This window comes from Bos indicus x Bos taurus, chromosome 23, assembly GCF_003369695.1.
Source record: "Bos indicus x Bos taurus breed Angus x Brahman F1 hybrid chromosome 23, Bos_hybrid_MaternalHap_v2.0, whole genome shotgun sequence".
Lineage (NCBI taxonomy): Eukaryota > Metazoa > Chordata > Mammalia > Artiodactyla > Bovidae > Bos > Bos indicus x Bos taurus.
Genome location: NC_040098.1, coordinates 35,746,012 through 35,817,809, shown reverse-complemented (window position 1 = coordinate 35,817,809; position 71,798 = coordinate 35,746,012). Strand labels below are relative to the sequence as shown.

The 71,798-nt window shown below is 39.1% G+C and overlaps 1 protein-coding gene and 2 non-coding genes across 3 annotated transcripts; 1 reads left to right on the top strand and 2 right to left on the bottom strand.

Annotated features, from left to right (window-relative positions):
* The first annotated feature begins 27,778 nt into the window (after positions 1-27,778).
* On the top strand, positions 27,779-39,925 carry LOC113881912 (placental prolactin-related protein 1). The gene is made up of 5 exons (XM_027525037.1): positions 27,779-27,968; positions 34,861-35,042; positions 36,926-37,033; positions 38,774-38,953; positions 39,584-39,925. The coding sequence occupies exons 1-5, from the start codon at positions 27,794-27,796 to the stop codon at positions 39,773-39,775; spliced, it is 837 nt and encodes a 278-aa protein (XP_027380838.1). The 5' UTR covers positions 27,779-27,793; the 3' UTR covers positions 39,776-39,925.
* On the bottom strand, positions 32,485-32,594 carry LOC113882367. Its single transcript, XR_003508375.1, has one exon. It is a non-coding gene; the product is annotated as a U6 spliceosomal RNA (small nuclear RNA).
* A 25,923-nt stretch (positions 39,926-65,848) lies between the features above and the next one.
* On the bottom strand, positions 65,849-65,957 carry LOC113882368. Its single transcript, XR_003508376.1, has one exon. It is a non-coding gene; the product is annotated as a U6 spliceosomal RNA (small nuclear RNA).
* Positions 65,958-71,798: the final 5,841 nt, after the last annotated feature.

The window sequence follows — 71,798 nt, the reverse complement described above, 5'->3', positions numbered from 1 at the left end:
TTGGAGCTTCAGCTTCAGTATGAGTCCTTTCAATGACTATTCAGGGCTGATTTCCTTTAATACGGACCGGTTTGATCTCCCTGCAGTTCAAGGGACTCTCAAGAGTCTTTTCCAACACCTCAGTTCAAAATCATCAGTTCCTCGGGGCTCAGTTTCCTTATGGTCCAGATCTCACATCCACACTGACTACTGGGAAAAACATAGCTTTCACTAGATGGAATTTTATTTATATATATAAATGTATATGTACACACACCTATGTAAGGAAAAGTTTTTGAAAAGGAATATAATTATATTTTGGATAAAGAAAACAAATAAACTAGTATAATTTGTTTTTTCAACTGTGCATTTTGGCTATCATGTTTGGTCTAAAAACTTTCTTCAAATGTAGTTTATGCTTATGCTGATAATAGATACAGAAACGTGTCTTAACCTTGTAACATTAACTGCAGAACTGCTTTTTTACAATAGCTAATGAAAATCACAAATTTTGAAACCTATAGGCCTGCCCAGTACTTTGCTATTGGTCGTTTAACCAACTGATCATTGACTTAATTCCTCCTTGACTCAGAAACTCTTATAGGTGCTTAGTTTACATCAATAAACAAAGCAGACACTTATCTTCATGGAACTGATATTCTAGCTGTGGGAAGACAGATAATCTGCAATAAACATGAATCCAAGTATATTTTATGGTATGTTAACAGGTAATCTGTACTATTGGAAAAGAACTAGTAAAGCAGAGGATGGGGTTTATGGAATAAAGGTGAAGAAAGGGAGGTGATTTAAAGAAAAACAACTTAGACCACACTGAGGGGAGCAAACATGCTCTCTTGCATTCAAGATTCAGGTTTTCCCCTGTCCAGTCAGGTCTCTTGGTCTTCTATCCAACTGCAAAATTGTTTCCATCTCTGAGGCTCTATGCAAACTCATGCAAATATGAATGTTCTGAACATCTGCCTCTCTTCAGTTGAACTGGTTTCATAAAAAATTGTTGGTAAACTCCCCCAAATTAAGTAACATTTTATGCAGCAAATTTTGATAATTTTATGATTCCTGAAGAACTAATCTCCAAAGTATTGTCCATTTTTCAACACACTGTCAGTGACCTAATTATATTATGGGAAAGTATTATATATACATTGCTATTCTAATATATTATGACATTTAAAAAATATACACAAAATATAAACTAAATGACACTGAGATAAAAATAAATAGAAATGGAAATGGTAACATTTTCTTCCCCAGGGGATGAGGACACTGATTTTTATGGCCACTGGAATAATGGATTCTGAATGTACACACATAATTATACCAGTTATTTAACTATCATAATAAAGTAATTTCTTTACTTATAGTTTCAATCAAAGTTCTCAGAATACCACAAGCGGCCAAGAATACAATTATGTGTGAATAACTCTCTTCATCAGTTCAGTTCAGTTCAGTCACTCACTCGTGTTCGACTCTTTGTGACCCCATGAATCGCAGCATGCCAGGCCTCCCTGTCCATCACCAAATTCTGGAGTTCACTCAAACTCATGTCCACCGAGTCGGTGATGCCATCCAACCATCTCATCCTCTGTCATCCCTTTCTCCTCCTACCCCCAATCCCTCCCAGCATCAGAGTCTTTTCCAATGAGTCAACTCTTCTCATGAAGTGGCCAAAGTATTGAAGTTTCAGCTTTAGCATCATTCCTTCCAAAGTACACCCAAGGCTGATATCCTCTAGAATGGACTGGTTGGATCTCCTTGCAGTCCAAGGGACTATCAGGAGTCTTCTCCAGCACCACAATTCAAAAGCATCAATTCTTCGGTGCTCAGCTTTCTTCACAGTCCAAGTCTCATACCCATACATGACCACTGGAAAAACCATAGCCTTGACTAGATGGACCTTTGTTGGCAAAGTAGTGTCTCTGCTTTTCAATATGGTTGGTCATAACTTTTCTTCCAAGAAGTAAGCATCTTTTAATTTCTAGGCTGCAATCACCATCTGCAGTGATTTTGGAGCCCCCCCCTCCAAAAAATAAAGTCTGACACTGTTTCCGCTGTTTCCCCATCTACTTCCCATGAAGTGATGGGACCAGAAGCCATGATCTTAGCAAAGCTAGTGGAGGTGATGGAATTCCAATTGAGCTATTTCAAATCCTGAAAGATGATGCTGTGAAAGTGCTGCACTCATTGTCAGGAAATTTGGAAAACTCAGCAGTGGCCACAGGACTGGAAAAGGTCAGTTTTCATTCCAATCCCAAAGAAAGGCAATGCCAAAGAATGCTCAAACTACCACATAATTGCACTCATCTCACATGCTAGTAAAGTAACTCTCTTCATATGCATATGTAAAATTTTGTGAGCTCAATTAAGTAATCATCTTTAGTTCTTTTGTTATTCCATCAATTCATCTACTGATAAATAATCCAAACACTACAACAGATATCTTTTTTTCAGAGTTGAAATCTCAAGTCATAATAAAAGCGGAGCAATGGCCTAGAAGAATGAATAAAATGTCATATGGATATCATTATATATATGCATTTGTAAACAAAATTAATGAAAAAATACAGACTTACAGTTTGCTGAAACAGAAAGTCTACTCATTCAGAGCTGAATATACACTTCACCTAGGAAAAATACTTTCTCAGCTTCTGCTGACTTCTAAAGAAAGGGACTTAAAGGATCCTGCTGTGATATATGTTAGGGAGTGTTTTGCCTATGTTCTCCTCTAGGAGTTTTATAGGTTCTGGTCTTATGTTTAGATCTTTAATCCATTTTGAGTTTATTTTTGTGTATGGTGCTAGAAAGTGCTCTAGTTTCATTCTTGTACAAGTGGTTGACCAACTTTCCCAGAACCACTTGTTAAAGAGATTGTCTTTAATCCATTGTATATTCTTGCCACCTTTGTCAAACATAAGGTGTCCATATGTGCATGGATTTATCTCTGGGCTTTCTATTTTGTTCCATGGATCTATATTTCTGTCTTTGTGCCAGTACCATACTGTCTTGATGACTGTGGCTTTGTAGTAGAGCCTGAAGTCAGGCAGGTTGATTCCTCCAGTTCCATTCTTCTTTCTCAAGATGGCTTTGGCTATTCGAGGTTTTTTGTATTTCCATACAAATTGTGAAATTATTTCTTCTAGCTCTGTGAAGAATACCTTTGGTAGCTTGATAGGGATTGCATTGAATCTATAAATTGCTTTGGGTAGTATACTCATTTTCACTATATTGATTCTTCCAATCCATGAACATGGTATATATCTCCGTCTGTTAGTGTCCTCTTTGATTTCTTTCACCAGTGTTTTTTAGTTTTCTATATATAGGTCTTTAGTTTCTTTAGGTAGATATATTCCTAAGTATTTTATTCTTTTCGTTGCAATGGTGAATGGAATTGTTTCCTTAATTTCTCTTTCTGTTTTCTCATTCTTAGTGTATAGGAATGCAAGGGATTTCTGTGTGTTGATTTTATATCCTGCAACTTTACTATAGTCATTGATTAGTTCTAGTAATTTTCTGGTGGAGTCTTTAGGGTTTTCTATGTAGAGGATCATGTCATCTGCAAATAGTGAGAGTTTTACTTCTTCTTTTCCAATTTGGATTCCTTTTATTTCTTTTTCTGCTCTGATTGCTGTGGCCAAAACTTTCAAAACTATGTTGAATGGTAATGGTGAAAGTGGGCACCCTTGTCTTGTTCCTGACTTTGGAGGAGATGCTTTCAATTTTTCACCATTGAGGATAATGTTTGCTGTGGGTTTGTCATATATAGCTTTTATTATGTTGAGGTATGTTCCTTCTATTTCTGCTTTCTGGAGAATTTTTATCGTAAACGGATGTTGAATTTTGTCAAAGTCTTTCTCTGCATCAATTGAGATAATCATATGGTTTTTATTTTTCAATTTGTTAATGTGGTGTATTACATTGATTGATTTGCGGATATTGAAGAATCCTTGCATCCCTGGGATAAAGCCCACTTGGTCATGGTGTATGATCTTTTTAATGTGTTGTTGGATTCTGATTGCTAGAATTTTGTTAAGGATTTTTGCATCTATGTTCATCAGTGATATTGGCCTGTAGTTTTCTTTTTTTGTGGCATCTTGTTCAGGTTTTGGTATTAGGGTGATGGTGGCCTCATAGAATGAGTTTGGAAGTTTACCTTCCTCTGCAATTTTCTGAAAGAGTTTGAGTAGGATAGGTGTTAGCTCTTCTCTAGGCAAAACACTCTCCGACATATATCACAGCAGGATCCTCTATGACCCACCTCCCAGAATATTGGAAATAAAAGCAAAAATAAACAAATGGGACCTAATTAAACTTAAAAGCTTCTGCACAACAAAGGAAACTATAAGCAAGGTGAAAAGACAGCCTTCAGAATGGGAGAAAATAATAGCAAATGAAGCAACTGACAAACAACTAATCTCAAAAATATACAAGCAACTCCTACAGTTCAATTCCAGAAAAATAAATGACCCAATCAAAAAATGGGCCAAAGAACTAAATAGACATTTCTCCAAAGAAGACATACAGATGGCTAACAAACACATGAAAAGATACTCAACATCACTCATTTTCAGAGAAATACATATCAAAACCACTATGAGGTACCATTTCACACCAGTCATAATGGCCACGATCCAAAAGTCTACAAGCAATAAATGCTGGAGAGGATGTGGAGAAAAGGGAACCCTCTTACACTGTTGGTGGGAATGCAAACTAGTACAGCCACTATGGAGAACAGTGTGGAGATTCCTTAAAAAACTGGAAATAGAACTGCCTTATGATCCAGCAATCCCACTGATGGGCATACACACCAAGGAAACCAGAATTGAAAGAGACACTTTTACCCCAATGTTCATCGCAGCATTGTTTATAATAGCCAGGACATGGAAGCATCCTAGATGTCCATCAGCAGATGAATGGATAAGAAAGCTGTGGTACATATACACAATGGAGTATTACTCAGCCATCAAAAAGAATACATTTGAATCAGTTCTAATGAGGTGGATGACACTGGAGCCTATTATACAGAGTGAAGTAAGCCAGAAAGAAAAACACCAATACAGTATACTAATGCATATATATGGAATTTAGAAAGATGGTAACAATAACCCTGTGTATGAGACAGCAAAGGAGACACTGATGTATAAAACAGTCTTTTGGACTCTGTGAGAGAGGGTGAGGGTGGGATGATTTGGGAGAATGGTATTGAAATATGTATAATATCATATATGAAATGAGTTGCCAGTCCAGGTTCGATGCACAATACTGGATGCTTGGGACTGTTGCACTGGGACGACCCAGAGGGATGGTGTGGGGAGGGAGGAGGGAGGAGGGTTCAGTATGGGGAAAACATGTATACCTGTGGCGGATTCATTTCGATATATGGCAAAACCAATACAATATTGTAAATGTAAAAACTAAAATAAAATAAAAAAAGGAAAAAAATAAAAATAAAATAAAATTCTTAGTAATTAAAAAAAAGAAGAAGAAGAAGAAAGGGACTCCACAAATTTCATCTCCAGCCATCTGTGGACTCCTTTACACTTTCCTCCTCAACTTCCTTCCATGAAATCTCTTCCCTAGGTTAAAAAACACACCTTGGGCTTCTTTCTGGTTCAGACAAGATGGTCTTGATCTCTTTGTGCCTACTCATCTATTTATTCTGGAAATAAGAAGAGACCACTAAAGGGAGCTTTTTATTTGGCAAGAAGAAGGTGAACTAGATTAGGGCCTGAAGAATGGAAGAGCAACACAGCAGCACCTAAGAGAGGACAACCCAGTCCCAGCATTCCTGACCTCCAACCTAGCATGAGAAGGCAGCCTGAGTAGGGCTGTTCCTCCCAAGGAATACATGTGAAGGAACACCAGGTGGTGGTTTAGTTGCTAAGCTGTGCCTGACTCTGTGTGACCGCATGGACTGTAGCCTACCAGGTTCCTCTGTCCATGGAATTCTCCAGGCAAGAATATGGATTCTGATGCCCTCCTCCAGGGGATCTTCCCAACCCAGGGGTTGAATCCAGGTCTCTACAAGGCAAGTGGATTCCTTATTGTCTGAGCCACCAGGAAAGCCCAAGAAACTCAATAATGGCATGGATATTTGGAAAATAAAAGGATAAAAGCATATGTTAATATTAGATAAAGTAGACTTTAGAGCAAAGAAAATTTCCAAAGACAAAGGAATACAAGGACATTACATAAAGAATAAAGAGTTGAATCCCTAAGTCAGGAAGATCCCCTGGAGGAGGGCATGGCAACCCACCTTAACATTCTTCCCTGGAGAATCCCCATGGACAGAGAAGCCTGGCAGGCTGTATAGTCCATGAGGTCACAAAGAGTTGGACATGACTGAAGTCACTTAGAACACATGTAAGAGACTAAAACTTAAAAGTCCTCACCAAAAAGATCTTGAAAGTTAATATGTGCTATGCTATGCTATTTTAAGTCACTTCAGTCGTGTCCGACTGTGCGACCCCATAGATGGCAGCCCACCAGGCTTCCCCGTCCCTGGGATTCTCCAGGCAAGAACACTGGAGTGCGTTGCCATTTCCTTCTCCAATGCATGAAAGTGAAAAGCGAAAGTGAAAAGGCTCAGTCGTGTCTGACCCTCAGCGACCCCATGGACTGCAGCCCTCCAGGCTCCTCCATCCATGGGATTTTCCAGGCAAGAGTACTGGAGTGGGGTGCCGTTGCCTAAATATGTGAGGTGATATTAATAGATATGTTAATTAAATCAATGAGGAATCCATTAATAATGTATACCTATTTAAATTGTCATGTATTCCTTAAATATCTTGCCATTTTATCTGGAAATTATATTTTTCAAAAACTGGAAAAAAGACAAATAGCAAGAATTTCCATGCTTTTTGTATAATTATGTAGGTGTTTCAGACATTACACTTGGTATGTAAAGGTTTTTTTTTTTTAATTTTTATTCCAAATAATAACCAATGGGATTCTTTGGATATTCAGAAAAGTAAGAAACCTTGGACATTATCAAGGCAATCCTCCCATATTAAGGACATATAAGTAAATCCAAGAATGATTATGTCACTTATCTAAACTTATAAAACTTGATGCAAAAGTAGCAATGGAAACCAGGTTTCCTAGGTTTAAGTGAATCTTTACCAAATTACACAGCAAATGGAAATATCTCCTATGTTCTGCAAAACTTGATTCTTATCTCTTTCACAGTTCAGTTCAGTTCACTTCAGTCACTCAGTCGTGTCTGACTCTTTCCCACCCCATTAATTGCAGCACGCCAGGCCACCCTCTCCATCACCAACTCCCAGAGTTCACTCAGACTCACGTTCATAAAGTCAGTGATGCGATCCAGCCATCTCATCCTCTGTCGTCCCTTTCTCCTCCTGCCCCCAATCCCTCCCAGAATCAGAGTCTTTTCCAATGAGTCAACTCTTTGCATGAGGTGGCCAGAGGACTGGAGTTTCAGCTTTAGCATCATTCCTTCCAAAGAAATCCCAGGGCTGATCTCCTTCAGAATGGACTGGTTGGATCTCCTTGCAGTCCAAGGGACTCTCAAGAGTCTTCTCCAACACCACAGTTCAAAAGCATCAATGCTTCTGCGCTCAGCCTTCTTCACAGTCCAACTCTCACATCCATACATGACCACTGGAAAAACCATACTCTTGACTAGATGGACCTTTGTTAGCAAAGTAATGTCTCTGATTTTCAACATGCTATCTAGGTTGGTCATAACTTTCCTTCCAAGGAGTAAGAGTCTTTTAATTTCATGGCTGCAGTCATCATTTGCCGTGATTTTGGAGGCCAAAAAAGTAAAGTCTGACACTGTTTCCACTGTTTACCCATCTATTTCCCATGAAGTGATGGGACCAGATGCTATGATCTTTGTTTTCTGAATGTTGAGTTTTAAGCCCACTTTTTCACTCTCTTGTCTCACCTTCATCAAGAGGCTTTTTAGTTCCTCTTCACTTTCTGCCATAAGGGTGGTGTCATCTGCATATCTGACGTTATTGATATTTCTCTCGGCAATCTTGATTCCAGCTTGTGCTTCTTCCAGCCCAGCATTTCTCATGATGTACTCTGCATTTAAGTTAAATAATCAGGGTGACAATATACAGCCTTCATGTACTCCATTTCCTATTTGGAACCAGTCTGTTGTTCCATGTCCAGTTCAAACTGTTGCTTCCTGACCTGCATACAAATTTCTCAAGAGGCAGGTGAGGTGGTCTGGTCTGGTCGTTCAGAATTTTCCACAGTTTATTGTGATCCACATAGTTAAAGGCTTTGGCATAGTCAATAAAGCAGAAATAGATGTTCTTCTGGAACTCTCTTGCATTTTCCATGATCCAGTGGATGTTGGCAATTTGGTCGCTGGTTCCTCTGTCTTTACTAAAACCAACTTTAACATCTGGAAGTTCACAGTTTGCGTATTGCTGAAGCCTGGCTTGGAGAATTTTGAGCATTACTGTAAGAGTGTGAGATGAGTGCAATTGTGCAGTAGTTTGAGCATTCTTTGGCATTGCCTTTCTTTGGGATTGGAATGAAAACTGACCTTTTCCAGTCCTGTGGCCACTGCTGAGTTTTCCAAATTTGCTGGCATATTGAGGGCAGCACTTTCACAGCATCATCTTTCAGGATTTGAAATAGCTCAATTGGAATTCCATCACCTCCACTAGCTTTGTTCATAGTGATGCTTTCTAAGGCCCCCTTGACTTCACATTCCAAGATATCTGGCTCTAGGTCAGTGATCACACCATCGTGATTATCTGGGTCGTGAAGATCTTTTCTGTACAGTTTTTCTGTGTATTCTTGCTACCTCTTTTTAATATCTTCTGCTTCTGTTAGGTCCATACCATTTCTGTCCTTTATCAAGCCCATCTTTGCATGAAATGTTCCCTTGGTATTTCTAATTTTCCTGGGGAGATCTCTAGTCTTTCCCATTCTGTTGTTTTCCTCTATTTCTTTGCATTGATCGCTGAAGAAGGCTTTCTTATCTCTTCTTGCTATTATTTGCATCTCTGCATTCAGATGCTTATATCTTTCCTTTTCTCCTTTGCTTTTCACTTCTCTTCTTTTCACAGCTATTTGTAAGGCCTCCCCAGGCAGCCATTTTGCTTTTTTGCATTTCTTTTCCATGGGGATGTTCTTGATCCCTGTCTCCTGTACAATGTCATGAACCTCTGTCCATAGTTCATCAGGCACTCTGTCTATCAGATCTAGGCCCTTAAATCTATTTCTCACTTCCACTGTATAATCATAAAGGATTTGATTTAGGTCATACCTGAATGGTCTAGTGGTTTTCCCTACTTTCTTCCATTTCAGTCTGAATTTGGCAATAAGGAGTTTATGATCTGAGCCACAGTCAGCTCCTGGTCTTGTTTTTGTTGACTGTATAGAGCTTGTCCATCTTTGGCTGCAAAGAATATAATCAGTCTGATTTTGGTTTTGACCATCTGGTGATGTCCATGTGTAGAGTCTTCTCTTGTGTTGTTGGAAGAGGGTGTTTGCTATGACCAGTGCATTTTCTTGGAAAAACCCTATTAGTCTTTGCCATGCTTCATTCCATATTCTAAGGCCAAATTTGCCTGTTACTTCAGGTGTTTCTTGACATCCTACTTTTACATTCCAGTCCCCTATAATGAAAAGGACATCTTTTTTGGGTGTTAGTTCTAAAAGGTCTTGTAGGTCTTCATAGAACTGTTCAACTTCAGCTTCTTCAGTGTTACTGGTTGGGGCATAGACATGGATTACTGTGATAATGAATGTTTGCCTTGGAAATGAACAGAGATCATTCTTTCATTTTTGAGATTGCATCCAAGTATTGTATTTCAAACTCTTTTGTTGACCATGATGGCTACCCATTTCTTCTGAGGGATTCCTGCCCACAATAGTAGATATAATGGTCATCTGAGTTAAAGTCACCCATTCCAGTCCATTTGAGTTCACTGATTCCTAGAATGTTGATGTTCACTCTTGCCATCTCCTGTTTGACCACTTCCAATTTGCCTTGATTCATGGACCTGACATTCCAGGTTCCTATGCAATATTGCTCTTTACAGCATTGGACCTTGCTTCTATCACCAGTCACATCCACAACTGGGTTTGTTTTTGCTTTGGCTCCATCCCTTCATTCTTTCTGGAGTTATTTCTCCACTGATCTCCAGTAGCATATTGGGCACCTACTGACCTGGGGAGTTCCTCTTTCAGTATCCTATCATTTTGCCTTTTCAAACTGTTCCTGGGGTTCTCAAGGCAAGAATACTGAAGTGGTTTGCCATTCCCTTCTCCAGTGGACCACATTCTGTCAGACCTCTCCACCGTGACCCCGCCATCTTGGGTGTCCCCACAGGCATGGCTTAGTTTCATTGAGTTAGACAAGGCTGTGGTCTTAGTGTGATTAGATTGACCAGTTTTCTGTGAGTATGGTTTCAGTGTGTCTGCTCTCTGATTCCCTCTTGCGACATCTACCGTCTTACTTGGGAGTCTCTTACATTGGACGTGGGGAATCTCTTTACATCTGCTCCAGCAAAGCACAGAATGCTATATGTCCACAAAACAAGGAGACCTGAGCTATATCAGAGTCAGGAAACGCTGCTTGGAGCAAGTGGTTTTTACTGAGATCTGAAAGATGTCGAGGAGGTAATCATGTAAGAGAGAGAAGGTGTTCCAGGGAGAAGAAGGCATTTATAAAGAGCTTTAGCCATATGTGAGAATATAGAGTGAGAAGAACAGACATGCCAGGATTGAACCTTCAAGGAATTTAATTTACTTAAATTTACCACTGTCCTCACACAGGGTGGTGGGTGGGGAAGAGAGATAGAGGAAAAGACACAGAGACACTGAAAATTCTCTGGTGTTTGGCTTCATGAAGAAACTAAACCTATTGAATCAGTGTTCCACCCTAAGAGCTCATTTAACCTTAATGGGCTTTGCTGGTGGCTCAGATGGCAAAGAATTTGCCCACAATGTGAGAGACCGGGGTTCTATCCATGGGTCTGGAAGATTCCTTGGAAAAGGGAACGGCAAGCCACTCCAGTATTCTTGCCTGAGAAATCCCATGGAGAGGGGAGTCTGGTGGGCTGCAGTCAATGGGGTCCCAAAGAGTCAAACCCTTTCCAAAACACAGTACTTTGGCAGTTAAGGCCTAACACTCAAATTTGAAGAAAACACTTTCTGTCCATAATACTACCTAACATAAAGCACTAAGTGAAAGAGGAGAGTGAAAAAGTTGTTTAAAGCTCAACATTCCAAAAACTAAGATCATGGTATCTGATCTCATCACTTCATGGGAAATAGATGGGGAAACAGTGGAAACAGTGTCAGACTTTATTTTTTTGGGCTCTAAAATCACTGCAGATGGTGACTGCAGCCATGAAATTAAAGACAGTTACTCCTTGGAAGAAAAGTTGTGACCAACATACACAGCATATTAAAAAGCAGAGACATTACTTTGTCAACAAAGGTCCATCTAGTCAAGGCTATGGTGTTTCCAGTGGTTATGTATGGATGTGAGAGTTGGACTGTGAAGAAAGCTGAGTGCCAAAGAATTGATGCTTTTGAACTGTGGTGTTGGAGAAGACCCTTGAGAGTCCCTTGGACTGCAAGGAGATCTAACCAGTCCATTCTAAATGAGATCATCCCTGGGTGTTCTTTGGAAGAAAGTATGCTAAAGCTGAAACTCCAGTACTTTGGCCACCTCATGCAAAGAGTTGACTCATTGGAAAAGACTCTTATGCTGGGAGGGATTGGGAGCAGTAGGAGAACGGGACGACAGAGGCTGAGATGGCTGGATGGCATCTCCAACCTGATGGACATGAGTTTGAATGAACTCTGGGAGTTGGTAATGGACAGGGAGACCTAAAGTGCTGTGATTCATGGGGTCGCAACGTGTCAGACACGACTGAGTGACTGAACTGAACTGAACTGGGGAAAGGGAAGCATGTTGATTTTCTGGTCCTTCAGTGTCTCTCTGCGCTTTCTTCTCCAGGCTTAGAATAAATAGCCAATAAATGGGAACTGCTCTTCAATGAACTGGGTGGGTGGATGGAACATGTTAAACAAAGCTGAATCCCGGTCACAAAATGAATACTGGTTGTTTTTTCATGCTACAAGTTATTGTTTTAAGATTTGCAGTGAATAGGTTTTGAGCTACAGTAGAATGGGAGTTTACCATTGGAAACGATTATTCTCTTTCTGAAGAAGGGTCTTTGAAAGTTGTATGTTAATTCTTTTAGGTCAGTCAAGGAGCACACAGTAGAGCAAACACCTTAAGCGGTGCTAAAGGTTTCTATTAAATTCACATTGTTCTTTTTACTCACTAGTTTTTGTTTCATCCTCCATTTTTGACTACCCATTTTTTCCATGTCTTCCAAGTAATCTCTTGAAATCTTCATAACTTTCACTAAAGATTAGTTTTTCTCTATCAATGTGTTAGCTAGATTTTTCTACTCTTATTCTTCTTAGTCTATTCCTTAGTATTTCCTATAACTTTATGCCATGTTTTTCTGATGTACCATTTTGTCGCCATAAACAACATTGTATTCTGCACCTGGGATGAACACTAAGCTTTTTGGTGTGAGGATCAGAGATAAGTCAGAGTCATAACTTATAACTCCTTATAAGGGAATATATTGGCTCTAACCCGCAGTAACAAGAGATTTAATGGTTAAATATAGATGCATGCATGCATTCTAAGCCACTTCAGTTGTGTCCAAGTCTTTGCAACCCTACTGACTATAGCCCAACAGGCTCCTCTGTCCATAGGATTGGCCAGGCAAGAATACTGGAGTAGGCTGCTGTACCCTCTTCCAAGGGATGCTCCTCACCTAGGCATCAAACCTGAGTCTTCTTACATCTCCTGCATTGTCAGGAATGTTCTTTACCACTACCGTCACCTGGGAAGCACCAAATGTTGGTACATATGTACTATATTTGGTTAAAACACTAAAGAATAAAAAAAAAAGCCTATAATAATATAACAGAGAAGGGAAAAGGTTAAACTTAGTTAAGTTAAATGTTAAATCAATTTTATAGAGACAATGCATATAAAAAATAGGAAAGGAATGACTTTCAAATATTGTGATGTCCCCCCAATAAAAAATTATACATCTATCAACATGTTAATGTTCTGGTAATGGGTTCATCTACTGAATGCCCAAACACTGTAATTAATTGTCTGATCACTTTGAGGATGAACAGTATGCCCAGGGCAAACCGTACCATAGCAATGCCTCCAACACCTGCCACACCAATTCCCTCCATACCCCTGAAGATAAAGAACACATCCAATGCATGCACATGAGTCTTTTACCTGGGTTTTTTTTTTTTTTTAGCGGATCAAATGAGACAGTATGTAGCTTACCAGGCTTCAGATTATTAGAGGTAATGGTAACTGTACATGCAGGAAACGGTGGAGGCCTATAAGCAATTGAAGAGAAACTGTATTATGCCATTGATGAAGCATGAGCAAAATCAAGAGATGACTAAAGATCTTTGAAGCAACATAAACAACAGATCTATAAATCGTCCATGCAGACAAGTTTAGTTCAACCAATGCACTAGACACAGTATTGCAGCTATTACACTGTACAAAAATAGGAAATAACTGGGAATGGCCATGTGTAAAATAAAAGATGCAAAATTCATGAATATGTAAGAAATACACCCAGTTTTGAGTACTTCCTGTTGCTAGTGACTCCTACATGGAAGTCCTATACTGCACCACTCGAGCCATTTCGTCTGACTTTCAAGGCTCTCCTGATTCTGCTTCTAGAGGAACTAAAAAGCCTCTTGATGAAATTGAAAGAGGAGAGTGAAAAAGTTGGCTTAAAGCTCAACATTCAGAAAACTAAGATCATGCCATCTGGTCCCTTCACTTCATGGGAAATAGATGGGGAAACAGTGGAAACTGTCAGACTTTATTTTTTGGGGCTTCAAAGTCACTGCAGATGGTGACTGCAGCCATGAAATTAAAAGACACTTACTCCTTGGAAGAAAAGTTATGACCAACCTAGATAGCATATTCAAAAGCTGAGACATTACTTTGCCAACAAAGTTCCGTCTAGTCAAGGCTACGGTTTTTCCAGTGGTCATGTATGGATGTGAGAGTTGGACTGTGAAGAAAGCTGAGTGCCAAAGAACTGATGCTTTTGAACTGTGGTGTTGGAGAAGACTCTTGAGAGTCCCTTGGACTGCAAGGAGATCCAACCAGTCCATTCTAAAGGAGATCATATGGTTTTTATTTTTCTATTTGTTAATGTGGTGTACTACATTGATTGATTTGTGGATATTGAAGAATCTTTGCATCCCTGGGATAAAGCCCACTTGGTCATGGTGTATGATCTTGATGCAGAGAAAGCCTTTGACAAAATTCAGCATCCATTTATGATAAAAACTCTCCAGAAAGCAGGAATAGAAGGAACATACCTCAATATAATAAAAGCTATATATGACAAACCCACAGCAAACATTATCCTCAATGGTGAAAAATTGAAAGCATTTCCCCTAAAGTCAGGAACAATACAATGGTGCCCACTTTCACCATTACTATTCAACGTAGTTTTGGAAGTTTTGGCCACAGCAATCAGAGCAGAAAAAGAAATAAAAGGAATCCAAATTGGAAAAGAAGAAGTAAAACTCTCACTGTTTGCAGATGACATGATCCTCTACATAGAAAACCCTAAAGACTCCACCAGAAAATTACTAGAACTACTCAATGAATATAGTAAAGTTGCAGGATATAAAATCAACACACAGAAATCCCTTGCATTCCTATACACTAAGAATGAGAAAACAGAAAGAGAAATTAAGGAAACAATTCCATTCACCATTGCAACAGAAAGAATAAAATACTTAGGAATATATCTACCTAAAGAAACTAAAGACCTATATATAGAAAACTATAAAACACTGGTGAAAGAAATCAAAGAGGACACTAATAGATGGAGAAATGTACCATGTTCATGGATTGGAAGAATCAATATAGTGAAAATGAGTATACTACCCAAAGCAATTTATAGATTCAATGCAATCCCTATCAAGCTACCAAAGGTATTCTTCACAGAGCTAGAAGAAATAATTTCACAATTTGTATGGAAATACAAAAATCCTCGAATAGCCAAAGCTATCTTGAGAAAGAAGAATGGAACTGGAGGAATCAACTTGCCTGACTTCAGGCTCTACTACAAAGCCACAGTCATCAAGACAGTATGGTACTGGCACAAAGACAGAAATATAGATCCATGGAACAAAATAGAAAGCCCAGAGATAAATCCATGCACCTATGGACACCTTATCTTTGACAAAGGCGGCAAGAATATACAATGGATTAAAGACAATCTCTTTAACAAGTGGTGCTGGAAAATTGTTCAACCACTTGTAAAAGAATGAAACTTGAACACTTTCTAGCACCATACACAAAAATAAACTCAAAATGGATTAAAGTTCTAAACATAAGACCAGAAAGTATAAAAATCTTAGAGGAGAACATAGCAAAACACTCTCCGACATACATCACAGCAGGATCCTCTATGACCCACCTCCCAGAATATTATATAGCTTTAGAGCTACAGTAGAATGGGAGTTTACCATTGGAAACAATTATTCTCTTTCTGAGGAAGGTATTTGAAAGTTGTATGTTAATTCTTTTAGGTCAATCAAGGAGCACACAGTAGAGCAAACACCTTAAGCGGTGCTAAAGGTTTCTATTAAATTCACATTGTTCTTTTTACTCACTAGTTTTTGTTTCATCCTCCATTTTTGACTATCCATTTTTTCCATATCTTCCAAGTAATCTATTGAAATCTTCATAACTTTTGCTAAAGATTAGTTTTTCTCTACCAATGTGTTAGCTAGATTTCTTACTCTTATTATTCTCAGTCCATTTCTTACTATTTCCTATAGCTTTATGCCAAGTTTTTCTGCAGTACCATTTTGTCCCCATAAACAACACTGTATTCTGCACCTGGGATGAACACTAAGCTTCTTGGTGTGCGGATCAGAGATAAGTTAGAGTCATAACTTATAACTTCTTATAAGGGAATATATTGGCTCTAACCCACAGTAAACAAGAGATTAAATGATTAATATCTTATTCATTGGAAGGACTGATGTTGAAGCTGAAACTTCAATACTTTGGCCACCTGATGTGAAGAGCTGAGTCATTTGAAAAGACCCTGATGCTGGGAAAGATTGAGGGCAGGAGGAGAAGGGGATGACAGAGGATAAGATGGTTAAAGACATAACCGAATCAATGGACATGGGTTTGGGTGGACTCCAAGACTTGGTGATGGACAGAGAGGCCTGGCATGCTGCAGTTCATGGGGTTGCAAAGAGTAGGACATGACTGAGAGACTGAACTGAACTGAAATGGCCTAGAAGAATAAAAAAAAAGTCATATGGATATAATTATATATATTTATTTGTAAAGAAAATTAATGAAAACGTACAGAAGACTTAAAATTTGCTGAAACAGAAAGTGTACTCCCTCAGAGCTGAATATACATATAACCTAGAAAATATACTTTTCAGCTTCTGAAGACATCTAAAGAAGGGGACTCCATGACGAAATTTCATCTTCAGCCTGCAGTGGATTCCTTTCCTCCTCAATTTCCCTCCATGAAATCTCTACCCTAGGTTATAAAACGCACCTTGGGCTTCTGGTCAAGATGTGTTTCAAGACAAGATGTGATTCAAGACAAGATCGCCTTTACCCCTTTATGCCCACTCCTCTATTTGTTCTGGAAAAAAGAAGAGACCACTAAAGGAGACCTTTTATATTGGGCAAGAAGAAGGTGAACTAGTTTAGGGCCTGAAGAATGGAAGAGCAACACAGCAGCACCTAAGAGAAGACAACCCAGGCCCAGCATTCCTACCTCCAACCTAGCCTCAGAAGGCAGCCTGAGTAGGGCTGTTCCTCCCAAGGAATAAATATGAAGGAACACCAGGTGGTGGCTTAGTTGCTAAGCTGTGCCTGACTTTTTGTGACCCCATGGACTGTAGCCCATCAGGTTTCTATGTCCATGGAATTCTCCAGGCAAGAATACAGATTCCCATGTCCTCCTCCAGGAGATCTTCCCAACTCAGGGATTTGATTGAATCCAGGTCTTCTCAAGGCAAGCGGATTCCTTACTCTCTGAGGCACCAGGAAAGCCCAAGAAACTCAATAATCACATGGATATTTGGAAAATAAAAGGATAAAAACAGACATTAATATTAGATAAAGTAGACTTTAGAGAAAAGAAAATATCTACAAACAAAGGAATATAAGGACTTTACATAAGTGAAAAAGAGTCAATTCAGCAGGAATTCATAATAATCCTAAATGTGTATATGACAAGCAACATAATCTCAAAATACTTGAAGCAAAAATAGATACATCATCTGAATACTCCTATAAACTATAATGAGATTGAAACTGTGACATAAAACTTTTGAAAAATAAATCATCAATCCAAGATAGTTTGACCAGAGAATTCTAATAAATATTTTAAAATCAAGATCAATTTGACATAATCTCTTCAAGAAAATGAAAGAGTAGGAAACCATTCCCAACTAATGAGATGGGGCAAATATTAATCTATATCAAAATGAGACAAAGGCAGTACAAAAAGGAAATTTCAGACTAACCTCTCTCACAAATTTGGAATTAAATTTTTCACTCTCACACATACAAATCAACCAAATGAATTCAACAATGTATAAAAACATCTCTTGATAGTTTCTGGTCCCTTCCTAAGTCTGGTCCCTTTACCTATCTCTTCAAAGGGTTTAAGTGAATCAAGGATACAGTCAGTTAGGGACCCAGTAATAATATTTTGATACCAGAAATACAGTGACAAATACTCAAGTCTAGGTCAAATCAGAAACTGACTTCTCCCATTAAAGTTAATCCTACCCAGTCATCCTAAATGTCTAGCAAAATTAACTACAACTAGAATCATAAGATAAAGAAAACATAGCTACTATATAGACATGGTGGGTGTGTTTGATATTCTTTATATGCCCCTCGGGAACCCTGTTGATCATTTTCTATTATGTTTTGAACCTTTGGAGGCTGAGAAGACCAGACTTTATCCCTTTAGCTCTCCTTGCATCTGACTTCTACTTGAGTTTGGCCAGGGGTGGACAAAAGAGATTGGTGAGTCAGTGGAGAAAGAGATTTGGATTGATTCTTTCCTCTGACCCCTTTCTTGCTGGAAAGTGGCCAAGTTTCTCCACTGAAGCCCAGAGATCTGGTCAGAGGCCATCACTTTTAGCAGCAGCTATGTACAAGACTCTTTAGAGACTGCAATATCCATTCTCTTCCTTTGCCCTGTTGGCTTATAAGTGTTTGTGAATCCATGTTCTTGCCTGTCTCAAAGAGTTTTCCTTTTCCTTTTAAGTTATCCTTATCTCTGATATGGCTTCCAAATCCTTAAAGTTCATTGTGTGTTAGTCGCTCAGGCATGTCTGACTTTTTGTGATCCCCATGGACTGTAGCCTACAAGGCTTCCCTGTCCATAGGATTCTGCAGACAAGAATGCTGGAGTGGGTAACTATTCCCTTCTGCATGGATCTTCCCTGCCCTAGGGGTCCAAGCCAGGTCTCCCACATTGCAGGCAGATTCTCTACCATCTGAGCCACCAGGGAAGCCAGTTTTCTTTATTTTCCTTACCTGTGTAAATCATCTTGATTTCCGACAATGATAGGGGTGGCTATGGAGCTGCTAGATAAAGATGGTCCTCAAAGATCTAATGCTAAACTGCTTACAACAGGAGGGGGATATTTTTTTCCTGACTCCAAAATCATAAATACAAGAACATGTCACAGGTCATGTAAAAATAAGTGCTGAGAAATCAACGATTTAAGAATGAATTTGGTCAAAGTGCACAAACTTTAAGCTGTAAGATGATGCATAAGGTCTGAGGATCTAATGTGTAACATGGTGACTATGGTTTGTAAAGTGTTATTGACATTTGTGGGGCTTCCCAGGTGGTGTTCATGGTAAAGACCCCTTCTGTCAGTGAAGGATGCATAAGAGACATGGGTTGAATCCCTGGGTCAGGAAGATCCCCTGGAGGAGGGCATGGCAACTCACTCTAGTGTTCTTTCCTGGAGAATCCCCATGGACAGAGGAGCCTGGCAGTGTATATAGTCCAGGGGTCACAAAGAGTTGGACATGATTGAAGTCAGTTAGCACACATTTAAGAGAATTAAACTTAAAAGTTCTCACCAAAAAGATCTTGAAAAGTAAATATGTGAGGTGATATTAATAGATATGTTAATTAAATCAAACAGGGAATCTATTAATCATGTATACCTATTTACATTATAATGTATACTTTAAATATCTTGCCATTTTATCTGGAAATCATATTTTAAGAAACTTAAAAAAGAAAGAAAAACAAGAATTTCAATACTTTTTGTATCATATTATAGATATTTCAGCCATTACTCTTGGTATGTAAAATGTTTTTTTTTTATTCCAGATAATAACCGGTGGGATTCACTGGATAATTAGAAAAGGAAGAAGCCTTGGACATTATCTAGAAAATCCTCTCATATTAAGGACATATAAGGAAATCCAAGAATGATTAGGTCACTTATCTAAACTTATAAAACTCGATGCAAAAGTAGCAATAGAAACCAGATTTCGTAGGTTTAGGTGACTCTTTACCGAATTAATTACCCGACAAATGGAAATATCTCCTATGCTCTGCAAAACTTGATTGTTATCTCTTTCACAGAACTGATCATATACCACCTCATATTCATTGTCCAGTTAGCCTGTTTTACCAAGTATATTAAATTCCTTGAAGGTTCAATCCTGGCATGTCTGTTCTTCTCACTCTATATTCTCACATATGGCTAACTCTTTATCAATGCCATTCCTTCCTGGAAACCTTCTCTCTTTTACCTCATGACTTCCCCGACATCTTTCAGATCTCAGTAAAGACCACTTCCCCAAAGCAGCCGTTCCTGATTCTGACACAGCTCAGGGCTCCTTGTTATGTGCACATATGGCATTGTGTGCTTTTCCCTCTCAACACGTGTCCCAATTGTGGTGCAACATGTAACTTTGAAATTTATCTGTTTCTGTTTTTCTATTAAAATTTAGGTACTAATTCACAAAGTCCACATGTGTTCTTCCCTGCTGTCCATTCTTTGCATCCTGCAGGCCTTCCTTAGGTGTTCGTTCAATGAAACACTTTTATTTGTCCAGAGCAAAATTCCAATGAATTTTTGATTCCGCTCACAGCTTACAGTGAACTACAACCACTGAGGTCTTTTCTCCCCACCCAAGCCCTCATACCCAGATTATTTGGACATAATTACAGGACTAGAACTGTGGGGACTTCCCTTGTGGCTCACTGGTGAAATATCTGCCTGCAGTGTGGGAGGTCTGGGTTTGATCCCTGGGATGTGAAGATTCCCTGGAGAAGGGAAAGGCTATCCACTCCAGTATTCTGGCCTGGAGAATTCCATGGACTACATAGTCCATGGGGTCACAAAGATTTGGACTTGACTGAGCGACTTTTACTTTCACAAAACTGTGGATGCATTTGTTTTTAATCATCACCTTATTAGATAGAAACCATTCGATTTGCAGTCTGTTATTCCACATACACTAGCCCTCGCAGTTCCTGTCCTAAGATAATGTGATAATCCACTCATGGACAAAAAGTCTGAATAGAAAAGAACTGGAGACAGTGCTCTGAACCTGCCGCTTGAGTCTACTACTTACCATAGGATTCTCAACTTCACTAGAGGAGTTCAATTTCTTAGCTGTACTCTCTGATGATGACAGATAAAAATACTTTAAGGAGAGCCTACAAATCAAATATTCCTACATTATACACAAGCACCTAATCTCTCTTGGAAGGTAAAAAAAAAATTCACTTCATTGATGAATTGTTACCTACTTTTCCCAGATGAAAGTACCATCTTCCTACTTATTGTCTTCCTAATTTCATTCTCACAATTTTTATCTCACTTATCCCATTCTGACCTATATTATAGTTAATTATCTGAACAACACCAATTCACACTCCTTTAATTCAGTTCCATTGGGTGTACAGGGTTATGCCAACTGCCCTGAAGTTAATATTTATTGAGTATAAAGCATGGCAGAAACTGGCCAGCCATTTGTTCTTTCTGAGGTAAATATTATAATTAAAAGAAAATACCCTGCCTCTGGTATTTTGGACAAACTGACAACTGGACAAAATCTTAACTGCTATTCCAGATAAAAGTTCCTTTTGTGTGGACTTTTTTCTTTTAGAGAGAACTTGCGTTCTACATAGCATTCAGGTAAATAGAAATTGGACTGATACATTACCTGGAAAAAACCCACTGTTGCAGGAAACAAAAGTAGACAAATCACACATCTTCTGTATACTTCAAGACCTACTTTATTAGGAGCTGGCAGCTCAGACAGGAAAGAGAGTCCCCGTGCATACACGAGATCTGGGTTCCATCCCTGGTCAGGAAGATCCCTGGAAGAGGGCATGTCAAACCACTCCAGTATTCTTCCCTAGAGAATCCCAATGGACAGAGAAGCCTGGTGGGCTGCAGTCCAAGGGTCGTCAGTCCAGGGGGTCGTAAAGTGTTGGACACGACTGAGCAACTACGCACCGCAAACTTCTCACATTGACATCCTGACATTTAGAAGCAGTTTCTCTCACTAGTGTGCTTAACTACAACTCCTGCTTTTCAGTGGAAGATCAAAGATAAAAGTAATATTCCATAACAGTCAAGTAATTATTTCTCTTAAGGTATTTTCTGAAAGCTACGCTAGAGAAATACACTGTGGGATAGAGCAGATAAGGAGACGTATGAGACCCAAACACAGAAGCTGCACAACCAATCGATAATTTTCTTTTTGGGAAAAAGAATAAAACCTCAGTTTGGAATCATGTTTTATACAGAGATTTGCATAATCTTTGGAAATGTAAAGGATTTTCTACTCTAATTTTCCTTTTCCAGTTGAGAAAACCAAGCCCTAGAGAATTGAAGATAAGTTTTCCAAGTCAAAGAGCAGGTAAGTTAGGATTCTGATGAGAGCCCAGATACAGGCCTTAGGGTTCAGTTGCTTCATCTTTAGGCTGACAGCCTGGAGATTGGGGTACCAGTAATGGTGCCGTCTTCAGGCTGAATTGATTTTATTTTGGGAAACCTCTATCTTTGTTCCTAATAAACTCAACTGATCACATAAAATCTACAATCTATTGGTTTAAATGTTAACTACCTCTAAGAAAGTATGTTCTCAGGTGAGCATGTCAAAGAACTACAATTTGAAAGAAGTGTACAGTTCTATGGAATACGTCACCGTGGGCCTCAGGAATTGAATGTCTCTGCTACCTGTTGCACGTTTATGACCTTGGAAGGGAAAACAAGAGTGACAGTATTTTCCCCCCCATTTAATCACATTCGGTGTTTTAGTGCACGCAGGCTGCCTTCACAGAATGCCAGAGGCTGGGTGGTTTATAAACCACATTATGTATCACAGTTCTGGAGGCTAGAAGTCCAAGATCAGGGTGCCAGCATGGTTGAGTGAGTGAGGGCCTCTTCCAGAACATATCCCTAAATAGAAGGGATGAGCAAGTATTTCAGGCCTCTTTCACAAGAGCCCTAATCCCCTTCATGTGGGCTCTGCCTCATGACCTAATCATTTTCCAATGGTCCCACTTCCTAAAATCATACTTTGGGGATTAGGTTTTCAACATATGAATTTTGGGAGAACACAAGCATTTGGACCCAATGAGGAGACTGACTTGTCTAAGGTAACCCAATGCCTCATCCATACTGAATGCGCTGTGGTGCTGATAGGAAGCCAAGGACTAAGGAAGCTGAATCAGGATCAGCAGCCCCAGGTGGAGTGTCTGAGATGGCAAACTCCTTGATGGATTTCACAACAATATAAGAGTGTTTCCAGGGTCTTCCTTGGTTATCAGTCATTGAGCAATCCCCCGCTCCTCCTATACATGTTCCAATTTCAAATATGAGTTAATTACTGAGTTCTTAGACAAAGTACCTGTTGATCAACGTGGAAACATAACGACTATGCACATGAAGAAAAGGGCCTTTGACAGATACAAATTTCAGTGTGGAAAGTCCTTAAGACTTTATTCACTTCAGATAGCAATTACAAGTTTGGGGATCTCCCAAGATCATTCTTGGGTTCCATAATCAGCTAGGACTCCAAGAGCTCACTAAAAGCTGTTATACATGTGGTTATGGTTTATTCCAGATGTTTGATTTATTTTTAATTCATTTTTTTATTTTTAGTGCAGTATAATTGATTTGCAATGCTATAAATGTCAGTTTTTGTTGAGCAGTGAATAAGTTATACATATACATATATACACTCTTATTTAGGTTCTTTTCTCATGGAGCACAGACGGGTTCCAAATAGGAAAAGGAGTACATCAAGTCTGTATATTGTCACCAGGCTTGTTTAACGTATATGCAGAGTACATCATGAGAATTGCTGGGCTGGATGAAGCATAAGCTTGAATAAAGATTGTCAGGAGAAATATCGATAACCACATATATGCAGATGACACCATCCTTATGGCAGAAAGTGAAGAAGAACTAAAGAGCCTCTTGATGAAAGTGAAAGAGGAGAATGAAAAAGTTGCTTAAAGCTCAACATTCAGAAAACGAAGATCATGGCATCCGGTCTCATCACTTCATCGCAAATAGATGGGGAAACTGGCAACGGTGGCTGACTTTATTTTTTTGGGCTCCAAAATCATTGCAGATGGTGACTGCAGCCATGAAATTAAAAGACACTTACTCCTTGGAAGGAAAGTTATGACCAACGTAGACAGCATATTCAAAAGCAGAGACATTACTTTGTCAGTGAAGGTGCGTTTAGCCAATGCTAAGGTTTTCTCAGCAGTCATGTGTGGATGTGAGAGCTGCACTATAAAGAAAGCTGAGTGCTGAAGAATTGATCCTTTTGAACTGTGGTGTTGGAGAAGATTCTTGAGAGTCCCTAGGACTGCAAGGAGATCCAGCCAGTCCATGCTAAAGGAGTTCAGTCCTGGGTGTTCTTTGGAAGGAATGATGCTAAAGCTGAAACTCCAATACTTTGGCCACCTCATGCTAGAGTTGACTCATTGGGAAGACCCTGGTACTGGGAGGGATTGGGGGCAGGAGGAGAAGGAGATGACATAGGGTGAGATGGCTGGCATCAGTGACTCGATGGACATGGGTCTGAATGAACTCCGGGAGTTGGTGATGGACAGGGAGGCCTGGTGTGCTGCAATTCATGGGATGGCAAAGTTTGGGACACAACTGAGCGACTCAACTGAACTGAACTGAACTGATGGGACCAGATGAGATGATCTTAGCTTTTTTGATATTGAGTTTTAAGCCGGCTTTTTCATTCTCCTGTTTCACCCTCATTGGAGTTTCTTTAGTTCCTCTTTGCTTTCTGCCATTAGAGTTGTAACACTCACATATCTGAGGTTGTTGATATTTCTCCCAGCATTCTTGATTCCAGCTTTTAGGACTCATCCAGTCCAGCAATTTACATGACATGCACTGTATATAAGTTAAACCAGCAGGGTGCAATATTCAGCCTTGACGGATTCCTTCACTAATTTTGAACCAATTTATCATCCTTGTCTGCTTCTAACTCCTGCATTTTGAACTGCATACAGGTTTCTCATAAGACGGGTAAGGTTGGTCTGGTATGCCCATCTCCGTAAAAGTTTCCACTTTGTTGTGATCCACACAGTCTGGTGAGGTCAATGAAGCAAATGTTTTTCTGGAACTGCCTTGCTTTCTCTGTGTTCCAGCAAATGTTGCCAATTTGATCTCTGGTTCGACTGCCTTTTCTAAACCCAGGTTGAGCATCTGGAAGTTCTAGGTTTGCATAATGCTGAAGCCTAGCCTGGAGGATTTTGAGCATAACCTTACTAGCACTGGAGATGATTGCACCTGTTCAGTGGCTTGAACAGTCTTTAATACTGCCCTTTTTGGGGATTGGGACAAGGTTAACCTCTTCCTGTCCTTTGGCCACTGCTGGCTTTTCCAAATTTTATGACATATTGAATGGAGCCCTTATTAGCATCATCTTTTAGGATTTTAAATAGCTTTGCTGGAATTCCATCACCTCCAATAGCTTTATGGCAGCAGTGCTTCTTAAGACCCACTTGACTTCACATTCTAGAATGTCTGGCTCAGAGTGAGATACTACACCATTGTGATTATCTGGGTCATTAAGCTATTTTTTTGTATAGTTCTTCTGTGTACTTTTCCCATCTCTTCTTGGTCTATTATGCTTTATTATCACACAATACCAAAGAGTCAAAGTGATCTTGAGAAAAAAGAACAAAGTTTGAGACCATGGTTGCTGATTTCAAATTATATTAGAAAGCTGTAGTAATCAAAACAGAATGCTTTGCTTCTGGCATGAAAACAGACACATAGATCAACAGAGAGGAACACAGAAGATGGAAAGAAACACACACCCATATATTGTCGGTTAGCTTATGAAATAGGAGCCAAGAATATCCAGTGGGGAAGGACAAGCTTTACAAAATGGCACTGGGAAAACTGGATAGTCCTATGAAAAAATGGAACTGTGCCCCTGTCTTTTACCATACAAAAATCAACTAAAAAGGGATTAAAAAGTTGAACATTAGACTTTAAGCGATTAAACCCGTAGAAGAATATATTGAGGTAATCTTCTTGCCATCAGTCTTTGCAATGAGGTTTTGGGTTTCAAACCAAAAGCAAAGACAACGACTGACAAAACAAACAAGTGGAACCACATCAGACTCCAAAGAAAGGAACATCAACAAAATCAATGGCAATTTACAGATTCACAGAAGATATTCCAAATCGTATATTGGATAAGGGCTTAATATCCAAAAATACATGAGACATACAACTCAAGGGCAAAAAAACCACAAATAATCCAAATTTTTAATGGAATGTAAGAAAGTGAGAGTTTCAATAAATCTGAAGATTAGACTGTAGATGAGAGACACAGCAAGGTTTTCCTTCTAGAACAATAAAAGCCTATGACTTCCTGGCATGACTTTCTTCATCTCCACTCACTTGTTTGACAATTACAGTTCAATGTGTACATTCTTCAGTCAATAGCAATCACCCCACAGTGAGCTATAATATGTACTAAGAACAGCCCCACTGGGGAAAAAAAAATCCTAATATTTGCATCCTTACTAATGAGGCATATCAAAAGGAAGGTAATTTCCAGAGTTTACCACTCCATTGTTTTCTATATATCATTTCAAAATTAAGCCACCTAGTAAGGAAAATGAGTTAAGAGACCTCAATAATATATAGATATAAAATCAGTTTTAAATGGGAGCATAACAAACACATGAAAAGATGCTCAACATCACTCATTATCAGAGAAATGCAAATCAAAACCACTATGAGGTACCATTTCACACCAGTCAGAATGGCTGTAATCCAAAAGTCTACAAATAATAAATGCTGGAGAGGGTGTGGAGAAAAGGGAACCCTCTTACACTGTTGGTGGGAATGCAAACTAGTACAGCCACTATGGAGAACAGTGTGGAGATTCCTTAAAAAACTGGAAATAAAACTGCCTTATGATCTAACAATCCCACTGCTGGGCATACACACTGAGGAAACCAGAAGGGAAAGAGACACGTGTACCCCAATGTTCATCGCAGCACTGTTTATAATAGCCAGGACATGGAAGCAACCTAGTTGTCCATCAGCAGATGAATGGATAAGAAAGCTGTGGTACATATACACAATGGAGTATTACTCAGCCATTAAAAAGAATACATTTGAATCAGTTCTAATGAGGTGGATGAAACTGGAGCCTATTATACAGAGTGAAGTAAGCCAGAAGGAAAAACATAAATACAGTATACTAACGCATATATATGGAATTTAGAAAGATGGTAACAATAACCCTGTGTATGAGACAGCAAAAGAGACACTGATGTATAGAACAGTCTTATGGACTCTGTGGGAGAGGGGGAGGGTGGGAAGATTTGGGAGAATGACATTGAAACATGTAAAATATCATGTAAGAAACGAGTTGCCAGTCCAGGTTCGATGCACGATACTGGATGCTTGGGGCTAGTGCACTGGGACGACCCAGAGGGATGGTATGGGGAGGGAGGAGGGAGGAGGGTTCAGTATGGGGAACACATGTATACCTGTGGCGGATTCATTTTGATATTTGGCAAAACTAATACAATTATGTAAAGTTTAAAAATAAAATTAAATTAAAAAAAAATAAATAAAAAAAATAAAAATAAATGGGAGCATTAATGGATTATAATTTGGGGGTAATTTATTACTACTGTTGTAACTATAGTTCTTTTGGTTCTCTATTGCATCCATTAATAATTTTTATAAATATTAATACCAACACAGGGACTGCTGCTGCTGCTGCTAAGTCGCTTCAGTTGTGTCTGACTCTGTATAACCCCAAAGGTGGCAGCCCACCAGGCTACCCTGTCCATGGGATTCTCCAGGCAAGAACACTGCAGTGGGTTGCCATTTCCTTCTCCAATGCATGAAAGTGAAAAGTGAAAGTGAAGTCGTTCTGTCGTGTCAGACCCTCAGGGACCTCATGGACTGCAGCCTACCAGACTCCTCCGCCCATGGGATTTTCCAGGCAAGAGTACTGAAGTGGGTTGCCATTGCCTTCTCCAGAGAATAGGGTAGGGTCGGGTATATAGACATTCAAAATTCTCCATTGCTTAGTGCATCAGGCACTCAAGGATCACCCTCACTGAAGTCTTTCTTTATTGCTCAACCTACAGGTACCAGCATGGAGAAAGAGATAGCTCTACTCCACAGGCAGTAGAACCCTACTTTTATGGCCTCATGGCTTTCCTTAAGAAGCATTCCATGCAGCAGATTTCCTCCATCCCATCCCATCAGGCTGACTCCCCACGGTCAACAGGAGTCCTCACCCTGGGATCATTCCACAATCCCCATGGCTCCAGCTCCCAGCTTCCGTGGACACCAGTGGACTTACAACCCTGTCCGAGGTATGAAAGGCTGCAGCATGGCTTGTCTATGTGGTTCTCACCCTGTTCAGACTGTCACAGTTTAGTGAGTTCACTTCCCAACAGCTTCAAATGCCTCCCCCTTCCCAGTGGACGGCCATGGATGTGGGGATCTCTCCCCTGCGCTTTAGCTCCCTCATCCCCAGGTGCAGGCTGGTCCCACTTGCTCTCCTCCTTCTTTCTCCTTCCTCCTTGTCCCTTCTTTCCTTTGTCCTACCAAGTTCTGTGTGGATCCAGATGTTCCTTCTCAGTAGTCAGGGAGTCCTGCCAGGATTCACCTGGTCTTCTGTGAGAACTGCTGCGTCTTTAGACGTTCTGATGCATCGGTGGAGAGAGGTGTACCCCACTTCCACCTACCCCTCCATCATCTTGTCAACCCCCATTTGTGCATGGATTAGAAACGAGTTTCCCTTTCTATTAAGTAACATTGCCGTCAGCACACGTATTTAACTTTTGCTTTTTGAGGAGAACACAGGTAAGTTCCACTCTCTTCAGTTCAGTCAAAGAGTCATGTCCCACTCTTTGTGACCCCAGGGACTGCAGCAAGCCAGGCTTCCCTGTACATCCTCGACTCCCATAGATTGTTCAATCTCATGATTAGATCATGAAGCTCAAACTTAGATCTTCACCTTATTAATGTCTTATACATGAAAATATGTAACCTTTAAAAATCTCTCCCTATTTGTCCTATCCTCCTGTCTTTGGCAATCATTTTTCTACTCTGAGTTCCCTTTTATTTATTTATTTATTTTTGAAACTCCTTATAGTTGAGATCATATTGTATTTCTCTTTCTGACTTAGTTCACTTAGTGTAATGCCCTCCAGTTTCATCCATGTCGCCACAGATGGAAGGATTTCTTTCTTTCTCTAATGGCTAAATAGTATTTACCTATATATGTCACATCACATTGCTTTAGTCCATTCACCTGTTGAAAGTTACCCAGGTTGTGCCTATACCAAGGCTACTGTGAATAATGCTGCTATGAACATGGGAATACAGATCTCTCTTTGAGACAATGACTTCATTTCCTTTGACTATATATCCAGAAGTGGGATAATGGATCACATAAACGTTCTCTTTTAAATTTCTCGAAGAACCTCCACACTATGATTCCAATGGAGGTGCACTGGTATACATCCCTACCAACAGTGCATAAGCACTCCTTTTTCTCCTCATCCTCAATAACATTTGTCCTTTCTTACATTTTTGGTACTAACCTTTCAAACAGGTATGAGGTGATATCTCATGCTTTTGATCTGCATTTCCTTTGATTATTAGTGATGCTGAGCATCTTGTCATATATCTTTTGATCGTCTATATGTCTTATCTGTGGGAAAATGTCTATTCTTTAAAGATGTAGCATACATTATGTTTACTATATTCCAATATATGAAATTCAGTTGTCTACCTATGTATCAACAGCAAACTATCAGAAAGTAGAATGAAGAAAACAATTCCATTTACTATTGCATCACAAAAAGATAAAACACTTGGAAATAAACTTAAGCAAGGTGTTGAAAGATTTTATGCAAAACCATTAAGACATTGATAAGAGAAATTTTTAAAGAGTTAAAGATATGTAAAGTTAGGTCACCTATTCAATGTGTTTCTTGAGGTAGGATTTGTATTACTATAAACTTCCCTCTTAGAACTGCTTTGGTCCATCCTCTAGGTTTTTGATCATCATGTTTTCATTGTTCTTTGTTTCTAGGAATGTTTTGATTTCCCTTATTTATTCAGTAAACTGTTCACTATTTAGAAATGTGTTGTTTAATCACCATGGGTTTGTGTTCCTTAAAGATTTTTTCTTTTTTCCTATAATCAATATCTAGTATGATAGTACTCTTGCCTGGAAAATCCCCTGGATGTAGGAGCCTGGTAGGCTGAAGTCCATGGGGTCGCTAGGAGTCGGACACGACTGAGTGACTTCACTTTCACTTTCATGCATTGGAGAAGGAAATGGCAACCCACTCCAGTGTTCTTGCCTGGAGAATCCTAGGGACAGAGGAGCCTAGTGGGCTGCTGTCTATGGGCTCGCACAGAGTCGGACACAACTGAAGTGACTTAGCAGCAGTAGCAATAGCAGTATCATAGTGTTGTGGTCAGAGAAAATTCTTGATATAATTTCAATTTCCTTAAATTTACTGAGGTTTGATTTGTGACCTAAGATGAGGAGAATGTTCCATGTGAACTTGAGAAGAAAGTGTATTCTGCATTTGGATGGAATGTGCTGAAGATATCAATTAGGTCTGTTTGCTCTAATATTTCCTTTTAAGCTTATGTTGCCGTATCACTTTTCTGTTGTGTTGATCTGTCCACTGGTATAGGTGCGGTGTTAACATGCCTACTATTATTGTGTTACTTTCAATTTCCCTTTTAATGTCAGTTAGTGTTTAGTTGAGGTGCTCTTATGTAGGGTACATAAATAGTTAAAATTGTTATGTCTTCTTCTTGGACTGATCCCTTGATCATTTGGTAGGGTCCTTCTTTATCTCTTATAATAGTTTTGATATTAAGGTTTATTTTTTCTGATACGATAATTGCCATTCCGGTTTTCTTTTGATTTCCATTTGCATGGAATATCTTTTTCCATCCATTCGCTTTCAGTCTGTATGTGTCTCTAGGACTGAAGTGGGTCTCTTGTAGACAGCATATATATGGGTCTTGTTTTTGTATCCATTCAGCCAGTCTGTGTCTTTTGGTAAGAATGGAAGAAGATAATAGCAAATAAAATAACTGATAAAGGATTGCTTTCCAAACTACAAGCAGCTCAAACAATTCAGTCATCAAAAGCAAAGGCAAGAACTGCAAAAATAAACTAGTGAGAGCACATCAAACTCAAAACCTTCTGCATAGTAAAAGAAGCCATCAATAAAATGAAATGACAACCTATGCAATGAAAAAAAAATATTTGCAAATCACATATTTGGTAAGGGCTTTGTATCCAAGTATATATAAGAGACTTATGCAACTCAGTATGAAAAGAAATCAAACAACCCAAATTATTAAATGAGCAAAGGGAGAGTAAGTGTTTTGAAAACTCTGAAGAGTAGACTGTAGATGACAGACCCTGTAAATTTTTCCTTCCAGAACAAAAGTCTGTGTCTTCCTGGCATTGCTTTCTTCATCTCCAATCACCTGTTTGGTGATGCAGTTCACAGTATACATCCTTTACCCAATAGCAATCACTGAACACTGAGCTATATGTGCTCAGAATAGCCTTATTAACTATAAAGAACTAATAATTACATACTTTATCTTAAGGCATCTAAAATCCAAGGTGATTTTCAGAATTTTCCACTCCATTGTTTTCTGCATTCTATTTCAAAATTGAAACACCTAATATGGAAAAATGAGTAGGGGAACTCAGTAATACATGCATAGAAAGTCATTTAAAACTGTGAGCATTACTGGATTATATTTTTGGGGAATGTATTATTACTAATACTATTGCAATTTTATTCCCTTTAATTCTCTGCTATGCTAGTGGATATTGATTTAAAATACTAATAACAACATAGAGTACATAGTACTCAGGGTACAGTAGATTGAGAAAGACAAAGCTTCTGAGGCAGGAAGGGAAATCACAGAAAATTAGCAACGGTATCAAAACGAGGGGCAGTATTGCCTAGAAAGAAAGCAGAGTTCTCTAATTGTTTGGAGACAACACGAACAAGCAAGATGTGAGCCAACCAGCTTAAACTGTGTACCAGAAACCACACCAGAAGGAAAATGAAGTTCATAAAAATATGCTGATGCTAAACACCAAAATCCAGACAGTAAGATAATAGGGTAGGGTTTATGTAGATGCTGAAAACTACTCAGAGAGGTAGACATGGAAGCAAATACACTAATGAGCATCAGAAAGATCAAAGCACAAAAGGGTCTGAAAAATAAATCATCAAGGGACTTGGTAGTCTGATCAAAAGAATAAGAGAATCAAATTAGAAAACCAAAATATAAAGACTTGTGCACATGATAGACCCAGAGAATGCTCAGCAGAGAAAATTTCGGCCTTAGTGACCAGCAAACAGAAGCCTCCAGCATCAGGAACAAAATCCCTGGGCAGGACTCACGACTGTGCGCTTCTGGGAACAGCCTCAGTTTCAAAGTTTGGGCACCACACCACCTAAAAGCAAATGCAGACAAGGATTAGGGCTTGCTATGACACTGAATCACAGACAATAGTGTTGTTAGTTTACTTTTCTCATTCAACTATAAAGTTAATGAATCACTAATCAATGATAATTGACATCATCAGTTTCCAGTCAGATCCTCTTTAGTCATACAATGGATATCTGAACCTGTTATATGATCCCCAATAACAGTTTTTATAATTGAATTTCTTGATGTTTAAGTGAAGGGGAATTGCTTTACAATACTGTACTGGTTTTGGCCAAACATCATCATGAATCAACCATAGGTATACCTTTGTCCCCCAACTCTTGAACCTCCTTGCCACCTTCCTTCCCATCCCACCCCTCAAAGCTGTTTCTGAAAAATATGGAAGCCTTCACAAATTTGTGCGTCATCCTTGGGCAGAGGTCATGCTAATCTTCTCAGTATTATTCCAATTTTTAAATATATGTGCTACCAAGCAAACACACGAATAACAATTGGAGGTATGTCATGGAAACATGTAGAATATCATATAGGAAACGAATCGCCAGTCCAGGTTCAATACAGGATCCTTGCGGCTAGTGCACTGGGATGACCCAGAGGGATGGTACGGGGAGGAAGTTGGGAGGGGGGTACAGGATGGCAAACACGTGTTCGCCCGTAGCGGATTCATGTTGATGTGTGGCAGAAACAATACAATATTGTAGAGTAATTAGCCTGCAATTAAATACATAAATATAAATAAAAAAATAAGTATTTGAGATAAAATATTAAAAAAAAGTTAACAGAAAAAAAAATCATATAGTTAGTCATCTACCAATAGATGATCAATTACATTAGGAATTAGGGAATTCTGCTATATTTACCACCTCTTATAAAATTGAATTTTATAAGGTCCAAAGTTTCATGAAGGAATTAAGCATATATTTATGCATAGCACGTGTATACATGCACATAAATATATGCACACAAATACATTTCTGTTATATAAGCTATTATCCTCCTTGCCTGTCACAATAAGCTCTTTAGTTAATGAGAGAGATAGTCACAAATTTCTCCAACTTATGTGTCTCTTTTTTGAGGACCACTTCTTTTATTTTCATCACCTAATTTTAAATAACCATTTTGTTCTTAGATACCATGCCCCTTTAAACTAAGAGCAGAGAAAACCTAGTAAATGCTGATATCTTATCCTTAATTAAATTATCACTCTTCTGGTAAAGTGGAAAAACAACCATGCTCAGATCTCATTCAGGAGGATAAAATCTCTATTTTATCAGTTCTCTTGTCCAAACTCATTTCTTGCTCACTTCAGTCTTAAATTCTTCTTACTTACAAAGGATGCACAGGAAAAGTAATATTAAAATCACGCTTGTAAGAGTCTGTGATTTATGTTTCTGTAGGCCAAAGGTAGGGCCAGGAATAATTTCTGAAATATTACACTACATCATGGAAGCATGAAGGTCTAGTTCTACTGTCAAAGAGGAGATGTTTGGAGATGGTTCAAAAACTAAGCCCCATGGGTTGTCAAGATGTACTCCTGACCAGACAGGTAAATTTTGTCTCTAAAAAGTCAAAGTCAGGAAAGGGCAGGTCTTGTTTGCAGAGCCAATGATGTTGTCTTGGGTGCTGACCAGGTAATATTCTTGTATTACCATTTGGAGGTTTATTTGCTATTTTCTCGAAGAAACAAATGTAATGAGAAGAATAAACATGGATAAGAGTAGAGGAGCTTTCAAGGTGCCAAGAAGGGCTAGCCAGGAGAACCAGGCCCCCACACTGATAATTGTCAAAGACTGTAACAGTGAGTATTTTATAGACAGAGCAGAACAAGTGGATAAAACCAGTGTTCTAGGGTCACTGCTGTTTTGCAGTCAAAGACAAAATATTTTTCTCTTTAAGCAGAGTCATCATAGCTCCTGATGTAGTCCTGGTTACACACATACAGACCGAGGGCCACAGGCATGTGTGATGGAACATCAGGAAGTGAACAGATGAGTGTACTGGTGCCCAGTCACCTGCATCTGCTAATAATGGGACCTGAGGAAAATTACTTGCCCTCTCCAACTCATTGCATTTTCATTAACATTACTTGATGATCATAGTGAGATTAAGGCTATCTCACAGGGTTCCCGTGAAACACAAATTTTAAGATGTTTTAAAGCTTTTGGGAAAGTATCAAAGACATGCATGGGGTTACTAAGGTGAGTGAGCAGATCCAAGGTACAGTATCTTTTTCTCTTAGTATTCTCTCTGTACTCAATAGTGGTGATCAGTCAGTCACGTGTTTACTCTTACCCCAGTGTGATGGTAAACCACACAGATCGACTGGACTTTTCTTGTCATTTCAGTGTCTAAAATTCAAGCATTAGTCAATGTAGAGTAAAAACATTGCATACTCCTAGAGGGCCTCGCTGCTCAGAGTCTGCAGAGTCCGAACATTAAACTGTCTTAAAAGAATGGCCTAAACACTGGCTCAGAATTAAGTTCCAAATGTTTGCAGAGCACAGAAGTACTTCTGGGAGCAATTCAAAAATACGGGGAGTAACCTACTTCTCCAACTCTCTATCTGTACAAATATCATCATCCATCTAAATTTACACAGAAGGTGCTCCTTCTTCCCCACCCCAGCTTCTACAGCAAGAACTCCTGATCAGAGCAACAGGGAAAGAAAAGGCTTCCCTCCACAGGATGGATTTGATGACCTCAGGTGACTTGATCATCTCAGAATGGCTCATGTTTTTATTTAAACAGGGTCCTGCCTGCTGCTGCTGCTGCTCATGTCTAATCTGCTCCTGTGCCAAGGCAAATCATGCCCGTCCTGCGGTCCTGACGTGTTTGTCTCCTTACGGAAATCCTTTACAGACAGGTTTATGAATGCCGCCAGCCTCTCCCATGACTTCTATAACCTTTCCACAATAATGTTCAATGAGTTTGTAAGTACTCTGGTGGTGGTGGTTTAGTTGCTTAATCGTGTCCTACTCTTGCGACCCCGTGGACTGTATCCCGCCAGGCTCCCAGAAGGAAACTTCGCCTAAGTGACAGGGCTATACTATCCTTTAAACAAGAAGGCTGCAATAACATCCTCTCTCGGTCAAAGAAGTCGTCAGTTCATAAGATGTTGAAATCAAAGAAAGGATCAGTTTTGTGAAATCTCAAATACTAAGAAGTGCAATAACTTTTTCAATTTCCTTTCATTCATTTTCTTTTTTAATTTCCAAAATAAATGATTTGGTACTTGTCAGCTAGGAATGCCATAAAAGAATACAATAGACTCAGTGGAATAAACAACAGAAATTTCTTTCCTCACAGTTCTGGGGGATAGAAGTTCCAGATCAGGGTGCCAGCAAGGTGAGGTTCTGGTAAGAACTGTTTCTTCCCAGGCTGGCTTCTCTGTGACTCCTCACAAAGCGTGGGGCGTGGGGAAGAGAGAAAGAGGAAAAGACACAGATACACAGAGTGAATTCTCTGGTGTTTCACATCATGAAGACGCTAAACCTATTGGATCAGTGTTCCACCTTAAGAGCTCATTTGACCTTAATGGGCTTCGCTGGTGGCTCAGATGGTAAAGAATCTGTCTGCAGTGTGAGAGACTTGGGTTCTATCCCTGGGTCTGGAAGATTCCCTGGAGACTGGAACGGCAAGCACTCCAGTATTCTTGCCTGAGAAATCCCATGGACAGAAGAGTCTGGTGGACTATAGACCATGGGATCCCCAAAAGCCAGAACGCTTTTGAAAACACAGCACTTTGGCAGTCAGGGCTCTAACACATGAAGAACACAGATTCAGCCTACAATACTACCTGACACAAAGCACTTTTAGGTGGGACTGGGGAAAGGAAGCATGTTGATTTTCTGGTCCTTCAGTGTCTGGGCTTTCTTCTCCAGCCTCAGAGTAAATAGCCAATAATGAGAACTGCTCTGCAGTGAACTGGGTGGTTGGAACATGTTAAACAAAGCTGAATCCCGGTCACAGAAATGAATACTTTGTAGTTTTTTTAATGCTACAAATTATTGTTTTAAGATTTGCAGTGAATAGGTTTCCAGCTACAATAGAAGGGGTGTTTACAATTGGAAATAACTATTCTCTTTCTAAGGAAGGTATTTGAAAGTTGTATGTTAATTCTTTTAGGTCAGTCAAGGAGCACACAGTAGAGCAGACAGCTAATAAAGGCGGTGCTAAGGTTTCTATTAAATTCACATAGTTCTTTTTACTCACTAGGTTTTCTTTCATCCTCCGTTTTGACTGTCCATTTTTTTCCAACTCTTCCAAGTAAACAAAAGAATAAATTGTTAAATATAGGTGCATGCATGCACTCTAAGTCACTTTCGTTGTCTCCAACTCTTGGCAACCCTACTGACTGTAGCCGAACAGGCTCCTCTGTCCATAGGATTGGCCAGGCAAGAATACTGGAGTATGCTGATGTACACTCTTGCAAGGGATGCTCCTCACCTAGGGATCAAACCTGAGTCTTGTTATATCTCCTGCATTGGCAGGAATGTTCTTTACCACTACCGTCCCGTAGGAAGCACCAAATATTGGTACACATGTACTATATTGGTTCAAATAGTAAAAAAAAAAAAAAAAAAAGATAATAAAAAAACAGAGAAAGGAAAAGGTTAAACTTAGAAAAGTTATATGTAAAATCATTTTTATAGAGACAATGTATAGAAAAGTAGGAAAAGAATGACTTTCAAATTTTGTGATTGCCCCCCCCCCATTAAAAAAAATACACGTCTATCAAACATGTTAGTGTTCTGGTAATGGGTTCATCTACTCAATGCCCAACAACCCTAACTAATTGCCTGATCACTTTCAGGATGAAAAATATGCCCAGGGCAAACTATACTATATCAATGTCACCAAGAGCTGCCACACCAATTCCTTCCATGCTCCCGAAGAAAGAGATATAGTCCAGCAGACGAACGTGAGTCTTTCACCTGGATTTTTCACTGGATCAAATTAGACAGTATGTAGGGTACCAGACTTCAGACTATTAGAGGTTATGTTAACTTTACATGCAGAAAAAGGTGCAGGAACCGTAAGCGATTGAAGAGAAACTATATTATGCAGCTGATGAAGCATGAGCAAAATCAAGGGATGACTAAAGATCTGTAGTTGCAAGATAAATAACAGATCTATAAATTGTCAATGTAAACAACTTTAGTTCAACCCATGCATTAGACACAGAATTGCAGCTAATATTCTGTATGAAAACAGAAAATGAATGGGAACTTCCATGTGTAAAATATAAGGTTGCAAAATTCATGAATATGTGAGAAACACACCCCAGTTTTGAGTACTCCCTGTTACTAGTAACTCCTACGTGAGAGTTCTATACTGAACCACCCAAGCCTTCGCGTCTGTCTTTCAAGGCTCTCCTGATTCTGCTTCTACTTCTCTGACACCTTCATTCTTCATTCTCAATGACTCCTCTGTCGCCTTTTATTCGTAATTTGTAAGTCTCCCCCACATGGCCTATAAACATTGCCTTGCTTCTCATGGCCACAACAATTGCCTGTGTTCTGAGGACAACACAGTTTACATATCAAGCCTCAATCATGTATGGCAACTTCAAATTTTCACTGTATAATCTCTCCTTTCTGATTTCCTGCATTATCTTTCCTCCTAACATTATTTAAAATACTTCCACATGCATCCCCCCTTAAAATTCTATCTTCTCTCTCTACAACCTTCTTAATGATACCAGCATTCTTATCCCCTGTTAAGCTCATTAATAATGAGGGTGAACAAGGAAAAAGGACAAAGAGGGAGAAGAGGAGGGATTTTCAGTAAGCTTAAATTTAAAATTTATTGAGAGTTACTACATGGCCTTAAATTTTACTCAGCACTTTATGTGCATGACTATATTTAATCCTATTCAGTTCTCTGTTCTTTACCAGTAAAACAGTTCATGGCTGTAAAGAAATCAAGCATACTAACTAGAAATCTTCAGCCCCTGGGATTTTCAGGCTCAATTCTGCTAGTAGTAGTGAAGTAGGGGGGACCCTCCACTGTGAATCCCACTGATGCTGTTACTAAAGACAACGCTGCGCCATTTTTTGCCCGGACACTTGTCAACAAAACAACTGCTCTGATATCAGTAGGGGGCTGGTGTGGGATCAGCTGAGGAGAGAAGCCTGTTTAGGAATGTCATGTCTTCTTCCTTGTCTCTTTGTTGTAATATCATAAAACAATTACTGATCAAAAATCAATACGAAGGACTCATCTGATTCATTAATATGAATGAATCACTGGGTGACAATGATGTGGGCACAGGTGGAATCCCTCTCTCCTGGGTCAGGCACTGCAGCACATACTCACTTGCGTAAATACTTAGATTCTCTCAGGCAAATATACAAACATAAAAGAACTCACTGAGTGGTGGTAGAATTTCAGAGGAAAAAAGAAAATTCTTCAGGTTATAAATTAGAACACATCAGAAGAATCAGTTCCTAAAATAACCTAGATTTTTAAAAATTCAGTGAAATGTTAAATAATAGCTTACATTTTATACTTTTGCAACTTTTACTACCTTATAAAATCTCCTCATGCACATAGAAATAACCAAAAGTTTTTTAGGTCAGCTGCTCTGAGCAAAGATCACATGTTACCAAAACCACTGAATTATGTTTTTTTAATGAGACTATTTCTTTTGATTGCTTAGATTGAAGACCTTAGTAAGTGGACACTCGTGTTGCTGTACTCCTGGAATAATCCTCTGCATCATCTAGTCACGGAGCTGCAGCATATGAAAGAACTGTCAAACGCCTTCCTATCAAGCGCCACAAGGTTTGAGAACATGTCAGAGAAACTTCAAGCATTCATAGAGCGTCAATTCAGCAAGGTGAGCATCCTGCAGAGGGCTTTCTTGCTTTGTTCATGAATGAAAGAGGTGACCTCTGTAATGAGTAAGGAGTTTAGAAATACCTGATTTTGTAAGAAAAAGATTCATCACTACTATATGCTAGACTGCTACTACATAAAGCAGGAGCCTAGACATTCATAGTGATAGATTCTACTGTAAAGGAATCAGAATTTCACTGCAATTTTTGACATGTGCAGCCTTCCCTGCATTGCACACAATTCCACCAAAAGCTTGCCTCTTCCTGGGCACTGGTGGTTGAAATGTTTTCAAGAGTAATAGTACTAGAGAACAGAATTTCCAAGATCAGCATTTTTCTTCAAAGTATCCCAGGATATCTGCTATTGAAGTTCCACTTGTCTTCTTTCTCTGTTGTCCTCAAAAAACGGAAGCAAGAGGGAAGGAAGAAAAGAGAAAGTTAAAACTGATCTTGAGTTCCATTTATACTTTTTAGATTTTTAATAGTTTTCTCATAGGCTGGCTCCAAAATCCATATCTAGAGAGTTTTATAGTCATATGTCTTCCCCAAATCTTTATTTGATAATTAGAAGAAAAAAAGATAAGCAAATATTAATAAAATGCATAAGAAGTCATTATCATTTGGGTATTCAGATTATTGTTCCAGTCTTGAATACGATGATCCAGGCTCGCAGTAGCTGGACAGGACTCCCATCCCTAATGTCCAGCGATGAAGATAGGCGTCATTCGGAATTTTATAACCTGTTCTACTGCCTGCGCAGGGATTCACGTAAAGTTGACATGTACATCAAGATCCTGACGTGCCGAACCCACAAAACGTGCTAAATCCACATCCATCTCATCCAGCTCTGAGATAGTCAAAATGATGTATCCCACAGCGGGCTACCTGAAATTTACAGCTTTTTAATGCATGCTTTGTAATGGGTCTCCTCTTAAAAAAATAAACACAGACGCTTTAGAGATATGAAAATCTAAGAGGGCAATTTGGTAACATTTCTTATCTTCATTTAAGAGTAAATCAAAAGAAAATCCAACCCTACAATTGAGAGAACGAAGCGCCTATTAAAATTAGTCACAAATAGCAGAAGCTGTCATTACAAAGAAGACCATTAAGAGATTATGTAAGAATCACAGCCAATTATTCTGGGTCAAGTTATTAGAATCAAAGAATTAGACAATTGTTCATGGTTCTGGTCATGCTACCAAGAAGACTGAATTCTCAGGATTCTTTATGAAACCCAGCCACGACTTTCAGCCAACTATCACAGTGTTACACCAGACAAGATAAGTGCTTTGCACTTTGTGTAAATAGCATGAGGTTTACTGAACTGTGTAAAGATTGTTAGGATGCTGTCTTAGTCCTTCTGGGATTTTATAACAAAACATCACAGGCTTAAAAACAATGTAATGGATTTCCACAGCGGGGTCATTCAGGGTCCTTTCTGGTCACACACTTCCTACTGTATCCTCACACGGGGGAGGGTTCGGGGGGTCTGAGTGTCTCTTATATATAAAATCACTCATTTCATTGAAGAGGCTCCATCCTTACAACTCCATCACCTCACAAAGACTGCACCTAGGGTTACCATAACCATGGGACTCAGGATTTCATCATATGAAATTTCTAGGGGACACAAAGCCTGAGACCATAGCAGATACAAAGGTGAACTGGCTCATCCTCCTGCAGTGGCTGTCATCACCCACACTCTACTGATCCTCATTTCCTGCATCACCTTGCAGCCATTCCATACATTCTATCACTCTGGGTTTCAAAAGTTCAGGTCAGTCAAGTGTCAGCTCCATCTCATATTCAGCCTATTCAATGTCTCCCTCTCCCCTGCTGAGGCCCAGTGGACCTACCAGGAAGTGCAGATGTGTCCATTTTTTCAAGGTTCCTTCTCTCTCCCTCTCTGGATCTTCATTCCTTGGGCCATGTTGGAGCAGAGGAGACGGTAACGACATGGGAAAGTTCTGACATCACTGACTTACATGGTGCTGTTGTAGCCTTCTCTTGGTCCAGACGGACTGATCTGAAATTCCTCCTGACTAACAAGTATTTCCCTTGTGGGGTATCCTTGTGGTTTTCCAGTACATTCACAAGTTGGGGTCCCCAACTTCATAGTTTCCTTTTTAATCAGGGGAAATATTCTGGAACCACAACTCCCCACCTGCAGTAGTCACCACAGCCCCTCTGTTTCCATCTCTCTGCAAGCACCATCTGGAGAAAATTAAGCAGCCCACAGTCAGCTGCCTACTAACTGACCCACAGGAACCCCATGTATCATAAACACTCTGAACAATAGAATGGCAGATATACTGGTGTGCATCTGTCCCCTGCCTGGGGATTCTGGACAATTGTCCAACTGGTCACATAGACATTGAGTAGATCAGAAAGCTGGATTCAAAAACACATTTATCTGAGAAGTGAGATGCCATTCTCTCTTCCTTTTAGATTACCTATCTTTGTCATTAATTATTTGGCCTTACAAACATGCCCTAGTAGGTCCCTGAATTATAAAATCCTCCAAATAGACTGAGTCTCTACTGAGCCTGGAGCAATGTGACTGGATTAGTGATGCTCAGCTTGTTCAACAGCCTCCAAACAACCTGGGATGAGGGCCAATCTCTGACTGGCCCTCCTGAGAATTCAGTGATGTACCTGGGCTGGTTTTACAGCATCTTTAGGGCTTTAGCAATAATTCCTGATAAAGAAAATGGGAAATCAAAAGGTAGAAGGGAAAGGGGGGTGAATAAGAGAGAAGGAAGAGAAAACAGAAGGAAGGAAAAACAGCAAAGAGAAGATGAGTCTAGGACTTGGGTAGTGAAGGATGAAATGCTGTTAGAACACTTTATTTTTAAGGACCCAAATATATATGCTTTTCTTAATATCCTAAGAGCAAATATCTCATATTCCCTTTCCATGAAAAAACCTTGTAAGCTCTTTATAAGTCATTTACTGCCCAAAACATCTAATTCTATTTTGTTACTTGCTTAACTTTCTTTCATGCAGATATTTCCAGCAGAGAGGATGGCATTTATTAGAGGGAAAATTTGTCAATAAGGGGGACAATGCAATTGGAGGAAACATACACACACCAATAGACGACACACATCTTCATGTATTTGTCTCTTATAAAATTTATTTCAAGCATATATTTAGGACTTTAGATCAACAACAGAGGTGGTGACATTGAGAGCGCTCTCCTTGCTTGACTGTGACATAAAAAGTGAACACTGCAAATTTCAGAAAATATTGAACAGAGCCATAGGTATACTATAGAGTCAGTCAGGAATAGCCAAAGCGGGGATATTTGGACAGCATTTAACAATCACTCCCTTGCCATCCAGAAAGTGTTGATTTTCTCCTCTTTTACAGATTTCCGTGTAAGATTACTTTTGCAGAAATGGCCCTATTATATCAAGAATAGTAACAGTGGTTACTAAAAGGGAACAAACAAATGAAGAACCTTTGAAGTTCACTGACCTTATAGATTAGTAAATCACATGTCATGGATACAATGAGGACTTAAACTGAGGTTTAAAAAAATCTCTATTTTCCCAAAGCAGGCCCTCAATTTGTGGAAAAGGAGAGGGTGATATAAACACACACACTGTTATATTGCATGGTAGCATGAAGAAGAATAAGATGTGATGCCACCATGGGGCTACGGTAGATTGAAGTACAGCTAGGAGCCATCTGAGTGTGTTACAGGAGTGATGCAAATGAGATTTCTTTATGATGGAGTTTGAAAAGTTGATGGGATATTGATGTGCAAAAATAGACAAACAGTATATCTGTCAATTCTATTAGGATCATCCTATGAAGTAAGGATAGCTGACATCCTAGATCAAGGAAACTGAGATATTAATACATATAGCATGATAAAGTATCAATGAATAATCAAGTCTGACAAAAACACAAGAAATGTTCATTTCTTACCATTCATGTTGTATCTCTCATGATTATGCTCCCATGATATACTGTATATATTATTGTAGGGTTAGAATGGAGAAATACTTATATGGATTTTTATGCATTAGGGAGAATCATATATTGCAAAATGGAGAGTTTGTCTTTATTCTTCAATGCAACAGGAAACCAAGAACATTCAGTCCAAGAAAGCAGAATGTCCAGAATTAGAAAAGAGAAACTTTATGTGGATAGAGGAGTTGTGGCTGCTGGGGCTGGTAGAGATAAAAAAGAGATGAGAAAAAGCTGGGAATATTATGACACTAAAAATCAGAGGGCTCTGCCAAGTAAAAAGATGCAAAGCATGTGAAAGATACAGGAAATGAAATAGACCTTGACCACATGCAAGGAATGAGGCAGACAGAAGAGCCAAAAAAGGCATCCAGCAGTATGGGACTAGCTGAGTCAATAAATGACTGAAAAGTCAGAGAGAAGGGGGGAGATAAATTAAGGTTTTATCCAAAAGCACCTGAGCTCTATTTTCCTGTATTTCATCATCTTAGTACCAGAAATCACCAAAAAATGTTAAGGTTCTGCAGCAAATGAAAGAAATAAGTACTCTAAGGTGCCTCTGCTAGACCCTATGGAATCCCAGAACCAAAGCAGGACTACCCAGTGATAACAAGCAGTAAGTCACTAGTCACTTTCAACACTTAAATAAGACATACGTTGTAAAGCATAGAGGATGAATGGGAAACAAATGGAAACAACCCATACCTTTACAGAGTCAGTCTAAACAAAACCTAAAACCTAAACCAAATAGAGGTAATGGTCTCCTTAATCATGTGTCCACTTTCTCCAAGAGTTTCTCATTTCTTTTGTCTGAATCCTCCCTTGTTTACTAACCCTTCATTGCCTTACTCTGGGCAGATGATCAGCTAATCACTAATCAAATAAATAATTAAACAGTGTTCACTCCTGAGACATATTTGTATTGATGGACTCTTCAAAGTGAAAAGCTTCCTAATCCCCTGAAAGTAAAATGCTAATACTGGAAGGACTCCTTCCCAGCCTCTTTCCAAAATGCCCAGTGGGCAGCAAATGCGAGTCTAGCTACTTAGACGTCTTCTGCCATAATTATAACCTCTTTGGATAGTGAAGACAGGAGACAGATGAAGCACTGAAAGATGTCAAGAAAGAAATGCATGGGCAAGTGAAAAAGATACCATAAGCCTTAAACACCGATCTATGCCTGGACACCATACCATGTGTGATGGGACCCGGGTGGGCCTAATAAGGGATGGATTTTTCAAGACAGCTGTATATGAGTTGGCACCTAGACGTTTGATTCAACTCAACTGTTTCAACATGATTCTTTGATTCTAAGACTCAGCGCCACTTGTCTCATTTAACTGCACTAAGTCAAAAAGGGAATATCTTATTGCCTATTTGAACACTGCCAAGAGATTGTAAAATTTTTCATCACAAGGAGAAAATTGTAACTATTTCTAATGAGGGATGTTCGCCAGAATTATTGTGGTGATCATTTTGCAATATATATCAAATAATAATGTATACTTGAAACCAAAATAACATTATATGTCAATATTATCTATGTATAATGATACCTGAAACTGAAATAGCATATATGTCAATGTGACCTATGTATGGTGATCATATAATCATTATGTTATGTATATAACACATCATACCTTCAAGTAACTTCAGTCATTCAGTCATATCCAATTGTTTGAGACCCCATGGACTGCAGCACATCAGGCTCCCCTGTCCTCCACCATCTCCTGGAGCTTGCTCAAACTTATGCCCATTGAGTCAGTGATGCTATCCAACCATCTCATCTTCTGCCTTCTCCTTCTCCTCCTGCCATCAATCTTTCCCAGCACCAGGGTCTTTTCCAATGAGTCAATTCTTTGCATCAGGTGGCCAAAGTATTGGAGCTTCAGCTTCTGTATGAGTCCTTTCAATGACTATTCAGGGCTGATTTCCTTTAATACAGACCTGTTTGATCTCCTTGCAGTCCAGGGGACTCTCAAGAGTATTCTCCAACACCACAGTTCAAAATCATCAATTCTTCGGAGCTCAGTTTCCTTATGGTCCAGCTCTCACATCCATACTGACTACTGGGAAAAACATAGCTTTGACTAGATGGAATTTTATTTATATATATAAACATATATGTACACACATGGTGTGCTGTGATTCACGGGGTCGCAAAGAGTCAGACACGACTGAGCAACTGAACAGAACTGAACTGAAGGAAAAGTTTTTGAAAAGGAAAATAATTATGTTTTGGATAAAGAAAGCAAATCAACTAGTATAATTTGTTTTTTCAACTGTGCATTTTGGCTATCGTGTTTGGTCTAAAACCTTTTTTTTCAAATGTAGTTTATGTTTATGCTGATAATAGATACAGAAACGTGTCTTAACCTTGTAACATTAACTGCAGAACAGCTTATTTACAATAGTTCCTGAAGAACTAATCTCCAAAGTATTTCCATTTTTCAACACACTGTCAGTGACCTAATTATATTATGTAAAACTATTATATATGCATTGCTATTCTAATATATTGTGACATTTAAAAAATATACACAAAATATAAACTAAATGACACTGAGATAAAAATAAATAGAAATGGAAATGGTAACATTTTCTTCCCCAGGGGATGAGGACACTCATTTTTATGGCCACTGGACTAATGGATTATGAATGTACACACATAATTATACCAGTTATTTAACTATCATAATAAAGTAATTTCTTTTACTTATAGTTTCAATCAAAGTTCTCAGAATACCATAAGGGGCCAAGAATACAATTATATGTGAATAACTTTCTTCATCAGTTCAGTTCAGTTCAGTCTCTCAGTTGTGTCCGACTCTTTGAGACCCCATGAATCTCAGCACACCAGGCCTCCCTGTCCATCACCAAATCCCAGAGTTCACCCAGACTCATGTCCATCGAGTCAGTGATGCCATCCAGCCATCTCATCCTCTGTCATCCCCTTCTCCTACTGCCCCCAATCCCTCCCAGCATCAGAGTCTTTTCCAATCAGTCAGCTCTTCCCATGAGGTGGCCAAAGTACTGGAGTTTCAGCTTTAGCATCATTCCTTCCAAAGTACACCCAAGGCTGATATCCTCTAGAATGGACTGGTTGGATCTCCTTGCAGTCCAAGGGACTATCAGGAGTCTTCTCCAGCACCACGGTTCAAAAGCATCAATTCTTCGGCGCTCAGCTTTCTTCACAGTCCAACTCTCACATCCATACATGACCACTGGAAAAACCATAGCCTTGACTACATGGATCTTGTTGGCAAAGTAGTGTCTGCTTTTCAATATGGTTGGTCATAACTTTTCTTCCAAGGAGTAAGCATCTTTTAATTTCTAGGCTGCAATCACCATCTGCAGTGATTTTGGAGCCCCCCCCAAAAATAAAGTCTGACACAGTTTCCACTGTTTCCCATGAAGTGATGGGACCAGATGCCATGATCTTAGCAAAGCTAGTGGAGGTGATGGAATTCCAATTGAGCTATTTCAAATCCTGAAAGATGATGCTGTGAAAGTGCTGCACTCAATATGCCAGCAAATTTGGAAAACTCAGCAGTGGCCACAGTACTGGAAAAGGTCAGTTTTCATTCCAATCCCAAAGAAAGGCAATGCCAAAGAATGCTCAAACTACCACATAATTGCACTCATCTCACATGCTAGTAAAGTAACTCTCTTCATATGCATATGTAAAATTTTGTGAGCTCAATTAAGTAATTATCTTTAGTTCTTTTGTTATTCCATCAATTCATCTACTGGTAAATAATCCAAACTCTACAACAGATATCTTTTTTTCAGGGTTGAAATCTCAAGTCATAATAAAAGCGGAGCAATGGCCTAGAAGAATGAATAAAATGTCACATGGATATCATCATATATATGCATTTGTAAAGAAAATTAATGAAAAAATACAGAAGACTTACAGTTTGCTTAAAGAGAAAGTGTACTCATTCAGGGCTGAATATACACTTCACCTAGGAAAAATACTTTCTCAGCTTCTGATGACTTCTAAAGAAAGGGACTCCACGACTTTTATCTCCAGCCTCCTTGGACTCCTTTCCACTTTCCTCTTCAACTTCCCTCCATGAAATCTCTTCCCTAGGTTATAAAACACACCTTGGGCTTCTTTCTGGTTCAGACAAGATGGCCTTGATCTCTTTGTGCCCACTCGTCTATTTATTCTGGAAATAAGAAGAGACCATTAAAGGAGACCTTGTGTATTTGGCAAGAAGAAGGTGAACTAGATTAGGGCCTGAAGAATGGAAGAGCAACACAGCAGCACCTAAGAGAAGACAAGCCAGGCCCAGCATTCCTGACCTCCAACCTAGTGTCAGAAGGCAGCCTGAGTAGAGCTGTTTCTCCCAAGGAATAAATGTGAAGGAACACCAGGTGGTGGTTTAGTTGCTAAGCTGTGCCTGACTTCTCTGTGATCCCATGGACTGTAGCCCACCAGGTTCCTCTGTCCATGGAATTCTCCAGGCAAGAATATGGATTCCCATGTCCTCCTGCAGGGAATTGTCCCAAACCAGGGGTTGAATCCAGGTCTCTACAAGGCAAGTGGATTCCTTACTGTCTGAGCCACCAGGAAAGCCCAAGAAACTCAATAATGGCATGGATATTTGGAAAATAAAAGGATAAAAGCATATGTTAATATTAGATCAAATAGATTTTAGAGCAAAGAAAATTTCCAAAGACAAAAGAATACAAGGACATTACATAAAGAATAAAGAGTTGAATCCCTAAGTCAGGAAGATCCCCTGGAGGAGGGCATGGCAACCCACCTTAACATTCTTCCCTGGAGAACCCCCATGGACAGAGGAGCCTGGCAGGCTCTATAGTCCATGGGGTCACAAAGAGTTGGACATGACTGAAGTCACTTAGAACACATGTAAGAGAATAAAACTTAAAAGTCCTCACCAAAAAGATCTTGAAAGTTATATATGTGAGGTGATATTAATAGATATGTTAATTAAATCAACGAGGAATCCATTAATAATGTATACCTATTTAAATTGCCATCTATTCTTTAAATATCTTGCCATTTTATCTGGATAATATATGTTTTTTAAAAACTGAAAAAAAATAGCAAGAATTTCCGTACTTTTTATATAATTATGTAGGTATTTCAGACATTACAATTGGTATAAAGGGTTTTTTTTTTTTATTATTCCAGATAATAACCAGTGGGATTCATTGGATATTCAGAAAAGTCAGAAACCTTGGACATTATCTAGGCAATCCTCACATATTAAGGACATATAAATAAATCCAAGAATGATTATGTCACTTATCTAAACTTATAAAACTTGATGCAAAAGTAGCAATAGAAACCAGGTTTCCTAGGTTTAAGTAAATCTGTACTAAATTACCCTGCAAATGGAAATATCTCCTATGCTCTGCAAAACTTGATTTTTATTTCTTTCACAGTTCAGTTCAGTTCACTTCAGTCGCTCAGTTGTGTCCTACTCTTTGCGACCCCATGAATCGAAGCATGCCAGGCCTCCCTGTCCGTCACAAACTCGCGGAGTTCACTCAGATTCACGTCCATTGAGTCAGTGATGCCATCCAGCCATCTCATCTTCTGTCGTCCCCTTCTCCTCCTGCCTCCAATCCCTCCCAGCCTCAGAGTCTTTTCCAATGAGTCAACTCTTCACATGAGGTGGCCAAAGTACTGGAGTTTCTGCTTTAGCATCATTCCTTCCAAAGAAATCCGAGGGTTGATCTCCTTCAGAATGTACTGGTTGGATCTCCTTGCAGTCCAAGGGACTCTCAAGAGTCTTCTCCAACACCACAGTTCAAAAGCATCAATTCTTCTGCACTTAGCCTTTTTCACAGTCCAAATCTCACATCCATACATGACCACTGGAAAAACTATAGCCTTGACTAGACAGACCTTTGTTGGCAAAGTAATGTCTCTGCTTTTGAATATGCTATCTAGGTTGGTCATAACTTTTCTTCCAAGGAGTAAGCATCTTTTAATTTCATGGCTGCAGTCATCATCTGCCATGATTTTGGAGCCCCCCCAAAAAATAAAGTCTGACAGAGTTTCCACTGTTTCCCCATCTATTTCCCATGAAATGATGGGACCAGATGCCATGACCTTCGTTTTCTGAATGTTGAGTTTTAAGCCCACTTTTTCACTCTCTTCTTTCACCGTCATCAAGAGGCTTTTTAGTTCCTTTTCAATTTCTGCCACAAGGATCGTGTCATCTGCATATCTGAGGTTATTGAGATTTCTCCTGGCAATCTTGATTCCAGCTTGTGCTTCTTCCAGCCCAGCGTTTCTCATGATGTACTCTGCATATAAGTTAAATAAGCAGGATGACAATATACAGCCTTGACGTACTCCTTTTCCTATTTGGAGCCAGTCTGTTGTTCCATGTCCAGTTCTAACTGTTGCTTCCTGACCTGCATACAAATTTCTCAAGAGGCAGGTGCGGTGGTCTGGTATTCCCATCTCTTTCAGAATTTTCCACAGTTGATTGTGATCCACACAGTCAAAGGCTTTGGCATAGTCAGTAAAGCAGAAATAGATGTTTTTCTGGAACTCTCTTGCTTTTCCATGATCCAGCAGATGTTGGCAATATAGTCTCTCGTTCCTCTGCCTTTTTTAAAACCAACTTGAACATCTGGAAGCTCACGGTTCATGTATTGCTGAAGCCTGGCTTGGAGAATTTTGAGAATTACTTTAAGAGTGTGAGATGAGAGCAATTGTGCGGTAGTTTGAGCTTTCTTTGGCATTACCTTTCTTTGGGATTGGAATGAAAACTGACCTTTTCCAGTCCTGTGGCCACTGCTGAGTTTTCCAAATTTGCTGACATATTGAGTGCAGCACTTTCACAGCATCATCTTTCAGGATTTGAAATAGCTCAATTGGAATTCCATCACCTCCACTAGCTTTGTTCGTAGTGATGCTTTCTAAGGCCCACTTGACTTTACATTCCAGGATGTCTGGCTCTAGGTCAGTGATCACACCATCATGATTATCCGGGTCGTGAAGATCTTTTTTGTACAGTTCTTCTGTGTATTCTTGCCATCTGTTTTTAATATCTTCTGCTTCTGTTAGGTCTATACCATTTCTGTCCTTAATTGAGCCCATCTTTGCATGAAATGTTCCCTTGGTATCTCTAATTTTCTTGAAGAGATCTCTAGTCTTTCCCATTCTGTTGTGTTCCTCTATTTCTTTGCATGATCTCTCAGGAAGGCTTTCTTATCTCTTCTTGCTATTCTTTGGATCTCTGCATTCAGATGCTTATATCTTTCCTTTTCACAGCTATTTGTAAGGCCTCCCCAGACAGCCATTTTGCATTTCTTTTCCATGGGGATGGTCTTGAACCCTGTCTCTTGTACAATGTCATGAACCTCTGTCCATAGTTCATCAGGCCCTCTATCTATCAGATCTAGTCCCTTAAATCTATTTCTCACTTCCACTGTATAATCATAAAGGATTTGATTTAGGTCATACCTGAATGGTCTAGTGGTTTTCCCTACTTTCTTCAATTTCAGTCTGAATTTGGCAATAAGGAGTTCATGATCTGAGGCACAGTCAGCTCCTGGTCTTGTTTTTGTTGACTGTATAGAGCTTCTCCATCTTTGGCTGCAAAGAATATAATCAGTCTGATTTTGGTGTTGACCATCTGGTTTTGTCCATGTGTAGAGTCTTCTCTTGTGTTGTTGGAAGAGGGTGGTTGCTATGACCAGTGCATTTTCTTAGCAAAACTCTATTAGTCTTTGCTCTGCTTCATTCCATATTCTAAGGCCAAATTTGCCTGTTACTCCAGGTGTTTCTTGACTTCCTACTTTTGCATTCGAGTCCCCTATAATGAAAAGAACATCTTTTTTGGGTGTTAGTTCTAAAAGGTCTTGTAGGTCTTCATAGAACCGTTCAACTTCAGCTTCTTCAGCGTTACTGGTTGGGGCATAGACATGGATTACTGTGATATTGAATGGTTTGCCTTGGAAACGAACAGAGATCATTCTGTCGTTTTTGAGATTGCATCCAAGTACTGCATTTCGAACTCTTTTGTTGATTATGATGGCTACTCCATTTCTTCTGAGGGATTCCTGTCCACAGTAGTAGATATAATGGTCATCTGAGTTAAAGTCACCCATTCCAGTCCACTTGAGTTCACTGATTCCTATAATGTCGACATTCACTCTTGCCATCTCCTGTTTGACCACTTCCAATTTGCCTTGATTCATGGACCTGACATTCCAGGTTTCTATGCAATATTGCTCTTTACAGCATTGGACCTTGCTTCTATTACCAGTCACATCCACAACTGGGTATTGTTTTTGCTTTGGCTCCATCCCTTCATTCTTTCTGGAGTTATTTCTCCACTGATCTCCAGTAGCATATTGGGCACCTACTGACCTGGGGAGTTCCTCTTTCAGTATCCTATCATTTTGCCTTTTCAAACTGTTCATGGGGTTCTCAAGGCAAGAATACTGAAGTGGTTTGCCATTCCCTTCTCCAGTGGACCACATTCTGTCAGACCTCTCCACCGTGACCCGACCATCTTGGGTGGTCCCATGGGCATGGCTTAGTTTCATTGAATTAGACAAGACTGTGGTCCTAGTGTGATTAGATTGACTAGTTTTCTGTGAGTATGGTTTCAGTGTGTCTGCCGTCTGATGTCCTCTTGCAATACCTACTGTCTTACTGGGTTTGTCTTACCTTGGACGTGGGGTATCTCTTCACGGCTGCTCCAGCAAAGTACAGAATGCCATATGTCCAAAAACAAGGTGACCTGAGCTGTATCAGGTCAGGAAATGCTGTTTGGAGCAAGTGGTTTTTCCTGAGATCTGAAAGATGTCTAGGAGGTAATCATGTAAGAGAGAGAAGGTGTTCCAGGGAGAAGAAGGCATTTATAAAGAGCTTTAGCCCTATGTGAGAATATAGAGTGAGAAGAACAGACATGCCAGGATTGAACCTTCAAGGAATTTAATTTACTTGGTAAAACATCTCTTTCACAGAACTGATCATATTCCACCTTGTATTCATTGTCCAGTTGGCATAATTTTTACCAAGCAAATTAAATTCCTTGAAGGCTCAATCCTGGCATGTCGGTTCTTCTCACTCTATATTCTCACATATGGCTAAAGCTTTTTATAAATGCCTTTTTCTCTCTTGGAATACCCTCTCTCTCTTACATGATTACCTCCTCGACATCTTTCAGATCTCAGTAAAAACCAGTTCCTCCAAACAGCGTTTCCTGACTCTGATACAGCTCAGGTTGCCTTGTTTTGTGGACATATGGCATTCTGTGCTTTTCCCTCTCAACACGTGTCCCAATTGTGGAACAACATTTAACTTTGAAATTCACCTCATTTCCGTTTTTCTGTTAAAATAAGTCCTAATTCACAAAGTCCACATGTGTGCCCTTCACTGCTGTCCATTCTTTCATCCAACAGGCCTTCATTAGGTGTTTGTTCAATGAAACACTTTTATTCGTGCAGAATAAAATTTCAATTAATTTTTGATGCTGCTCTCACAGCATACAGTGAACTAAAACCTGTTCAGTCCTTTATTCCACGTACACTAGCCCTCACTGTTTAATGTCCTAAGATAATGTGATAATCGACCACTGACAAAAAGGCTGAAATGGACAGAATCTTAACTGTTCTTCCAGATTAAAGTTCCGTTTGTGTTATTTTTTTTTTTCTTTCAGAAAGAACTTGCTTTCTAGATTGCTTTCAGGTGAATAGAAACGGGACTGATACTTTAACTGGGAAAAAACCACTGTTGCAGTAAACAAAAGTAGACAAATCACACATCTTCTGTATACGTCAATACTCATTTTTTTTGGAAGCTGTTGGCTCAGACAGTAGAGTCCCCCTGCAGTACAGGAGACCTGGATTTCATGCCTATTCAGGAAGATCCCTGGAAGAGGGCATGTCAAACCACTCTAGTATTCTTGCCTAGAGAATCCCCATGGACTGAAGAGCCTGGTGGGAAAGCGTTGGTCCTGACTGAACAACTACACATAGAAAAATTCCTCAAGGTGACATACTGACATTTATTTATTTATTTTTTTTTTTTTGTGGATCTTTTTTTTTTTTTTTTTATTCTTCCAATTTTATTTTATTTTTAAACTTTACATAATTGTATTAGTTTTGCCAAATATCAAAATGAATCCACCACAGGTATACATGTGTTCCCCATCCCGAACCCTCCTCCCTCCTCCCTCCCCATACCATCCCTCTGGGCCGTCCCAGTGCACCAGCCCCAAGCATCCAGCATCGTGCATCGAACCTGGACTGGCAACTCGTTTCCTACATGATATTTTACATGTTTCATTGCCATTCTCCCAAATCTTCCCACCCTCTCCCTCTCCCACCGAGTCCATAAGACTGTTCTATACATCAGTGTCTCTTTTGCTGTCTCGTACACCGGGTTATTGTTACCATCTTTCTAAATTCCATATATATGCGTTAGTATACTGTATTTATGTTTTTCCTTCTGGCTTACTTCACTCTGTATAATAGGCTCCAGTTTCATCCACCTCATTAGAACTGATTCAAATGTATTCTTTTTAATGGCTGAGTAATACTCCATTGTGTATATGTACCACAGCTTTCTTATCCATTCATCTGCTGATGGACATCTAGGTTGCTTCCATGTCTTGGCTATTATAAACAGTGCTGCGATGAACATTGGGGTACACGTGTCTCTTTCCCTTCTGGTTTCCTCAGTGTGTATGCCCAGCAGTGGGGTTGCTGGATCATAAGGCAGTTCTATTTCCAGTTTTTTAAGGAATCTCCACACTGTTCTCCATAGTGGCTGTACTAGTTTGCATTCCCACCAACAGTGTAAGAGGGTTCCCTTTTCTCCACACCCTCTCCAGCATTTATTGCTTGTAGACTTTTGGATCGCAGCCATTCTGACTGGTGTGAAATGGTACCTCATAGTGGTTTTGATTTGCATTTCTCTGATAATGAGTGATGTTGAGCATCTTTTCATGTGTTTGTTAGCCATCTGTATGTCTTTTTTGGAGAAATGTCTATTTAGTTCTTTGGCCCATTTTTTGATTGGGTCGTTTATTTTTCTGGAGTTGAGCTGTAGGAGTTGCTTGTATATTTTTGAGATTAGTTGTTTGTCGGTTGCTTCATTTGCTATTATTTTCTCCCATTCTGAAGGCTGTCTTTTCACCTTGCTAATAGTTTCCTTTGATGTGCAGAAGCTTTTAAGGTTAATTAGGTCCCATTTGTTTATTTTTGCTTTTATTTCCAATATTCTGGGAGGTGGGTCATAGAGGATCCTGCTGTGATGTATGTCGGAGAGTGTTTTACCTATGTTCTCCTCTAGGAGTTTTATAGTTTCTGGTCTTACGTTGAGATCTTTAATCCATTTTGAGTTTATTTTTGTGTATGGTGTTAGAAAGTGGTCCAGTTTCATTCTTTTACAAGTGGTTGACCAGATTTCCCAGCACCACTTGTTAAAGAGATTGTCTTTAATCCATTGTATATTCTTGCCTCCTTTGTCGAAGATAAGGTGTCCATATGTGCGTGGATTTATCTCTGGGCTTTCTATTTTATTCCATTGATCAATATTTCTGTCTTTGTGCCAGTACCATACTGTCTTGATAACTGTGGCTTTGTAGTAGAGCCTGAAGTCAGGTAGGTTGATTCCTCCAGTTCCATTCTTCTTTCTCAAGGTCGCTTTGGCTATTCGAGGTTTTTTGTATTTCCATACAAATTGTGAAATTATTTGTTCTAGCTCTGTGAAGAATACTGTTGGTAGCTTGATAGGGATTGCATTGAATCTATAAATTGCTTTGGGTAGTATACTCATTTTCACTATATTGATTCTTCCAATCCATGAACATGGTATATTTCTCCATCTATTAGTGTCCTCTTTGATTTCTTTCACCAGTGTTTTATAGTTTTCTATATATAGGTCTTTAGTTTCTTTAGGTAGATATATTCCTAAGTATTTTATTCTTTCCGTTGCAATGGTGAATGGAATTGTTTCCTTAATTTCTCTTTCTGTTTTCTCATTATTAGTGTATAGGAATGCAAGGGATTTCTGTGTGTTGATTTTATATCCTGCAACTTTACTGTAGTCATTGATTATTTCTAGTAATTTTCTGGTGGACTCTTTAGGGTTTTCTATGTAGAGGATCATGTCATCTGCAAATAGTGAGAGTTTTACTTCTTCTTTTCCAATTTGGATTCCTTTTATTTCTTTTTCTGCTCTGATTGCTGTGGCCAAAACTTCCAAAACTATGTTGAATAGTAATGGTGAAAGTGGGCACCCTTGTCTTGTTCCTGACTTTAGAGGAAATGCTTTCAATTTTTCACCATTGAGGATAATGTTTGCAGTGGGTTTGTCATATATAGCTTTTATTATGTTGAGGTATGTTCCTTCTATTCCTGCTTTCTGGAGAGTTTTTATCATAAATGGGTGTTGAATTTTGTCAAAGGCTTTCTCTGCATCTATTGAGATAATCATATGGTTTTTATTTTTCAATTTGTTAATGTGGTGTATTACATTGATTGATTTGCGGATATTGAAGAATCCTTGCATCCCTGGGATAAAGCCCACTTGATCGTGATGTATGATCTTTTTAATGTGTTGTTGGATTCTGATTGCTAGAATTTTGTTAAGGATTTTTGCATCTATGTTCATCAGTGATATTGGCCTGTAGTTTTCTTTTTTTGTGGGATCTTTGTCAGGTTTTGGTATTAGGGTGATGGTGGCCTCATAGAATGAGTTTGGAAGTTTACCTTCCTCTGCAATTTTCTGGAAGAGTTTGAGCAGGATAGGTGTTAGCTCTTCTCTAAATTTTTGGTAGAATTCAGCTGTGAAGCCGTCTGGACCGGGGCTTTTGTTTGCTGGAAGATTTTTGATTACAGTTTCAATTTCCATGCTTGTGATGGGTCTGTTAAGATTTTCTATTTCTTCCTGGTCCAGTTTTGGAAAGTTGTACTTTTCTAAGAATTTGTCCATTTCTTCCACGTTGTCCATTTTATTGGCATATAATTGTTGATAGTAGTCTCTTATGATCCTTTGTATTTCTGTGTTGTCTGTTGTGATCTCTCCATTAGAGACCATAGCAAAAATCAACAAAACCAAAAGCTGGTTCTTTGAAAGGATAAATAAAATTGACAAACCATTAGCCAGACTCATCAAGAAACAAAGGGAGAAAAATCAAATCAACAAAATTAGAAACATACTGACATTTAGAAACAGTTTGTCTCACTAGTGTGCTTAACTACAACTCCTGCTTTTCAATGAAAGACCAAAGATAAAAGTAGTATTCTATAACAATCAAGTAATTATTTCTACCAAGGAGTTTTTCTTAAAGCTAAGCTAAAGAAATATGCTGTGGGATAGAGCAGTAATGCAAAGAAGAAGAGATCCAAACAAGGAAGCTTAATGACCAATCTTTTTCAGGAAAAAGAATAAAACCTCAGTTTGGGATCATGTTTTATACAGAGATTTGCATACTCTTTGGAAATGTAAAAATTTTCTACTCTAATTTCCTTGTTTAGTTGAGAAAACCAAGGCCTAGGGAATTAAAGATAAGTTTTCCAAGTCAAAGTGCAGTTAAATTAGGATTCTGATGAGAGTTCAGTGACAAGCCTTAGGGTGCAGTTGCTTCGTCTTTAGGCTGACTGGCTGCTGATCGGGTACCGGTAATGGTGCCGTCTTCAGGCTTAATTGCTTTTACTTTGGGAAACCCCTATCTTTGCTCTTAACACCCTCAACTGATCCCTTAAAATCCAAAAATCTATTGGTTTAAATGTTAATTACATCTAAGAAAATATCTTCCCAGGTGAGCATGTCAAAGAACTACAATTTGAAAAAAATGTACAATTCTATGGAGTATGTTACCACGTGCCACTGGAATTGAATATCTATGCTACCTGTTCTACACTCATGACCTAGGAAGGGAAAACAAGATTGACAATTTTTTTTTCCCGACTTAATCATGTCCAGTGTTTTAGTGCATGCAGGCTGCTATTACAAAATGCGAGGCTGGGTCGTTTATAAACCACATTATTTATCACAGTTCTGGAGGCTAGAAGTCCAAGATCAGGATGTCAGCATGGTTGAGTGAGTGAGGTCCTCTTCCTGGACATATCCCTAAATAGAAGTGATGAGCAAGTATTTCAGGACTCTTTCACAAGAGCCCTAATCCCATTCATGTGGGCTCTGCCCACATGTGGGTTCTGAACTCATGACCTAATTATTTTCAAATGGTCCCACCATCTAAAATTGTTACTTTGGGGATTAGGTTTTCAACATAAGAATTTTGGGAGAACACAAGTATTAGACCATGGCACCCAACAAGGAGACTGACTTGTCTAAGGTAACCCAAAGCCTCATCCATACTGAATGCTCTGGTGCTGATATGCAGCCAAGGACTAAGGAAATACAGATTTCTCCTAGTATATACCAAGGGGATTGCAGAGTTTTGAAAGATACAGATAAAAAACTGCCCAGATAAAAAATTGTCTTATTTGGGGGGAAAATTGTCTATTCTGTAAAAAATAGCGGGCATTTTGTACACTGTATTTGAATATATAAATCTCAGTTACCTACCCATACATCAAACACATTACAGAAATACAAATTATCCCATTTACAATTGCATCAAAAAAATAAAATACGTAGAAATAAATTTAAGCAAGGTGTTGAAAGATCTATGTATGAAAACATTCAAGACACTCATGAAGGAAATGTTTAAAAGAGACAAAAGGAGCATATTTTGTATTTATTGACTGGAAGAATTAATACTGTTAATACATCCATTCTACCCACGGCTATCTACATATTCACTGCAGTCTCTTTCAAAATTCCAAGGCATTTTTCATAAAAAGAAAAAAAAAATTCTACAACTTGTATAAAACTGTTGTTGTTCAGTTGCCAGGTCCTGTCTGACTCTTACTGATGCCATAGACTGCAGCACGCCAGACTTCCCTGTCCCTTACCATCTCCTAGAATTTGCCCAAGTCCGTGCCTTTTTAAATGGTGATGCCATCCAACCATCTCATCCTCTGTCAGCCTCTTTTTCTTCTGCCTTCAATCTTTCCCAGCATCAGGGTCTTTTCCAATGAGTCAGCTATTCACATTAGGTGGCCAAAGTATTGGAGATTCAGCTTCATCATCAGTCCTTCCGAAGAGTATTTGGGGTTGATTTCCTTTAAGGTTGACTTGTTTGATCTCCTTGGTGCCCAAGGGACTCTCAAAAGTCTTCTATACCAGCACAGTTTGAAAACATCAGTTCTTTAGCACTCTGTCTTCTTTACTGTCTATCCAGCTCTTACACGTGTACATGACTACTGGAAAGAGCATCAGCCTTGACTATACAGACCTCTGTCATCAACGTGATGTTTTTGCTTTTAACACACTGTCTAGGTTTGTCACAACTTTCCTACCAAGAAGCAACCGTCTTCTAATTTCATGGCTGCAGTCACCATCCACAGTGATTTGAGAGGCCAGGAAGAGGAAATCTGTCACTGCTTCTACCTTTTTCCCTTCTAGTTGCCATGTAAATGACAGGATCAGATACCATGATATTACTTTTTTGGTATTGAGTTTTAGGCCAGCTTTTTCACTCTCCTTTTTCATCCCCATCAGAGGCTCTTTAGTTCCCCTTCACTTTCTGCTACTAGAGTGGTATCGTTGACGTATCAGAGGTTGTTGATATTTCTCCCAGCAATCTTAATTCCAGCCTTTAGGACTCATTCAGACCAACATTTCATATGACATGCTCTGCATATAAGTTAAATCAGCAGGGTGACAATATTCAGCCTTGACGGACTCCTTCACCAATTTTGAACCAGTTTATTGTTCCTTGTCGGCTTCTAACTGTTGCTTTTTGAACTGCATACAGGTTTGTCAGAAGACAGGTAATGTTCTGGTATGCCCATCTCCTAAAGAATTTTCCACTGTGTTGTGATCCACACAGTTTGGTGAGATCAATGAAGCAGATGTTTTTCTGGAATTCCCTTGCTATCTCTATGTTCCACCAAATGTTGCCAATTTGATCTCTGGTTCCTCTGCCTTTTCTAAGGCCAGGTTGAACATCTGGAAGTTCTGGGTTCACATAATGCTTAAGCCTAGCCTGGAAGATTTTGATCATAACCTTAGGAGCACTGGAGATGAGTGCACCTGTTCAGTGGCTTGAACATTCTTTAATACTGTCCTTCTTGGGAATTGGGATGAGGATTGACATTTTCCAGTCCTCTGGTCACTGCTGGCTTTTCCAAATTTTCTAACATATTGAGTGGAAAAATTTAATAGCACCATCTTTCAGGATTTTAAATAGCTTTGCTGGAATTCTATCACCTCCACTAGCTTTGTTGGCAGCAGTGCTTTTTAAGACCCACTGGAGTTCCCATTCCAGAATTTCTGGCTCTGAGTGAGAAACTATACCATTGTGATTATCTGGGTCATTAAGATATTTTTTTGTATAGTTCTTCTGTGTACTTTTTCCATCTCTTCTTGGTCTATTCTGCTGTATTAAGTCACAAAGCACCAAAGATAAAAGTGATCTTGAGAAAGAACAACAAAGTTCGAGACTAGGGTTGTTGATTTCAAATTGTATTAGAAAGCTGTAGTAATCAAAACAGAATGACTTGCTTCTGGCACAAACACAGACACATAGATCAACAGAGCAGAACAGCGAAGCCGGAAAGAAATGCACACCCGTATATTGTCGGTTCGCTTATGGAAAAGGAGCTAAGACTATCCAGTGGGGAAAGGACAAGCTTGTCAAAAATGGCACTGGGAAAACTGGATATTCCTACGAAAAAATGGAAGTCTACCCCTGTCTTTTCCAGGCACAAAAATAAAATAAAAATGGATTAAAAATTTGAACATAAAACTTTAAGCGATTAAACTCCTAGAAGAAGACATTGAGGAAATGTTCTTGCCATCAGCCTTTGCAACTGTTTTTTGGGTTTCACACCAAAAGCAAAGGCAACAGCTGCAAAAACAAACTAGTGGGACCACATCAAACTCCAAACAAAGGAACATCAGCAAAATCAAATGGCAACTTTCACATTGACAGAAAATATTTCCCAATCATATATTTGATAAGGGCTTAACATCCAAAAATACATGAGACATTCAACTCAAGGGCAAAAAACCCCCAAATAATCCAAAATTTTAATGGAGCATAATAAAAGTAAGAGTTTCAATAAATTTGAAGATTAGATTGTAGATGAGAGACTCAGCAAGGCTTTCCTTCTAGATCAACAAAAGCCTGTGCATTCCTGGCATTACTGTCCTCATCTCCAATCACTTGTTTGACAATTACAGTTCACAGTGTACATTCTTCAGTCAATAGCAATCATCACACAGTGAGCTATAATATGTACTAAGAACAGCCCCACTGGGAAAAAAACTAACATTTGCATCCTTACTAATGAGGCATATCAAAAGGAAAGTAATTTCGGGTTTACCACTCCATTGTTTTCTATATTTTATTTCAAAGTTGAGCCACCTAGTGAGGAGAATTAGTTAAGAGACCTCAATAACATTTAGATAGAAAATCAGTTTTAATTGGGAGCATTAAAGGCAATGGCACCCCACTCCAGTACTCTTGCCTGGAAAATCCCATGGACGGAGGAGCCTGGTAGGCTGCAGTCCATGGGGTCGCTAAGAGTTGGACTTGACTGAGCAACTTCACTTTCACTTTTCATTTTCATGCATCGGAGAAGGAAATGGCAACCCACTCCAGTGTTCTTGCCTGGAGAATCCCAGGGACGGCGGAGCCTGGTGGGCTGCTGTCTATGGGGTCGTAAAGAGTCGGACACGACTGAAGCGACTTACCAGCAGCAGCAGCAATGGATTATGATTTGGGGGTAATTTATTATTACTGTAACTCTATTCCTTTTGATTCTCTAATAATCAAAGGTTAATAATTTATAAGTAATAGGGACACCTACTGCTAAATTTACAGTGAGTAGAGAAAGAAAGAATATATTAGGCAAGAAGTGAAAGTATGGGAAATCAGCATTGCCAGTAAAGTAAAGGTCAGTATGGCCTTGAGAGGAAGGAAGGTTCTCAAAGTTTCTTGAAACACCAAGGAGTCAGATGTGAGGAACTAGCTTAATTTATAAACCAGAAACTCTACCAGAAGAAATTTAAGTTCATAAAAATATTATGATGCTAAAACCCAAAATTTAAACAGAGAATAGGGTAGGGTCATGTACATAGATATTCAAAATTCTCCATTGCTTAGTACATCAAACACTCAAAGACCACCCTCACTGAAATCTTTCTCTATTGCTCACCCTACAGGTACCAGCATGAAGAAAGAGATAGCTCTACTCCACATGCAGTAGAACCCTACTTTTATCGCCTCATGGCTTTCCTTAAGAAGCATTCCATGCAGCAGATTTTCTCTATCCTATCTCATCAGGCTGACTCCCCACGGTCAACAGGAGTCCTCACCCTGGGGTCATTCCACAATCCCCATGGCTCCAGCTCCCAGCTTCCATGGACACCAGTGGACTTACAACCCTGTCCGAGGTATGAAAGGATGCAGCATGGCTTGTCTGTGGTTCTCACTCCGTTCAGACTGTCACAGATTAGTGAGTTCACTCCCCAACTGCTTCAACTGCCTCCCCCGTCCCAGTGGACGGCCATGGACATGGGGATCTCTCCCCTGCGCTTCAGCTCCCTCTCCCCCAGGTGCAGGCATGTCCCACTTGCTCTCCTCTTTCTTTCCCCTTCCTCCTTGTCCCTTCTCTCCTTTTCCTACCAAGTTTTGTATGGATCCGGATGTTCCTTCTCAGTAGTCAGGGAGTCCTGGCAGGATTCACCTGGTCTTCTGTGAGAACTGCTGCGTCTTTAGACGTTCTTGATGCATCAGTGGAGAGAGGTGTACCCCACTTCCACCTACCCCTCCATCATCTTGTCCACCCCCATTTGTGAAATATTAGGAACGAGTTTCCCTTTCTATTAAATAACATTGCCATCACCACACATGTTTAACTTCTGATTTTTGAAGAGAACACAGGTAAGTTCCACTCTCTTTAGTTGAGTCAGTCATCCAGTCGTGGCCGACTATTTGAGACCCCATGGACTGAAGCATGCCAGGCTTCCATATATCCCTCACTCCCAGAGCTTACTCAAACTCATGTCCATCCAGTCCGTGATGCCCCTTGATTATGTCTACCCTCAGACAATTTCAAAAATACAACACAATCTTATTAGTTACAGTAACCATGCTATACATCAGATCCTCAGTTCAGTTCAGTTGCTCATTCATTTCCGACACTTGTGACCCCGTGGACTGCAGAAACACAGGCTTCCCTCAGATCAGATCAGATCAGTTGCTCAGTCGTGTCCAACTCTTTGGGACCCCATGAATTGCAGCTTGCCAGGCTTCCCTGTCCATCACCAACTCCCAGAGATCTCTCAAACTCATGATTAGATGTCGTGATTAGATCATGAAGCTCAAATTCAGATCTTCAGATCTTATTAATTTTTTATATATGAAAGTGTGTAACCTTTAAAATTCTCTCCCAATTTGCCCTACCCTCCAGACTTTGGCAATCATTTTCTACTCTGAGTTCCATCTTTTTTTTCTTTTTTGAGATTCTTTATAATTGAGATCATATGGTATTTGTCTTTCTCTGACTTAGTCCACTTAGCATAATGCCCTCCAGTTTCATCCATGTTGCACAAATGTGAGGATTTCCTTCTTTTTCTAATGGCTAAATAATATTTATCTATATGTGTCATATCACAGTGTTTTAATCCATTCACCTGTTGAAAAATACTCAGGTTGTGCCTATACCAAGGCTACTGTGAATAATGCTGCAATGAACATGGGAATACAGATCTCTCTCTGAGGCAATTATTTCATTTCCTTTGACTATATATCCAGAAGTGGGATAATGCATCACATAACAGTTCTCTTAAATTTCTTGAGGAACCTCCACACTATGATTCCATGGGAGTTGCTCCGGTATACATCCCTACCAACAGTGCAAAAGCACTCATTTTTCTCCTCAGCCGCAATAACATTTGTCATTTCTTACATTTTGGTACTAGCCATTCAAACAGGTATGAGGTGATACCTGTTGTGTTTTTGATCTGCATTTCCTTTGATTACTAGTGATGCTGAGCATCTAGTCATATACCTCTTGATCATCTATATGCCTTATTTGTGGGAAAATGTCTATTCTTTAAAGATGGAGCATACATTATGTTTACTATATTCCAATATACGTAACTCAGTTGTTGACCTATATATCAACAATGAACTATCAGAAAGTGGAATGAAGAAAACAATTCCATTTACTGTTACATCAAAAAAAGATAAAACACTTAGAAATAGACAAGCAAGGTGTTGAAAGATTTTATGCAAAACCTTTAAGACATTGATAAGAGAAATTTAAAAAGAGTTAAAGATATGTAAAGTTACATTGTCAATTCAATGTGTTTCTTGAGGTAGGATTTGTATTTCTATAAACCTCCCTCTTAGAACTGCTTTTGTTGCATCCTCTAGGTTTTAGGTCATCATGTTTTCATTGTTCCTTGTTTCTAGGTATGTTTTGATTTCCCTTATTTCTTCAGTAACCTGTTCATTATTTAGAAATATGTTGCTTAATCTCCATGTATTTGTGTTCTTTGCAGGTTTTTTTCACATATAATTGATATCTGGTCTCATAGTGTGGTCAGAGAAAATAGTTGATATAATTTCAATTTCCTTAAATTTACTGAGGTTTGATTTGTGACCCAAGATGAAGAAAATGTTCCATGTACACTTGAGAAGAAAGTGTATTCTTCTGCATTTGGATGGAATGTGCTGAGATATCAATTAGGTCTGTTGGCTCTAATATTTCCTTTTAGGCTTATGTTTCCTTATTAATTTTCTGTTCTGTTGATCTGTCCATTGGTATAGGTGCAGTGAAAACATGCCTACTATTATCGTGTTACTGTCAATTTCCACTTTTATGTCAGTTAGTGTTTACCTTATGTATTGAGGTGCTCTATTGTGGGTAAATAAATATTAAAATTGCTATGTCTTTTCTTGGACTGATCCCTTAATCATTGTTAGTGTCTTTCTTTATCTCTTATAATAGTTTTTATTTTAAGGTCTATTTTTTTCTGATATGACAATTGCCAATCCGGCTTTCTTTTGATTTCCATTTGCATGGAATATCTTTTTCCATCCACTCACTTTCAGTCTGTATGTGTCTCTAGGACTGAAGTGGGTCTCTTGTAGACAGCACATATATGGGTCTTATTTTTGTATCCATTCAGCCAGTCTGAGTCTTTTGGTAAGGATGGGAGAAGATAACAGCAAATAAAACAACTGTTAATGGATTGCTTTCCAAAATATAAACAACTCAAACAACTCAGTCATCAAAGCAAAAACAAGAGCTGCAAAAATAGACTAGTGGGACTGCATGAAACTCAATACCTTGTGCATAGTAAAAGAAGCCATCAGTAAAATGAAATGACAACCTATGGAATGAAAAAATAGTATTTGCAAATCACGTATTTGGTAATGGCTTCATATCCAAGTATATATAAAAGACTCATGCAACTCAGAAGGAAAAAACATCAAAGAACCCAAATTATTAAATGAGCAAAGGAAGAGTAAGTGTTTTGAAAAATCTGAAGAGTAGACTGTAGATGACAGACACTGTAAGTTTTTCCTTCCAAAAAAGAAGCCTGTGTCTTCCTGACATTGCTTTCTTTGTCTTCAATCACCTGTTTGGTGATGCAGTTCACAGTATCCATCCTTCATTCTATAGCAATCACCCTATACTGAGCTATATGTGCTAAGAATAGCCCTACTAATTATAAAAAAACTAATAATTACATACTTAATCTGAGACATCTAAAATCCAAGGTGATTTTCAGAATGTTCACACCATCATTTTCAACATTCTATTTCAAAATTGAAACTCCTAGTAAGGAAAAATGAGTAGGGGACCTCAACAATACATGGATAGAAAGTCATTTAAAACTGGGAGCATTACTGGGTTATAATTTTGGGGAATGTATTATTACTAATACTACTATAATTTTATTCCCTTTAATTCTCTGCTATACTAGGTTGATATTGATTTAAAATAGTAATACCAACATAGAGGCACATAGTACTCAAGTTACAGTAGATTGCAGATGTGAGCCAACCAGCTTAAGCTGTGTACCAGAAACCGCACCAGAAGGAAAATGAAGTTCATAAAAATATGCTGATGCTAAACGCCAAAATCCAGACAGTAAGAGAATAGGGTAGGGTTTATGTAGATGCTGAAAACTACTCAGAGAGGTAGACATGGAAGCAAATACACTAATGAGCATCAGAAAGATCAAAGCACAAAAGGGTCTGAAAAATAAATCGTAAAGGGACTTGGTAGTCTGATCAAAAGAATAAGAGAATCAAATTAGAAAACCAAAATATAAAGACTTGTGCACATGATAGACCCAGAGAATGCTCAGCAGAGAAAATTTCAGCCTCAATGGACCAGTGAACAGAAGCCTCCAGCATCAGGAACAAAAACCCTGGGCAGGACTCACGACTGTGCGCTTCCGGGAACAGCCTCAGTTTCAAAGTTTGGGCACTATACCACCGAAAAGCGAACGCAGACAAGGATTATAGCTTGCTATGACATTGAATCACAGACAGTAGTGTTTGTTAGTTTGCTTTTCTCATTCAACTATAAAGTTAATGAATCACTAACCAATGATAATTGACACCATCAGTTTAGAGTCAGACCCTCTTTAGTCATACAATGGATATCTGAACCTGTTATATGATCCCCAATAACAGTTTTATAATTGTATTTATTGATGTTTAACTGAAGGGGAATTGCTTTACAATACTGTACTGCTTTCGGCCAAACATCAGCATGAATCAGCCATAGGGATACCTATGTCCCCCCACTCTTGAACCTCCTTCCCACCTTCCTTCCCATCCCACCCCTCGAAGCTGTTTTAGAAATATATGGAAGTCTTCACAAATTTGTGTGTCATCCTTGGGCAGAGGCCATGCTAATCTTCTCAGTATTATTCCAATTATTTAATATATATGCTACCAAAGAAAACACACGAATAACAATTTAACAGAAAAAAAATCATATAGTTAGTCATCTACCAATAAATGACCAATTACATTAGGAATTAAGGTATTCTTCTATTTTTACTGGCTCTTATAAAATTGAATTTTATAATGTCCAAAGTTCCATGAATGAATTAAGCATATATTTATGCATAACACATGTATACATGCAGAGAAATATATGCACACATATACGTCTATGTTATACAGGCTATTATCTTCCTTGCCTGTCACAACAAGCTCTTTAGTTGATGAGAATAATAGTACCAAATTTCTCCAACTTATATGTCTTCCTTTTGAGAACCATTTGTTTTATTTTTCTTTTACTTATTTCTTTTATTTTATTTTTAAACTTTACAATATTGTATTGGTTCTGCCAAATATCGAAATGAATCTGCCACAGGCATACATGTGTTCCCCATCCTGAACCCTCCTCCCTCCTCCCTCCCCATGCCATCCCTCTGGGTCATCCCAGTGCACCAGCCCCAAGCATCCAGTATCGTGCATGGAACCTGGACTGGCGATCCATTTCACATATGATATTATACATGTTTCAATGCCATTCTCCCAAATCATCCCACCCTCTCCCTCTCCCACAGAGTCCAAAAGACTGTTCTATACATCTGTGTCTTTTGCTGTCTCGCATACAGGGTTATCGTTACCTTCTTTCTAAATTCCATATATATGTGTTAGTATACTGTATTGGTATTTTTCTTTCTGGCTTACTTCATTCTGTATAATAGGCTCCAGTTTCATCCACCTCATTAGAACTGATTCAAATGTATTCTTTTTAATGGCTGAGTAATACTCCATTGTGTATATGTACCACAGATTTCTTATCCGTTCATCTGCTGATGGACATCTAGGTTGCTTCCATGTCCTGGCTATTATAACAGTGCTGCGATGAATATTGGGGTACACATGTCTCTTTCAATTCTGGTTTCCTCAGTGTGTATGCCCACTGTGGGATTGCTGGGTCATATGGCAGTTCTATTTCCAGTTTTTTAAGGAATCTCCACACTGTTCTCCATAGTGGCTGTACTAGTTTGCATTCCCACCAACAGTGTAAGAGGGTTCCCTTTTCTGCACACACTCTCCAGCATTTATTGCTTGTAGAGTTTTGGATAGTAGCCATTCTGATGGATGTGAAATGGTACCTCATTGTGGTTTTGATTTGCATTTCTCTGATAATGAGTAATGTTGAGCATCTTTTCATGTGTTTGTTAGCCATACGTATGTCTTTTTTGGAGAAATGTCTTTTTAGTTCTTTGGTCCATTTTTTATTGGGTCATTTATTTTTCTGGAATCGAGCTGCAGAAATTGCTTGTATATTTTTGAGATTAATTTTTTGTCAGTTGCTTCATTTGCTATTATTTTCTCCCATTTTGAAGACTGTCTTTTCATGTTGCTTATATTTCATTTGTTGTGCAGAAGCTTTTAATTTTGATTAGGTCCCATTTGTTTATTTTTGCTTTTATTTCCAATATTCTGGGAGGTGGGTCATAGAGGATTCTGCTGTGATTTATGTCGGAGAATGTTTTGCCTATGTTCTCCTCTAGGAGTTTTATAGTTTCTGGTCTTACATTTAGATCGTTAGTCCATTTTGAATTTATTTTTTGTATGGTGTTAAAAAGTGTATTTCCATCACCTAATTTTAATTAACCATTTTATTCTTAGATACCATGCCCCTTTAAACTAACTACGAGCAGAGAAAACCTAGTAAAGGCTTATATCTTATCCTTAATTAAATTAGCACTCTTCTGGTAAATTGGAAAAAGAATCATGTTCAGATCTCATTCAGGAGGATAAAATCTCTATTTCATCAGTTCTCTTGTTCAAACTCAATTCTTGCTCACTTCAGTCTTAAATTCTGCTTACTTACAAAGAATGGACAGGAAAAGTAATATTAAAATCGTGCTTGCAAGTGTCAGTATTTTATGCTTCTGTTGGCCAAAGGTAGGGCCAGGAATAATTTCTCAAATATTACATTACATCATGGAAGCATGAAGGTCTAGTTTTAGTATCAAAGAGGAGATGTTTGGAGGTGGTTCAAAAACTAAGCTCCATGGGTTGTCAGGATGTACTCCAGACCAGACAGATAAATTTGGTCACTAAAAAATCAAAGTCAGGAAAAGACAGGTCTTTTTCACAGAGCCGATGACTTTGTGTTGGTGCTGACCATGTAATATTCTGATATTACCATTTGGATATTTATTAGAAATTTTCTCAAAGATACAAATGTAACGAGAATATTAAAGATGCATAAAAGTAAAAGAGCTGTCAAGGTGCCTAGAGAAAGGCTAGCCAGGAGAACCAGGCCCCCACACTGATAATTGTCAAAGACTGTAACAGTGAGTATTATAGACAGAGAAGAACAAATGGATAAAACCAATGTTCTAGGGCACTGCTGTTTTGTAGTCAAAGACAAAATATTTTTCTATTTAAGCAGAGTCATCACAGCTCCCAATGTGGTCCCGGTTACACACATGCAGACCAAGAGCCACAGGCATGTATGATGTGACATCAGGAAGTGAACAGATGAGTGTACTGGTGCCCAGTGACCTGCATCTGCTAATAATGGGACCTGGGGAAAATTACTTGCCCTCTCCAAGTCATTACATCTTCATTACCATAACTCAATGATCATAGTGAGATTAACGCTATCTCACAGGGTTACTGTGAAACACAAATTTAAAAATTTTTAAAGCTTTTGGGAAAGTATCAAAGACATGCATGGGGTTACTAAGGTGAGTGAGCAGATCCAAGGTACAGTATCCTTTTTCTCTTGGTATTCTCTTTGTACTCAACAGTAGCGATCAGTCAGTCATGTGTTTACTCTTATCCCAGCGTGATGGTAAACCACACAGATCAACTGGACTTTTCTTGTCATTTCAATGTCTAAAATGCAAGCATTAGTCAATGTAGAATGAAAAATTACAAACTCCTTGAGGGCCTCCCTGCCAGAGTCTGCAGAGTCCCAACACTAAACTGTCTTAAAAGAATGGCCTAAACACTCTGGCTCAGAATTAAGTTCCAAATGTTGGCAGAGCACAGAAGTACTTCTGAGAGCAATACAAAAATTCAGGGAGTAATCTACTTCTCCAACTATCTATCTGTGCAAATATCATCATATACCTAAATTTACACAGAAGGCGCTCCTTCTTCCCCACCCCAGGTACTACAGCACCTGGGCACTCAGAGCAACTGGGAAATAGAAGGCTTCTCTCCAAAGATGGATTTGATAACCTCAGGTGAATAGATCATCTCAGAACGGCTCATGTTTTTATTTAAACAGGTCCTGCCTGCTGCTGCTGCTGGTCATGTCAAATCTGCTCTGTGCCAAGGTAACTCATGCCCGTCCTGCTTTCCTGACATGTTTGACATCCCCCTGATCTCCTTTACAGATCCATTTCTCAATGCCACCAGGCTGTCCCATGACATTTTTGGCCTTTCCTGGATAATGTTCACTGAGTTTGTAAGTACTGTGCTGGTGATGGTTTAGTTGCTAAACCATGTCTGAGTTTTGCAACCCCATGGACTGTAGCCCGCCAGGCACCCAGATGAACCTTGGTGTAAGTGACTGAGCTATACTGTCCTTTCAACAAGAAGGCTGCATCAGCCAGACTTCAAATAACACAGTGTCTAGGTCAAAGAAGTCGTCAGCTTATAAGATGTGGAAATCAAAGAGAGGATCAGTTTTGTGAAATCTCAAAGATTCCTAAGAAGTGCAATAACTTTTTAAATTTCCTTTCATTCATTTATTTTTGTAAATTTCCAAAGTAAATGATTTTGTATTTGTCAGCCAAGAGTGCCATAAAAGAATAAAATAGACTCAGGAATAATCAACAGAAATTTATTTCTTCACAATTCTGGGGTCTAGAAGTCTCAGATCAGGGTGCCAGCATGGTGAGGTCCTGGTAAGAACTCTTTCTTCCCAGGCTGGCTTCTCTGTGTGTCCTCACACAAGGTGGTGGGTGGGGAAGAGAGATAGAGGAAAAGACACAGAGGCACTGAAAATTCTCTGGTGTTTCGCTTCATGAAGAAACTAAACCTATTGAATCAGTGTTCCACCTTAAGAGCTCATTTAACCTTTTGGGCTTTCTAGAGGCTCAGAGGGTAAAGAAACTGCCCACAATGTAAGAGACCGGGGTTCTATCCCTGGGTCTAGAAGATTCCCTGGAAAGGGGAACGGCAAGCCACTCCAGTATTCTTGCTTGAGAAATCCCATGGAGAGAGGAGCCTGGTGGGCTACAGTCCATGGGGTCCCAAAGAGTCAAACCCTTTCCAAAACACAGTACTTTGGCAGTTAAGGCCTAACACTCAAATTTGAAGAAAACACTTTCAGTCCATAATACTACCTGACATAAAGCACTAAAGTGAAAGAGGAGAGTGAAAAAGTTGTTTAAAGCTCAACATTCAAAAAACTAAGATCATGGCATCTGTTCTCATCACTTCATGGGAAATAGATGGGGAACAGTGGAAACAGTTTCAAACTTTATTTTTTGGGCTCCAAAATCACTGCAGATGGTGACTGCAGCCATGAAATTAAAAGACACTTACTCCTTGGAAAGAAGGTTATGACCAACATAGACAGCATATTAAAAAGCAGAGACATTACTTTGTCAACAAAGGTCCATCTAGTCAAGGCTACGGTTTTTCCAGTGGTCATGTATTGATGTGAGAGTTGGACTGTGGAGAAAGGTGAGTGCCTAAGAATTCATGCTTTTGAACTGTGGTATTGGAGAAGATTCATGAGAGTCCCTTGGACTGCAAAGAGATCCAACCAGTCCATTCTAAAGGAGATCAGCCATGGGTGTTCTTTGGAAGAAAGTATGCTAAAGCTGAAACTCCAGTACTTTGGCCACCTCATGCGAAGAGTTGTCTCATTGGAAAAGACTCTTATGCTGGGAGGGATTGGGAGCAGTAGGAGAAGGAGACAACAGAGGATGAGATGGCTGGATGGCATCACTGACTAGATGGACGTGAGTTTGAGTGAACTCTGGGAGTTGGTGATGGTTAGGGGGACCTGAAGTGCTGTGATTCATGGGGTCACAAAGTGTCGGACATGACTGAGCAACTGAACTGAACTGAACTGGGGAAAGGGAAGCATGTTGATTTTCTGGTCCTTCAGTGTCTCTCTGGGCTTTCTTCTCCAGGCTCAGAATAAATAGCCAATAAAAGAGAATTTCTCTGCAGTGAACTGGGTGGATGGAACATGTTAAACAAAGCTGTATCCCGGTCACAAAAACGAATACTGTTTTTTTTTCATGCTACAAGTTATTGTTTTCAGTTTTGCAGTGAATAGATTTAGAGCTACAGTAGAATGGAGTTTAGAACTGGAAACAATTATTCTCTTTCTGATGAAGGTATTTGAAAGTTGTATGTTAATTCTTTTAGGTCAATCAAGGAGCACACAGTAGAGCAGACAGCTAATAAAAAGCAGTGCTAAAGGTTTCTATTAAATTCACATTTTTCTTTTTACTCACTAGTTTTTGTTTCATCCTCCATTTTTGACTACCCATTTTTTCCATATCTTCCAAGTAATTTATTGAAATCTTCATAACTTTTGCTAAAGATTAGTTTTCCTCTATCAATGCGTTAGCTTGATTTCTCTACTCTTATTATTCTCAGTCCATTTCTTACTATTTCCTATAACTTTATGCCATGTTTTTCTGCACTACCATTTTGTCCCCATAAACAACACTGTATTCTGCACCTGGGATGAACACTAAGCTTCTTGGTGTGCGGATCAGAGATAAGTCAACGTCATAACTGTATAACACCTTATAAGGGGATATATTGGCTCTAACCCACAGTAAACAAGAGATTA

Coding starts and splice junctions, on each gene's coding strand:
- LOC113881912 (XM_027525037.1), top strand. CDS start 27,794: ATGGCCTCATGGCTTTCCTTAAGAAGCATTCCATGCAGCAGATTTCCT. Junction 35,043..36,925: donor CAATAATGTTCAATGAGTTT/GTAAGTACTCTG, acceptor GATCACTTTCAG/GATGAAAAATATGCCCAGGG. Junction 38,954..39,583: donor TAGAGCGTCAATTCAGCAAG/GTGAGCATCCTG, acceptor TTGGGTATTCAG/ATTATTGTTCCAGTCTTGAA.